At 36.8% G+C, this 72089-nt stretch overlaps 1 protein-coding gene across 2 annotated transcripts; it reads right to left on the bottom strand.

The window, feature by feature from the left end:
• Positions 1–11641: 11641 nt before the first annotated feature.
• Positions 11642–53419, bottom strand: HIF1A (hypoxia inducible factor 1 subunit alpha). 2 transcript variants are annotated; one of them, XM_079915088.1, is made up of 16 exons: positions 53077–53419; positions 36140–36218; positions 33485–33675; positions 32844–32989; positions 32673–32757; positions 28853–28965; positions 27725–27927; positions 23234–23340; positions 21943–22090; positions 19943–20163; positions 19040–19326; positions 17454–17576; positions 16917–17341; positions 14483–14591; positions 13790–13916; positions 11643–13307 (listed from the first exon to the last, which is right to left on the bottom strand). In XM_079915088.1, exons 3-16 carry the CDS (start codon positions 33531–33533, stop codon positions 13156–13158), a joined length of 2295 nt encoding a protein of 764 aa, XP_079771214.1. In that variant the 5' UTR covers positions 33534–33675; positions 36140–36218; positions 53077–53419; the 3' UTR covers positions 11643–13155. The 2 variants fall into 2 exon arrangements, with proteins under 2 accessions (XP_079771213.1, XP_079771214.1); XM_079915087.1 differs by lacking the exon at positions 36140–36218 and having other exon boundaries at positions 11642–13307.
• Positions 53420–72089: the final 18670 nt, after the last annotated feature.

Raw genomic sequence — 72089 nt, forward strand, 5'->3', positions numbered from 1 at the left:
CTTTTCCTCTTTTTTTTTTTTTTTTTTTTTTGCAGCACGAGGGCCTCTCACTGTTGTGGCCTCTCCCGTTGCGGAGCACAGGCTCCGAACGCCCATGGCTCACGGGCCTAGCCGCTCCGCGGCATGTGGGATCTTCCTGGACTGGGGCACAAACCCGTGTCCCCTGCATTGGCAGGCGGACTCCGAACCACTGCGCCACCAGGGAAGCCCCCTCATTGTAGTTTTGATTTGCATTTCTCTAATGATTAGTGATGTTGAGCATCCTTTCATGTGTTTGTTGGCAATCTGTATATCTTCTTTGGAGAAATGCCTGTTTAGGTCTCCAGCCCATTTTTGGATTGGGTTGTTTGTTTTTTTGATATTGAGCTGCATGAACTGCTTGTAAATTTTGGAGATTAATCCTTTGTCCGTTGCTTCATTTGCAAATATTTTCTCCCATTCTGAGGGTTGTCTTTTCGTCTTGTTTATGGTTTCCTTTGCTGTGCAAAAGCTTTGAAGTTTCATTAGGTCCCATTTGTTTATTTTTATTTCCATTTCTCCAGGAGGTGGGTCAAAAAGGATCTTGCTGTGATCTATGTCCTAGAGTGTTCTGCCTATGTTTTCGTCTAAGAGTTTTATTGTGTCTGGCCTTACATTTAGGTCTTTAATCCATTTTGAGTTTATTTTTGTGTATGGTGTTAGGGAGTGTTCTAATTTCATTCTTTTACATGTAGCTGTCCAGTTTTCCCAGCACCACTTATTCAAGAGGTTGTTTTTTCTCCATTGTATATTCTTGCCTCCTTTATCAAAAATAAGGTGACCATATGTGTGTGGGTTTATTGATGGGCTTTCTATCCTGTTCCATTGATCTATGTTTCTGTTTTTGTGCCAGTACCATACCATCTTGATTACTGCAGCTTTGTAGTATAGTCTGAAGTCCCGGAGCCTGATTCCTCCAGCTCCGTTTTTCTTTCTCAAGATTGCTTTGCTTATTTGGGGTCTTTTGTGTCTCCATACAATTGGTGAAATTTTTTGTTCTAGTTCTGTGAAAAATGCCATTGGTAGTTTGATAGGGATTGCATTGAATCTGTAGATTGCTTTGGGTAGTATATTCATTTTCACGATGTTGATTCTTCCAATCCAAGAACATGGTATATCTCTCCATCTGTTGGTATCATCTTTAATTTCTTTCCTCAGTGTCTTATAGTTTTCTGCATACAGGTCTTTTGTCTTCTTAGGTAGGTTTATTCCTATGTATTTTATTCTTTTTGTTGCAGTGGTAAATGGGAGTGTTTCCTTAATTTCTCTTTCAGATTTTTCATCATTAGTGTATAGGAATGCAAGAGATTTCTGTGCATTATTTTGTAACCTGCTACTTTACCAAATTCATTGATTAGCTCTAGAATTTTTCTGGTAGCACCTTTAGGATTCTCTATGTATAGTATCATGTCATCTGCAAACAGTGACAGCTTTACTTCTTCTTTTCCAATTTGGATTCCTGTTATTTCTTTTTCTTCTCTGATTGCTGTGGCTAAAACTTCCAAAACTATGTTGAATAATAGTGGTGAGAATGGAAAGCCTTGTCTTGTTCCTGATCTTAGAGGAAATGGTTTCAGTTTTTCACCATTGAGGATGATGTTGGCTGTGGGTTTGTCATATATGGCCTTTATTATGTTGAGGTAAGTTCCCTCTATGCCTACTTTCTGGAGGGTTTTTATCATAAATGGGTGTTGAATTTTGTCAAAAGCTTTCTCTGCATCTATTGAGATGATCATATGGTTTTTCTCCTTCAATTTGTTAATATGGTTTATCACACTGATTGATTTGTGTATATTGAAGAATCCTTGCATTCCTGGGATAAACCCCACCTGATCATAGTGTATGATCCTTTTAATGTGCTGTTGGATTCTGTTTGCTAGTATTTTGTTGAGGATTTTTGCATATATGTTCAGCAGTGGTATTGGCATGTAGTTTCCTTTCTTTGTGACATCTTTGTCTGGTTTTGGTATCAGGGTGATGGTAGCCTTGTAGAATGAGTTTGGGAGTGTTCCTCCCTCTGCTATATTTCTTCCAGAGTATGTTGACTGTTCTTGGACCTTTGCTTTTTCATATAAATTTTAAATTGAACTTGTCAAATTTCTCTAATAGTACCATTGGGATTTTGATTGAATTGCATTAAATCCATGTCACTTTGAGAAGGATAACATTTTTATCATACTGAGTCTCCCTATCCTATAAGTATTTAAGTAATCTTTAGCATCATCAATAAAGTTTTATAATGTTTCCTGCATGTGGATCAATTCCCTGAGCCTATGCACACAGCCACAGTGTGATGATAGTGGTTTTAGCAGGGCTCTCTTTGACTGTCTCTTGCCCTGGTCTTTCTGTTAAGTTGTCTGCCTCTTTTGGTATCACACCCAGCTAGTAGACTCCACTAAATGCCAGCTGATTGTTCTACTGCTTTTGACAATGTTCTACTGCTTTTGACAATGTCCTGGGGCATGAACTGCTTCAGAGTTCAATTATGTTTAGGTTCCTTTGCAGAGATGGCCATTGAATGCAGTCTTGAGGTTTGTTCTGATCCCAGAGGGCTCTTCTTAGTTGTCTCTTTCTCGGGCTCTCTCTGGTAAACTAGCTGGTCTGCGGTTTAGCTTCTTGCTGCATGGAGCTACCAGCCTCCTCTTAATTACTTGCCACCAAAATATGCATTGTTTTCAAGAGCACCTTGAAGTTTGAATTTTCTCACACTCTTCCAAATAAAATCAGTTCCTCTGGGGAGAACTTCAGAGTTCTCTGTTTTAGTGGACTTTTCTCTCCCCCTGGGCAAAATCTCTGAGCCAATGCTCAAGCTGGGAACGGGGACTGTGTGCCATGTCTTTCAGAGTGATACCCCTGCTTTATAAGCAGGGTTCTGGAAGGGGGCATTAGCTTCTGCCTCTCAAACTGCCTCTCCTGGCATGGAACCCCCATGTGAGCTGTGTGAGCTGGGGCGAGGGTGGCTGGGGTCTCAGCACTCATAGCCTCCTGGATCTGGGATACGGCCTCTGTCCTATGAACAGTGTCTGAAAGGAAGAAAGGAGTTCCTAATCTCTCCAACCTGCAGGACGTACTTATCTCTAATTTAACGTTTGCAACATGAAGCTAAGGAGGATGAGAAATGCTGGCAGCTTGGCTCTCCCAGGGAGATCCATAGCATTTTTACTAAGATCTGGGGGAAGAGTGAGCTCCACCTTCTTGGCCATGCCCGCCCAGGGTGGAGCTTTTGTCATACTGAGCAGGGTGGGGGAGGCAGCAGGTCATGGCTCAGGTGCCATTGACTCTTGCTGTTCCTACCAAGATTTAGTAGGTTTTCTTGAATAAATGTTTCTTCATCTGCTGTATTCCCTTCAAACGATTTCAAGAAACTTTAAATTGTTGTTGTCTAAAATTTTCACAAGTTATCGTTGTTTCACGGGGTAGTAAGTCCATAGGGCTCCTCATACTGCCATTTTCCTGGAGATGCATTTAAAGGCTACTCAGGTTTTCAACCATCTAATGTAGAACAACTCACCTCAAGAAGATAATTAACATTTTAGTGTGATAAACATGAATGAGGTGAGCACAGCACAACATGGGAACACCTAGGAGAAACTCCTAACCAGTCCCTGAGAGGATAAGCTTTCTAAAGTAGAACTGAATTGTGAAAAATCACGGAAAGAATTAAGAAGATGAAGATGAAAATAGGAAGAGTGCTGCTGATGCAGAAAAAAAGCAACTGCAAATGCGCAAAGAGGAAGAGAGAATGTTAGGAAGTTTTATCACTGCAGCACTGGATGCAAAAGAAAGAAGTTGTAGTATTTGGAAAAATAGGCAGGAGATCCCAAGGTCTGGAATGCTTTGTGCTGGGAGATTCCCGCCCCCCCGCCCCGAAATTCTTAGTGTTCTTGTACATTCTGAGCCTTCTGAGTGAAGATGCTTGAATATAAGTCCTAAAGACAGAAAACTCTGAAGAGGTTTAGAGACTTATCTCCCCTGGAGCCATTTGCTTGCATTTCAAGGCTGTAAAGGAAAGACAGAGACCCTCCTTCCTCCCCTCACCACAGAGAAATTTGTTTACATTCCTTCGATGGGCAGATGTGCCAGCTGCTGCACGTAAGCGCCAAGTCTCATAATTTGAGGGTTCCTCTCTTGTAGTACAAAGCCTGCTGCACATACAGGTGAATATCTGGCCCTCACTGTGTAGCCTGTGGGGAATTGGGGCACCAGGGAACCAGAATTAACAAGCTCTATGAATAATAAATGGTCTGTTCTCTGGTCTAGAGGTCTGGTGTTCCTGTGTGTGTGTATCAGACCCTCACTTTTGGACTTAATACCAAATATAAAAGCATTTGAACTATCAGCTAAAGACAATCAATAGCTATGAATATTTTTAAATATCTGTTTTCTGTTAACAGAAGTAATCGTATTTCCTATACAATATTATAAAGATACAGAACTTATTAGTAGTAACAGTCTTCTGATACTCCACCCCTCAAGGACAATTACTATTTTACATTCAGAATTTTTAAGTATGGAAATAACATAACCATAGTTTTGTTTTAGGAAGATTGGTTTAGCAACAGTGCAGTGCAGCAGGGATGGGGCAGATAACAGGGGAGGTAGAGGAAACCCAGGCAAGAAAGGATGAGGCTGTATTAGTGGACATGTAGAGAATGGTGTAAATTAAATACCTAGAAAAAAAAAAAGACTCTGTCACTTACTTTGACGATTTGATAACACTAAAGCATTACTGTTAAAGTTTTAGGTGTAATAATAGTATTGCGGTATGTCAAAAAAAAGAATATAATTTTTAGAGATACATACTGAATTATTTACAAATGAAATTATATGATGTCTAGAATTTGCTTCAAAATAATGGGTGGGGAAGGGAGGGATGCGTAAAGGTACTGATGAAAAAAGCCACGAGTTGAGATTTTTGAAGCTGGTACTGCGGCTGATGGTGGATAAGGCACCCAGATGTCTCAGGAATGACTTACTCTTCTGGCTGCTGGGAGTGCAGCAGCAGGTGGTCCTCAGCTGTCAGTCCTGCTTGGGGGTTGTCTCAGCGGAAGAAAAGCGCCCTCATTAAAGGTCATTTCTTCTCAGGGCAGCCCACATTCAATGACTGATCACTGTAGGGGCCTCAGCCCTCTCTGTAACTTGGTACCCTTCTCAAGGGCTATCCCAGGTCCACACCTCCCATGTGGCTGCTGAAAGCCTCTGCTGGGACTGCATCTCAGCTCAGTTTCTCCCTCTGCCCACTTCTGCTTTTTCCTGTCCATGTGTTTTTCCTTAAAACACTCCCTGATAAATGTCCTGCAATCTCCATCTTGGAGTCTACTTCCCCAAGAACCCAAACTGCAGAGACACTTTGACATCATTATACTATTCTCTTTACTTTTGTGCATGGTCAAAAGTTTCCATAATGAACATTTAAGAAAAGGACAGCATCAGACTGGTTGTGGTGGATAAGGGTAAAAGTGACAAGTTTTGTCTAGGGCTCCGATTTTGGAGACTGGGTGGCGCCATTCACTGAGCAGGTGATGCAGGAGGAAGAGCCATTTGGAGGGCATATGAGGAGTTAGTTCTTGCTTTTTTTAGGATTTTACTTTTTTTCATCATTTTAATTTATTTTTTAACATCTTTATTGGAGTATAATTGCTTTACAGTGGTGTGTTAGTTTCTGCTGTATAACAAAGTGAATCAGCTATACATATACATATATCTGCACATCTCCTCCCTCTTGCGTCTCCCTCCCACCTCCCCTATCCCACCCCTCTAGGTGGTCACAAAGCACCGAGCTGATCTCCCTGTGCTATGCGGCTGCTTCCCACTAGCTATCTATTTTACAATTGGTAGTGTATATATGTCCATGCTACTCTCTCACTTCGTCCCAGCTTACCCTTTTCCCCACCCTGTGTCCTCAAGTCCATTCTCTACATCTGCGTCTTTATTCTTGTCCTGTCCCTAGGTTCTTCAGAACCATTTTTTTTTAAGATTCCATATATATGTGTTAGCATATGGTATTTGTTTTTCTCTTTCTGACTTACTGCACTCTGTATGACAGACTCTAGGTCCATCCACCTCACTACAAATAACTCAATTTCATTTCTTTTTATGGCTGAGTAATATGGGGAGTTAGTTTTTGAGAGGCCAAACTTGACGTGCCTGTGGGGAGCAGTCTGGCCTGGACATGGACTATCAAGCTAGAGGTAACTCTAGGTAATGATGATGATAATGAGTTATATTACCTTGGTAATAACTCTAGGTAAGGTAATGATGACTTAGAACATCTTTAATGACCAATACAAACTTCACTTGTGTTTACCCAATTATAGCTGAACGTGTTAGAACCTCGTAGAATGGGAATTAACCCATTGATAGCAGGCACCACATTCTAGAATATTTCTATCACCTACAGGTCTCAGAATAACCCTGTCTTAGTCTGTTCAAGCTGCTAAAACAAAACACCATAAACTGGGTAGTTTACTCTTCATGGTTCTAGAGTCTGGAAGTCCAAGACCAGAATACTATCACGGTTAGTGCTAGCTGGTGAGAGCCCTATTCCTGGTTGCAGATTCCTAACTTCTCATTGTATACTCACTTGGTCAAAGGGGCGATGGAGCTCTCTGGAGCCTCATCAACAAGGGCACAAATCCCATTCATGAAGGCTCCACCCTCATGACCTAATCACCTCCCAAAGTCCCCACCTCTGAATACTGTTACCATCTTGGAGGTAAGGTTTCTATATATGAATTCTGAGGGACCACAAACATTCAAAACATCACAAACATCTTAGACTCAGTCAACCCTCGGTAATTGTTCTTTGAATAAATGGATTTCATTGGGAAAGCTAGAAAATGGTCCTGTTTTCCCCATTCCATTCCTCTGATCATTTCTTCTCTGGTCTCTGTCACACAAGATCCTCTCCTACCTTCAATCATGTGAGTTGTCCTTGTGCAAGCAGAGTGCAAGGTTTTAGGAAAAATCAAAGATGAATCAGATAGGAACCTCACTCTGAAGGAACTAAGAGTTTGGTAGGGGAGATAAGACATGCATAAATGAGCACAGAACATTGAAAAAAAGAAAGAGAAGTAAGAAAGCAGAAGGACTAAAGGTGAAGTTCACAGGGATGGCAAATACCTGCAGTTGCATTTGCCTACAAAGAGGAAAAGCATCTACCCAGGCTGTGCTGGCTGCTCTCTAATTTGCGATGTTCGTAGCTTACTTCAGTTAGGTTTTTGCTTTAAATACTCTACCAGTAGGCTGGAGAATTAGGCAACAGCTTATAATGGCTTACCCCAAAGCTTGTCCAGTACTCCTATTAGAGTATGTCATAAGCAGTTGTGTGTGGAACCATTAAAAAAAAAAAAAAGCCATTTTAAAGAGCCAGTAATATTATCCAGAAATATATGGAAAGGATCTCTACATAAAAATGTTTCATGTTTTAATATTTCAAAGATCTCTAAAAAATATGACTTAACAGCGTCCTAGACTACTTGTCAGGCTATATATGATGTTTCTCAATTTTAAAAAATGCTTTTGTGATTAACATTAAAGAACCCTACTCCTCCAATCCCCTGGCCTGCTCTCCTCCGTGAAGAATCACCAGTTTACAATGATTTATTAAGCATCCATAAGACCAAAAGAGTTGTAGTATTCTCCCTAAATAACACCTAATTAAGTACAAACATGGTGACTGAGGCTACAGTTCAGTTTTTATTAGGAAAAAAATATTTAGAACACCTCGGCCACTTGTTTTAAATGTTAAAAGAGAATTTTTAATGTCCTACTTTTTAGGAAATTCTATTTGAGAAAACATGAACAATGGATTTTCCTGAAAAAAAAACAATTTAAAATAAAATATAAGATGTAGTCAGCTGTGTATATACAAAAGCGAGGTTATTTATTCTAAACAATACCTGGCTCCGTACTTTACAACAAACTGCGCAATCATAACCTAATTACAGGAGACTAAATTTAATGCCCCAAGCTTTTGTTTTCCAAACTCACCTCCCTTCTTTCCAAAAAGATTATCTTCTCCCAAAGGATTCTCAGGGTGCAGACACACAATAAATTCAAAAAACACGACAAGCAGACAAAAACAAAACAAAACAACAATAAAAACCCACCCGGGGCAGCTAGTTTCCATTTAATTACTTAAGCATATCTCAAAGTGCTTTATTTAAAATAAACGAAGCCTTTGAGTGCCTTAGGGGTAATATGTTGAAATGTACACACAACGTCTCTGTTTTTGATAAGATTAGTAGATAGGACTAATCTTTTTAAACTGTTGCGTAGTTACGCAATCTGTTAGGCGACCCCTCGACATTTCTCTGTTCTACAGAGCACAGCTTAACACTCCAAAGCATCTGCTTGGGAGTTCGGAAGACAGCTCTACCTACAGCAACACTTCACTTCTCCTTCCCTCAAATCTCCCCCCGCCCCGCAAACTCCAACATCCAAAACGGCCAAGTTTCAGTAAGGGCTGGCAGGCGAATCGAGCAGATCACGGAAGACAAAGGGCAGCGCGGGGCCCACGAGCCCCCGCCGGCCCTTCCGTCCGCGCGCGCGCGCATTCTAAAGCCGGGCGGGGCGGTGCCTCCACATGCGCTCCCACACGTAGGCGGGAGCCCGGAGCAGCAGCCACACGCGCCACTCCTGACGCCTCGCGCCGGCCCCCAGTCCCCGGCCGCGGGCGGGGCTGGGGCTGCGGTGCTGAGCCCCAGCACGTACTGGGGCGTGGCCTGAAGCGCGGCGGGCGGGGTTTGGAGAAGTTTCTCCGGGCGGCTCACATTTCACATCGTCATCACGTAGGCACCAGGGCGCCAGGGCCAGAAGTGGTGCCGGTCCCTTCCGCATCCTTGCTGTTCTCCCCGCTGAGGGTCTGATCACTGCCGCTCTCAGGCACCTGTCTTTCCTCTCCGTGCCGGAATGGAGCCAAGACAAAGGAATAAAAGAAATTAAATAGTACAAGGAGATCGGGTGTCTGAGCAGCGTCTTGGATAATGCCGTCCACTACAGGTAAGAATAAAAATTATGTCCAAACCTCTTAAAGATGTGAACACAACAAAGCTCCGAAGGTGTTCATAGGAGGGTAGAGGTAAGGTGTAGTTTTTGTTTTACAGGGAGACTTTCATTTCACATCCTACAGATTGAACTAATTCTCTGTAAAATGATCTGGGACAACAGGCTCAGCGCTACTTAAAGGGAGGAAATATGAGCAAAGTGGTTAGTGGCAGACTTAAAAAACACCCCAGTAAAATTTTTTTTACATTTTTGTTGGTTCCACATAGAAACATGTTTGCAAAGGTTTTATTTAACCAAACACCGTTAAAAAAAAAAGATTTTGTATTATTTGCAACTTGTTTTTGACGTTGCTACATTGGAAATTTGAACTTTTGGAATGTTGACGTTTCTGCAAAGCCAGTAACTTTAAGTTCATCATTTTTCCATTTTAGAGGTTGTAGGGGGAAATCAAACTTTAGAATGGTAGTTGTGAGGTTAATACAAACTTATAAGAAAATAAACGTGTCTAGCATGCTATTAAATCGAGCAGCGCTGACAGAACCATACCATATATTCATCTGGCCTTTTATAGTTTATCAACATGCATTTCATATACCACCTCATTTACCTGAGTTAATGTCTCCGTAACCACACACCAAAATCTCTAGCTCAAACTCAAAACCCACTAAATAGCACCAGAACACCTCTTTTATTCATTTCCATTTGCCTTGCCATTCCTCTCATAGAACATCCCCTCAGTGTCCTCTATGATTTCATTACCATCAAGGGACAACCACTCTCAGTTCCCTACACCCTCATTGCTTTCTATTTGCCATTTAAACAGTTAATGGGAAAAGGGGTAAGGTTCTACTGGACTGGCTAGCACTTCACCAGCTCAGACACTCTGAATCATAGGCCATCTCTCCAAGACTGTTTTCTCATCTACAAAATGAGATACAGGTACTATTTCATAGTGTTTTTTTGAAGATTGTGAGATAACATGCAAAATGCTTAGCACAAAGTCTAGCATTAGATTCATTTTAACTCCTAATCTAAAAGAAGTTGTACCTACCAATGGTAGGCTCCCTGGGGAAATCTTTTTCAGTTCCAGAGTTAATAGTGAGGCTTAGAACAAATGAACAAAATACACTAAGCTCCTTTGCCATACTTTTTTCAGATGTGAAAATAATACTGTGGTCATTCACTCACAGCACCGCCAGAGGAAGAAGTATAGGCATTCATCAGGAAGGGAGACAATACAGGACTGTAGCTGCTGGGGTAGAGCTATACTTGGCTCAAGGCATTATAAAGACATTTGTTACGGTCTCAAAGAGGCTGGCACAATGCTGGGAGGAAAGGCTGGTTCTGCTATTTAAAACAGCTTCAAGCACTCCAGGGGACTTATTTTCTGAATGACCAAGGGGTGGATACTTGTTTTCTCCCAGCTTTACCATCCTTTAAAGTGGCTTTCTCATCTAAATCATTGCTCCACAAGTCATTTTCCTACTCGTGGTCATTACAGATCTGACCATTAACTAATAATTGAAAACGATCAACTTCTAGATTTCAGCTTAAGTTAATTTGCTAACAAAATGAGCAGAATTTTAAATTTCAACCCGGGAATATTAAGCAACTACTTTATTCTAAAATACCACCTCTAGTACTATCTGTAATTAAATGCAGAAGCACTTTGGATCATAGTATTTGCAGTGAAATATGCCCCTAAAAACTTAGGTTGAGTCTTAATATTGTAAACTTTTGTTCCCATATTTTCATGTAACTGTAATCAGATTTTCTTCATTCTAAGATAAAAACAGCCTCCTAAGATCTGTGGCTTAATTTTGTCCAGGATATTTTGTTCCTCTAACCTCAGGATACAGGGCCTAAGGCTCTGGCACTGCCTATGTAATTTGTCCATAAAAATAATTTGCTGTTACTTCTAGGAGCAGGGATTCACTATCTCTTATTATATCTTTTTGTGCTGTCTGATTTTTTAAATTTTAAGTAGGAATGTATTACTTTTACAATCATAAAAGAAATAACGCTATTTCATTTTAAAAATATAGGGAAAAAAGCTATTTAAAAAATTTTAAATATACAGTATCATTAAGACAAAAACAAAGCAACGTTTTTCTAGTTTCATATTAGAGTCAGAAGACCTAAGTTTAAATCTTCGGTCTGCCACTATTACCTTTAAGGCTTGGACAAATCCTTTATCATTTGAGGTCTAAATTTCTTTATCTGTGAGTGACAATAGATCGGAGATCTTTAGAGCAGGGGTCCCCAACCCCTGGGCCACAAACTGGTACCAGTCTGTGGCCTGTTTGGAACCGGGCCCACAACAGGAGGTGAGCGGCAGGTGAGCGAGCGAAGCTTCATCTGTATTTATAGCCGCGCCCCATCGCTAGCATTACCACCCGAGCTCCTCCTCCTGTCAGCATTATGGTGAGTTGCATAATTATTTCATTATATATTACAATGTAATAATAATAGAAATAAAGGGCACAATAAATGTAATGCGCTTGAATCATCCGAAACCATCCCCCACCCCCCAACCGTGGAATAACTGTCTTCCACGAAACCGTTCCCTGGTGCCAATAAGGCTGGGGACCGCTGCTTCAGAGGAACTTTCTAGCCCATACAACATTATGTAACTATAATGTTCAGGATTTGCTTCATTCATCCCATTCATATTAGAACATTAAAATTTTGTTTTACTTTAATAAATTAAAGGTTCATAAATGACAAGTTTCTTTTCTAAAAGCATACTTTTCACAGTGGAACATTACCGTTTGTTATTATTTAACATTACATTTAGGGACACAGTATAACTTAAGGTGATGGCAATACGATAAATGTAGAAATAAACAAGAGTAATGTAATATTCATAAAATACTTAAACTGTTGGTAAACAATATTATGAGTTGGAGGTGTTAAAGCAAATATTATTTTAACATAAAAGCCGATCAAAGGGGGCCTGGTCCACAGAAGATGTTTATTTGATGTAACAAAACAATACAGTTAGTGTTAGATCCAACCACAAAGAGCAAAAGGAATGAAAAATTTGTACAATGCACATAGAAAAACAAGATGTTTACTGTGACAACTATATATTTCTAAAATAATGCTTTTCTAAAATTACTCAATTATTGAAATCTATATGAAAACAGAATGATGTTAATAGCGACAAAGTGCATAAAACCAAACATCAAATTTCGAGCAAATTAACATACTAGGCAATTTTGCTAACAAAGCATGATTTTTTTCTTGTTCACAATCTGCTCAAAATACCTTTATACCAACATGGTGGGCAGAACATTTAGGTTTAATATCAATTACACAATATTAGCATAAACTTCCACAACTACAGATAGGGTATTGTTTTCTTTTGAGCTGGCAAAGTGACTACAGAAACATCAGATCATTTCTCTGAATTGAGAATTTTATCCAAATAAATGCCACATACCTTCCAGATATATGCATATCTTTCTATATCATGTAAATGGCTTTACCCATTTAAATAATAAACCATACAAGCATTTAAGAATCATTATTATATGATTAACAATGTCATGTTCCAGGTTTAATAATTTCATAGGCCAAAAAAAATTTCTTCTTAAAAACTAGTTTTATAAATGCAGAATATATTGCATGAGTAACTGCTGGTATTTTTTTAAGAAAATATATTGTGCAATTGTGGCTACCATGTACTGCTGGCAAATCATTACTGTTTATGTAAAATGTGAAAAAACTGAGTAAAAATTTTTCAAACTCATCATGATGAAAGGTTACTTGCCTTCTTAAAAAAAAATTACATTGGCATCTTATTAAAAATAATTCGATAAGGGACAAACTCCCTAGCCCAAAATAAATAAATAAAAAGGTGCATTTTAAAAATGATGCTACTGCAATGCAATGGTTTAAATACCAAAGAACTGTGAAAATGTGCTGTGTGTGATCTGGCATTAAGGAACATACTAAAAAAGAGCATTAATGTAAATTAAGTAGAAAGGGGATCAAAATTGAACTAACCAAGTTTGTGCAGTATTTGTAGCCAGGCTTCTAAAATTAGATATAGAAAATATAAATAGACTGCTTTAGGTAATGAGCCACCAGTGTCCAAAAAAAGGAATGAGATTATGAAAAAGCTCAGTTAACTTGATCCAAAGCTCTGAGTAATTCTTCACCCTGCAGTAGGTTTCTGCTGCCTTGTATAGGAGCATTAACTTCACAATCATAACTGGTCAGCTGTGGTAATCCACTCTCATCCATTGATTGCCCCAGCAGTCTACATGCTAAATCTGAAAAACAAAGATACTTAAGTATTTATTCATCTAATCCATGAATATTATTAAACAGCCACTATGCACTAGGTATTGGGGAAAATAAGGCAAATAAGCGCTAGAAGGGTTTTAGTCTATTAGGCAAAACCACAATCGTGTAAACAAGAAAGTGCAAAAAATTGTTACTGGTGCTATGTCACAAATGTTTAAAGGTACCTTGAAGGCACAAAGGCGTGATAAACCAATTTAGAAAAAGGCATTAAAATGTGCAAGCTTCAGCTTCTATTCAATATTGATAGCACACAGACTCAGATCAAAGATAATTACTAAAAATTCATAGTTCCATCTTGAAATAGCTATTACTGATCAAATAAAATGCAACCTTACTTTTTAATCCTAAGGAGTGAAAATCACTCTCAATTGGAGTAAAGCTCCTAAATAAAAGTTTCATATATTTTAATTCTCTTTGTGATGTTCAAGGGCAGAAAGAATAAACTAACCAGAGGGTATTAAAATAATTGTCTTTTGCTCCATTCCATTCTGTTCACTAGATTTGCATCCTTTTACGCGTTTCCAAGAAAGTGATGTAGTAGTTGCACGATCATCTGGTTGCTGTAATAATGTTCCCTAAAAACAGTAAAGTTATTTCAATTTTACTATGTTGAATTTTTTTTAAGTCAAAACTTTGAAATCAGTGTAAGTTTGCTAACAATATGTGGGCAAGATTCTTAAATACTGCCCTAAGTTATTTTAAATTCTTTTTCTTCATACTACTTCATACTACCGGTGAATTCATTTGCCGGTCATTATGACAGCTACGTGTGTAAATGCTTTCCTGTTAATTTGGTCTGAAAATATCAGTATGGATTACACCAGCACTGACTGTTCTGTGGGTAAGAAGGGAAAGTAACCTAAAGGGAAGAGAAAGAGACTTGGTGGTGACACTGGGTGTGGAATGAGGGGAGAACTGTACTTACTCAAAATACATCTCTAGTGTTTGGAATTTTTACACCAAGACTGGATTCATTAAATGTTTGTATTTTTAAGAAAGAGTGTGTACAAGTGAAAAAAAAAATGTATAACTTCTGAAAATGTAACATTAGTATTTGGAAGATACAAGGAGTTACCTATATATCTAACTTAGAAATAGCACATTAGCTAGAATAGAAAAGCAAACATACTGTCACACTTACAATTCCTACTGCTTGAAAAAGTGAGCCATCATGTTCTATTTTTCGCTTTCTCTGAGCATTCTGCAAAGCTAGTATCTTTGGACTTAGTTCTTCCTCAGGAACAGTAGTTCTGAAAAATATTTTTTAATAAAAATATGGTTGTTTTATTTATTTAAAAAATATCCAGTTACTTTTCTAAAATGAAATGTGTAATGCCTATTTTCCAACATTAAGGAATATAATGTTATACATAAGAGAACCGTCCTGATTACTAAAGTTTATTACCTTGAAAGCCCAAGTTCATTTTTTAAAACAAAATTTCCTAAAATATGCATTTCCCTATTTAGAAAATAGAACTGAACAGAACTAAATTGATGTCAAAGAGTTAAATATTGGCCTTTCATCCCACCTAATACACAGATATTCTTGGGACTACTGTAATAAAAGATTAATTTCACATTTGTGTTACGCTTTCAGTTTATAAAACATTGCATGTTCATTAGTTCACTGTAGCTTCACTCCAATCCCCAAGATAATACAGGTAATATAATACACATTCTATAAATGAGAAACCTGAGGCTTGTTAGGTAACTTGCTCTGTTGCTAATTAGCTGCAGATATGGAAGTACACTGCAGGTCTCCTGATACCCAGTCTCCTTCCCAGTGATCCTCCCACTAAGCCATTTTGCCCTCAGTATTGATCTGGTTATCAAACTTGATCTGCATCTAAAATTAATACTAAATAGTGAAGAACTGTTTTATGTGTCAAGTACATCGATTTTGTTATATCTGTTTCGCCTTTTCAAGAACCGCCCGCCCACCCCCAACATAATCACAATAGCTCCTTGCTGTCCCATCTAGTTGAGAATGGCATATGGGTAAGGGATGTACTACTCTAACGGCTCTCCTACATGCAGTCTTGTTTTGTATTTTTAAAAAATTCTATGAAACCGTCAATATATAGACAGGCAGATTTTAAAATTTTTATATAAATGTTACCTCTATTAAGCGTAACTCAGTCTATCATGTAAATATCATCTTAGTAGTAGTACTTTTAATGGTTTATTTTTAATCTTTTCTCTAAAAGCTGCAAATTGTCTGGTTTACCGTAGCACTTTGATTTTGCAAATTACCTACAGAGGTAGTAAAGAAAAAGCCTCCATATAGTTCTGAATGGTTAAGTTCATAAAGTGTTTAGTACATACTATATTGGAACTAATGTAAAAAAAATTGCTAAAATGACTAGATGTTTGTTGGACTTTGGTTTTGACAAGTACGTAGTTATTCAGAAAACCAAACAGCCCATGGTTCTCTGTAGCTGTAACTGAAAATTACAGATCACTGCCAATTCTACTGCTATGTTCATTCTTCTCTCCATCTAATAACCATTTATTGAAGCAAGTGCTACATGTTAGGTACTGAGTTAAGTATTAGTAACACAGAAATGCCCGAGGCACTGTCACCTCCCAGAGGAGCTCTAAAGTCGGTTGGTGATAATAGTAAAACAATAATGTTAAATACTTCTTTGATAATTTAAAGCCCTAAGATCTTTTCCTAGCTCTGGGAAAAGGCCTCTCCTAGCATTCTAGGTCAAAGCAGTGATGCAGGGCAGGAGAATAAAGCCATAAGCTCTGGCTATGGCAGTGCTTTTTCCTATTGCTATTGATATCTGACTCAGTCTAGGCACTGTAGAGGAATCATTCCTCTCCTCCACACACTGCTCCACTAACTTGTTTCCTCTGACTACAGCCTAAATTTTAAATGTGTCAAATCCTATTACAAATTATACACAAAAATTATAACTTAAAATTTGGATAGTGTCCATATGTTTGCTCAAACTAGCTCCATAGAAGCAATGCCATGACACATGCTTAGATTCTTGTTATAGCTTTTAAAAAATATTTAACCTATGATATAGCTAGTGTTCTATAAATAAAAAGGAAAAATAAAAGCAATTTATAACTATACATCAATTTTTTTTAAATGCTTATAAATATCTATATTGAATACTGAGGACTGAAGACCATCAAGTTCAATTTGGATTGGAGAACTGGAAATACCCTTAAGTTGGAAAGGTTTTTTTTCAGGTAAGCTTAAAAAGAGCTCCAAGCTATGGAGGCAAGTAAGGATAGTTAATGAGTCTGATTTAAGCAATTACAAGAAACTGGGCCAATTTTTGTACATTTACAGAACTTACTGGCTGGATTTTATTTTTAGAGGTATTAGAAGACCCTTCTACTCCTACATTTAGATAAGTGATATGACTATAAAGTAATACACAAGCTAATTTAGAAATGGTTTTTTGAGTGCTTGTTTTAAGTTCAGAATTTGTACGTCAATTTTATGTTCCTTAAAGCATATAAATCAGAAAGTTTGCTACATTTAGAAATAATTTACCATCATACATGTTTCCTCAAAAATAACAAACTATAACTTTAATGTTACATATAAATACCTTTGACTCAAAGCGACAGATAACACATTAGGGCTTCTTGGATGAGATTTTTCTGTCTGTTCTATGACTCCTTTTCCTGCTCTGTTTGGTGAGGCTGTCCGACTTCCAGTGTCACTATATGGTGATGTTGTGGCACAAGTAGTTTCTTTAGGTACGTGGGGAGGAGATGGAAATGCAATCAATATTTTAATGTCTTCCATACCATCTTTTGTCACTGTTTTTAATTCATCAGTGGTGGCTGTGGTAGTGTTGGTGGTTATAGGAGGTTCCTGCATTTGAGTCGGCTGGAATACTGTAATTGTGCTCGCACTTTGAGGAGTAGTAGAACTGCTTTCCAATGGTGACAACTGGTCGAAGGAACGTAACTGGAAGTCATCATCCATTGGGATATAAGGAGCTAACATCTCCAAGTCTAAATCAGTGTCCTTTAAAACAACAAATACATGAGTTTTTACAATGGCCACACCATATAAAAGAAAAACAAGTTAAACCCAAAGCCAGTTTTGAATAATATATATAATAAACAAGTTCATATACCTGAGTGGAAAATGGATTCTTTGCTTCCGTGTCTTCAGCAAAAAGTTTCTCTACCAATTCCAACTTGAATTCATTGACCATATCACTATCCACATCAAAACAATATTCACTGGGACTGTTAGGCTGTAAAAAGAATTAATATATTTACTTTTCCCTGAAGAAGCTTACATAAATGTTTTGCTGGTTGTTAGAATGTGAAAACCTAATCTCAGAGAATACACAACAAAGTCTGTCTCTTCTATCGAATTTTATCTAACTAGTGAGAAATGAGATTTTTTGAGCTTACACTTATAATTCTGTCAATACATCCATTTCTAACTGTATGTAATATAACAGCATTTATAAGATTAAAAGATGCATTTATCTGCTTATTCTAAAGAATAAAACTCACCTAATAATTCAACTCCCAAATGGTACCTAACTGGCCAATAACCAGATGATATACTCACTGGAATCTGTGTAATGAGAGGCCATACTGCTGTGGTGATCTACCTAAAAATCTCACAGCTACTCTGGGGGGCAGGCGAGGATAGGGCTGGAGACTTAAGTTCTTTACTTGTATTCACCTTAATGAATGCAGTACTAGTTTAGTTTTCAGCAAGAATTCTAACCAAAAAACTATAGCTATGTATTCTAAGCATAAACTTTTGCTTCCCTCATCTTAACATTTTTGTTAGATTTACTTTTTATGGATTAAAAACAAAATGACTCGAACATTTTTGTGCTAGGCAAACTGAGCAACCAGAGAGTAGGATATATTTTCTAGAAGGCTATGAGATGTCAAATCTCCTACTTTTAGCTTGCCAGTTTGAGTCAGTAAATATTTAATGTAAAATAATATACCACTTTTTTTAGGCTTATTTGATCCTCATTTATCAAGTCATAATATTCAAATCTGAGCTGCCGTACTCATGAGCATGTTTTTAGACATAGGAAGCTCTGAAATCAAATCATTCTAGATTGAGAAATAGAGCCCTATATGATACCTTCAGTCTTGGCCTAGCCTAGCCCTTAAAGACTATTTTTATTGTTTATAGAAAAACTAGTATCAAGACAGAACTTGAATTAAAAAGTTACTAAGTAGTTTTTCTGAGTAAGACTTGGTGAGACTTTCATGTTACTCTTATCCAGAATGTCAAAATAGTGATGGAAATTGTGCTAAATTGGGCAAAGAGCTTAGAGTCCTTTCCCTTTTAAGCCTTGCTAATAATAAGCCCTTTGCCACTGGATAATTCTCCAACTCAAAGGGTAATATGAATGGGCTTAGATCATTCATAGGCACACAGTATTGTTCTCTGTGGATATCTAAGTTCAAGACTTTTTTTATCCTACTGATATAAATACACACAGGAGCAACATATGTTTTACCTTTTGCCTTATGTTAAGGCAGCTCATTCCCATGTTCCTGACTGTCTTTGAGCCTAAAACATGGACTGAGGTCTAAGTCAGGCATAGCTTTTGTAGTAATTTTAAAAGTGCTAAAATTCATAGAAACAAAACTATGACATGTGGTTCAAATTTATATATATGTCCCTAAACATTAAAATCTGTAAGTTATCCTTTTCTTGTTCTATCATGACACCTACCTCAGGTGAACTTTGTCTGGTGCTTCCATCAGAAGGACTAGCTGGCTGATCTTGAATCTGGGGCATGGTGAAAGAAAGTTCCAGTGACTCTGGATTTGGTTCTAACTTTAATGCAACTTCCTGATTGAGTGCAGGGTCAGCACTACTTCTAAGTGGCTTTGGAGTTTCAGAGGCAGGTAATGGAGACATTGCCAAATTTATATTCTGTAATTTCTCATTGGATGAGGGGAGCATTACATCATTATACAATGGAACTTCCTCAAGTTGTTGTTCATCAGTTTCTGTGTCTGTAGGGGAAAAAATTAGTCAATTTAAAGACTATCTAGATTTCAACATATACAGAAATGTATGCCCCCTTTTACAAAAGGTTTATCTAGTTCACTCAAGTAACAAAAATGTTACCAAATTTTACTTAATCCGAAAGTCTGCAGATATTATGGTATAACCATAAGTCTAAGTTCTTTCCAATCCACTACTGACAACTTCTATAATCTATATAGCATAAAAACTCCTTCAATTACAACCTTTTCATACCTTTTATTCATTAAAATTTAACATAGTTTGAAATTACAGTTTTCTTTTTCAATGTTTGATTTCTGGTATGACTGCTTATTTATCCTTTAATGCAACTTATGCCTACTGCAGTATACCTGCTAACTTGTGAAAAAATATGACAGTAGGCTATAGAAATAGCAGAGCTTATTAAAAGTGAACAATTAAAAGTGGGAAAAAGAAATACCTTAAAAACACTTTGAAGCACAATTTCCAACAATGTGCAAAAGCAGGAATGCTGAGAAATTACAGGGGCAAAGACCACAATGTCCAAATGATTACCAACAAAAAATGTTAAAGTTTAGGCAGTTAACATAGTTTAGGCAATTAACAAAATAACTAAAGACCCACCATTGCTGCCAAAATCTAAAGATATGATTGTGTCTCCAGCAGCTGGGGCCAGCAAAGTTAAAGCATCAGGTTCCTTCTTAAGTTTATCAAAGAGACTACTTGTATCTTCTGATTCAACTTTGGTGAATAGCTGAGTCATTTTCATGTCTGAAGATTCAACTGGTTTGAGGACACATTCTGTTTGTTGAAGGGAGAAAATCAAGTCGTGCTGAATAATACCACTGTCAAAAAAGAGAGATTAGTAATTCTTAAATGAGCACTTGACACAATGTGGGGGGGAGAAGGACTCTGAAATGGCCTTGTCTCTCAAAAAAATTCAAAATTCTGTTTTATGGAAAGGAACATTTTAAGATGCCTTAAAACATCTCTCATGCCTACCTGGTCACATTCAGGGTTTAAAATACCAATATGAAATAAAGACCTATTAAAATTCACAATACAAGATAATTCAGGTATTTGACTAATTTCAATTAAGAAACTTCAGCTATTCCTTTGAGAAGATTGGTGGTGACAAAGAAATGTAACAGTCAAGTACATGTAGGACGATAAGCAGATCTTTTGTGCCCACATGTAAGGATATTGGCACAGAAGAACTCTTTGACATTCATATATGAAGCATGACCTAAGGATGGCCCTAGAATATAAAGATATATAAATGACAAAGGTCCTTCTAAGAGGGGCACTGTTTTTTCCTTGGTGGTAAGAAAATGATCTGGTGATACCACCTACAGGATAGAGTTGAAGAGAGATGATGAACAACAGCTCCATCTTCATGTTTGGCTTAATTTTATTGCTCCTTTAATCAACAAACATTAAGTGTTTACTATGTGAAATGAACTGAGGATACAAAGTTTAAAATATCTAACCCTTGCCCTCAGGAAGTTTAAAACCCATTGTGAAAGTATGTGTGCAAACAACTGAAATACAAAGTGATAGTTGCTAAAATGGAGAAGGTTTGTGTCACAGAGGCCAGTAAACTGAAACTTGGACTCAAGTAGGATCTGTTAGACAGACTGGGATAGGGGAAAAGAAGGACATTCCAAGTGGGTGATTCTTATATAATGGGAAGGTCACAAAAGAACTCTTTTGCCTAATTTTAAAACATTAAAGGATGGTGTCAGAAGTGGCAAAAATAAAAACCAAATGATGAAAGTCTTCCTAAGAGAGGGGTGGCCACAGATTTTAGAAAGAAGGCTAAATCTACAAAAGCATGGGAGTACAGAAAATAATGACAAATGATGCTACGCAAGTAGGCAAGGGTTTATTTTGGGGGTGATAAAGGGATCTTTAAAACAACTCTAAGGAAAATGAGATGATCAGATATCCATGCAAGAAAACTCAGCCTGGTGGTAATGTAGAAGATGGACTAGAAGTGGGCAATTGCTTACTGAAATAGATCAAATGAAAGATTAGTTTATGATATCCATAATATTCACAAGCCAATCATCTAAGAGAAGAGTTCATGAATACACACGAGCCATGTGTCACACATACAGCCTTTTACAGTAATTTCACGTAGAATTTCAGTTAATCCTCATTTTAACCTTTTGAGGCAAGGATTCCTAAATGGATGAAATTCAGAGAAGTAAGGAGACTTCCCCAAGTCATGGAGCTAATGAGGGACAGAGGTATGATACAAACCTAACTATTCCAGGGCCAGAATTCTTCTTATAAAAATAACATAGCTGCCTTGAGATAGTTTATGCTGATAGCTGTATGACTAGAACAAATTAATTCATAGGAGATCTGGTATTTTTTTCAAAGTCTTTTAAAAAATGGGAATAAAAAAGGATGGGGATGAATAGCTACTGATGGTAATTAGTGGAATCACTAAAATAGCTGGCCTAGAAACTCAGGTCAGAATACTGAAAACCATAATTAGGTAGAAATGTGAAAATAAAATAAAATTCAGTGAACATTTATAATCTTTCTATAAAAGAAAAGAGAGTATTCAAAGACTTACTACTTGTTCCCCCCAAATATTTATTTTCCAAGCTTACCTCACAACATAATTTACACATACAATGCACTGTGGTTGAGAGTTCTTAGTGTTATATATGACAGTTGCTTGAGTTTCAACCCAGACATAGCCACCTCTTTTGGCAAGCATCCTGTACTGTCCTGTGGTGACTTGTCCTTTAGTAAACACTAGGAGTGAAAAGGAAAAGAGTCATGTAGAGAAAATAACTTTGAATTTTTAATCGAATGAATAGATGCTGAATGTTGATCATTGTTTTAGAAAAAAGGAGAAATGTTTAATAGAATCAGTTTTAACTGTTTAAATTGAGAGACAGAGAAAACACCCCAGGATAGCTGAAAATGTACCTATTTCATTCTTCTAATCCCCCCAATAAACTCCTTTCCTGCCAACCTTCACTTTAAATAAGATGAAAGCCAGGGATGAGGGACAGCAGCGACTAAAATTCCTTTAACTACTTACAGGTTGAAAGTATCAGAAATATTAGAGAATGAATAACCCTGATTCCACAGAGAACATTCAACAAAGTGGCACTGCTATCATTTCCTTAAATTCCTGCTGTAGTTTCCAGAGAACCAAAGATGCTTCAAATAGATGTGCTAGCATATTTGAATCTCAGTTGATATCATGCTGAAGTCTTCTGGCAATTTAGGCAATCTTAATTATTGATTTGGGAGAAAGTACTAGATAAATAGTAACAATGATATCATCATGAGTATTGGGACCCTGACTCTGGACTTAGGCCCGTTTTGCAGTTCAAGGCTAATCATGCTAACTCAGTGACATTCAGGCATTCCCAATCACACTGGGAAGTCATGTTTAGGTACAGATTAAACAGGCAATTGAGAAATTCCAAAGTTTTACTTATCATGGGATCCTCAAATAACATTCATATGAGTAAAACTGAGCATTATGTCTTACGTCAAGTGTACCTGTTTCCACTAACTAGTGCATGATGTTGATCATATTTGCATTCATTGATTCACTGAACAGTTATTTTCTCAGTGCGTTCTTTGTGCTAACCGTTCTGAATACTTAGGTAAGAATTCTGAAAATGATGCTATATTCTATGATACATATTTTTTAGATTTTGTAAAATGCCAGGGTAGTTTTATATATCATTAAATGATTCTGCGTTAACTGGTATTGGTTACAATAAATACAAAACAAAGATTTAATGACCCACATCACTTATGAAGTGGTTTATTAAAATGTGTGGTCTAGGAAGACTGGTTAATTTTAACCAAAAAGTTAGATATATAACCAAACAGTAGAAATTGCAAGAGTTAAATAATTAGAATATCTATACTTACTATCATGATGAGTTTTGGTCAGATGATCAGAGTCCAAAGCATGATAATATTCATAAATTGAGCGGCCCAAAAGTTCTTCTGGCTCGTATCCCATCAATTCTGTAATTCTGTTAAATAAAAAATGTAAGTAAGAATAAAAATGACAGAAACTAACTAATGAAGGACATTTTGCTTCTCCAGAGTAACTGATATGCCTTAATCTTATGGACAATTGAATTTTCAAAAATAAAGAGCATTCTTCTTTGTTTAGATAAACTTATATCTCACCTATAGTAACTCTACAGTTACTAAATGCAGCACCATGCATTTCTTTAAGCCCTAAGGGTTCATCCTGCTATTTAACCCTTTTATCTGTTACCTATTTTTATCATGTTTTATTGTACACACTTTTGCTAATAAGACAGTTAATTAATGTAATAGATAGATACGAAGGTCTGCTAAATTAAATGATAAAAGCTTTAAAAGTAGTTAATGACATTTAATTTAAATTATAGACTAAACCCATAACATTATTCTACCATACAACCAGATTCCTTTTGTGTGTGTGTATACTAAATCAGATTCTTTATATAACAGTTCCTCTAGGCAAGGCTTTACACTTTGGGGGATCAATATCTACTACAAAATTTTAATATAGGAACTAAATAAATTCATATTTTGTTGGTTTGGGTAGATACTCTTGTACTTAGTTTTTGAAATTACATAAAATTATAGGAATTCATTTCAGATGAAACTGTGATATCAAAGTGAAAACGAACTGGAAAATAATCCATTTACCCATTCTGGTTCCCTGGCAGTTCCTTTAGAACAGAGACTAGATCTTATGACTTCCTCTAACCACAGTCTGAAATGGAGCCCATTTCATGAGAAAAAGAAAGCTGTCTTCTTAGCACCATGCTAAACATAAATATTCTCTCCTTTTCAGGGAGCAAAACATGAGTTAAGTTCTTTGATTTCTCAGACTTTAGGATTCAAAGGACTTTCTAACTGAGGCACAAGCAAAAGTTATATAATGCACTGTATCCAAAAAACCAGCTAACTCCAGAAAACACACAGGGGAGATATCCTTCTCCTAAAAAATGTATAAAACTAATACTGTTTGTGTTGTCATACCTTAAGGCAAGATCTGCCATAGTGTATTCCAAAATAAATAAACAGATAAATAGCTGAAAAAAACAGAAACTAAACAAAACTAAGCCAAAATCCAGAATTCTTTACTGAGGGATATCTCTAAACACATCTACGCTAGGTGGCAGCATTACAAAGGAAACTACTGTTACAAAAACCCAAAAATCCTATTTCTTTAAATTATGCTTTAAAAATGATTTTAATTGGTCTCATATAGGTTATATGTTTGAATAAAACTCTCATGGAATTAAATTTTTTTCATTATTTAAACCTTTATATTCCCATATGTGCCTGGCGTTGTTCTAGATGTGAAAATGCAAAGGCAAAGTATGGTGAATTTTCTGGTGCACTTACCACAGTACTTATGAAATTATGTGGCAAGTGCAGTGATGGGAATCGTGCAGGAATCAGAGGAACCAGCCCTATCCATGATAAGGAATGGTGGCGGTGAGGGACAGCTTCTTATAGGAGACTTATGAGTTGAGTATAAAAGAGAGTCAAAGAGAGAGCAAAACCATTTCGGAAAGAAGGTACACTACAAGCAAAGCCAGAGATGAGAAAATGGTCAACACTGTACAGGCAACAAATACTCTGACGTGGTTAGCAGGGGGAAGTGGGGAGGTGAGGCTGGAGAAGTAGGCAGGAGGATGAGATTAATGAGAGCTTTTGTGTATCACGTTAAGGAGCTCTGATTTAATCAGATGTCAATCAGTGCTTCTCAATCTGAGCTGAGGTATGTCTATCACTAAAATATAAACATCAAAATACAGCATTATTTTCCTAGGTCAATTGTATTCATATTTGAGGGAGAAAGGTCAAGATAATTTAACATTAGAGAATTACATAGCTTTTTATACCAAAAAGGGGAGGAGTGATCCAGAAAGTTTAATCAAAAAGTGTTTTTAATGGACTAGGAAACCTGTAATCTAAAGCAACTGTGCAGTACAGGATTCATTCATTCTAAGTATCATGGGGTGGGAATTAAACTTCATTTCTACTTTAGTGCCAGTTGTCGTGCCACAAACATAGTAGATGCTCAAATGTTTGAATGATTATAAGTGGAAATTAGTATAATAAATAATAGCCATTTGTGGGACATTTTGGATATAAGAAGTTTGATATGTTAGATTTTCTCAAAATTGAGAAAAATTTTTTCTATATCTTGGTTCTTAGGGGTTATAGCTGTGAGAAGTTCCTAAAAAGAGCTCTAACCAGAAAACAACAATCTCCTGGTCAGACTCAAAACCTTACTTGGTTGGTCTCTAAGCAGGCTGCCTTTACCCCTCTGCCACGACCATTTTGCTTATTTTCTAAGATAACCAGAAGGGGAATGTCACTCCCTTTCTTGTTTTCTCATTGTAGCTCCATCACTTTTCTTTCTCCCCAGCCCACCCCTATACTTCATACTGAGTTCAAAAAATAAAAAATAATTCCTAAAAAAATGATGGGCCATCTCTGTTCTATCATACATTGACATAAATACAGGCAGTAAACACCATAAAATACTTCTTAGCTCTTCTGTCTTCATTCTTCTTAAAGCTAACCCCAGTGGTGAAGCAGTCACTATGCGTACTAGGCACTCAACAAACTCCTTACAACGGCCTTTTGAAGCGTGACCCTTATTTAACAGATAAGGAACATGAGATTTAGAACAGTTAAGTTGTAACACCCAGGCCACACTATAAGTACCAGGACTGCAAGCCAGGACTGAATCAAGAATTATGTGATTCCAAAGCCAGTGCTCTGTCACATTTTCTTGTCCAGTAGGGCTGGGGCTTCTTATCCACTTCATGTTAGAGCTAAGGGCTTCAAATCGGTTTTCTCACATAATGTTCAAGTTGAAGATAATACAGATACATGTATTATACTCTAAACAAACTGATGCTCAAAGAAAAGTAGTAATGTGTCTAAGATCATCTGGATATAGGCAGCAAAGTCAGAAGTTAGTAGTCTGGGTACAGAACCTATGCCTTCAGCCACTGTGTTACACAGTCTTACAGTAAAAAATGGGACAACCAAGCAACTAATTACAAAAGCTGAAAAAAGGTTATGACAGAATATGTATAAGGAATGGTAGTTTTTTAAAGAAACAAGGAAAGCTCTACAAGTAGATGCAGTAGGTGGCTCTTGGAAGCTAAGTACGTGTTTGGAGTTGAGAAAACCATCATTGCACTAAGACAATAGTGCATGTGGAGTTCTCTGGCTGTAGGGTGTTGGGGGCCGCATCAGAAGGGGTCTTCCCCTTCTCCTGATTAATTTGGAGAAGTCAGCAGGGGCCAGATCATAAATATCTTTGCTTGCCATGCTAAGAAGTTTAGATATATTGCATAGGTCTGTTTTTCTTTCAGCTTTTCAAAATGTATGTCTTCCTTTGATAAAAATCTCCTGCTCTTATAATATTTTTTATAAACAAAAGTTTTTTTGTGTGTGAAGATGAAGGGAAGCAACTGAGGCATTTTCACATGACATGATATGATTTTCACATGAGGAATTCCACTTCTTGGAAACCTGGATGAGATTAAAAGGGCACAAATCTGTTGGCAGAGATGCAGTTAGGAGACTATGGCAACAGTTCAAGCCAAAGGTAATAATAAGCTGAAGAACTCAATGGCAGGAAAGCAAGAGTGGAAGGAAGGAATGGATCAGGAGGTATATGTACATAGTAAATCTATTAAGATTTAGGAACCAACTGAGTGTAGATAATGAAAGCAAAAGAAAAGTTAAGGACGACTTCCCAATGTTTGCTGGAGTCATGTGTCTACAGTGGTATATTAATCGTGATAGGCATTAAAAGAGGAAAAGCTGTTTCTGAAGTGTTGTTTAGGGGTAGGAGTGTTTCAGTCAAGTACAGAAATATTTAGTCTATAATACAGAAGAATATCCAGATAAAAATATCAAATTGACAATTAAATGGAAATAGTTATGAGTAGAAATTTGAGAAACAGCAATAGAAACCATGGGCAAGGATGGAGCTGCTCAGGAAAAATATGTAGGATGAGGAGATGACCAAAGACTTTGCTTTCTAATCCACAAACAGAAGTAATCCTTCCTCAAATTATGCACTGTATATCTCTAAAATATATTTATCTTTTCTTTAAATAAATTAGAACCCCTAAAGGAAAAAGACCTCATCCTAATAATCTCTGGATAGCACCTGCTAGAGTAAGTATGTATGGTACATAGTAAATGTGCAATAAATGTGGCTGAATTAATCTATAAAGTTAATTTTACTAAATTCTAGGATGTATGGTTGTATTCAACTTAAGTGGAAGAAAGCATACATAGTCTTTATTACAGTTAATAGTTAAAAAAAGTTCTGTGGACTAATTAAAAATTTCAAGTTATATTTTATATTTCATTTACCTTTCATCACAATAAGAAAACTTCATATCCAGACTGTGACGACTGAGAAAAGTCTTGCTGTCTAAAGGAATTTCAATATTTGACGGATGAGGAATGGGTTCACAAATCAGCACCAAGCATGTCATAGGTGGTTTCTTATACCCACATTGAGATTGGTTACTATTGGTATCATATACATGAATATGGCCTGTGCAGTGAAGTACCTATGTATAAAGAAAAACAAAGCAGTTTTTAAAAAAATTTATGCTAGTAAAAAACAAAATGCAGAGACAGTTGAGTCTGACATGGCAAGTAAGCTTTGATAAAAGTTACTGTCATTAGTAGATTACTACATTTTTGAAAATCAATAAATGTTTTCCCTACAACACCACCCATGACCCCTCAGGCACCATAAGATTACTCTTTAAAAAAATTTGCCTTCATACAAATCTGAGCTGATTTTTCACTCATCTGGTCACTATTTGATGGTTATTTCTTGATCTGATGACTGTGTTTCAACACTGAGCAAAGAAATGATACAACAACGAATAGAAAATTAATCTCTATCAAGATTCAAACACTGGGTGGTTGGCAAAGCCAGTAGCATCACAATGCACATAAGTTCATGCCTCAAATTGGTGAATTACTACACTGTTTGGATGTTAAATCTATAAAGGCCAAGGAACAGTAAGTTTTTCCCTCATAGTTCTAATGCTATCTTAATTTTATTTATTTATTTATTTTTGGCTGCACTGGGTCTTTGTTGCTGTGCACGGGCTTTCTCTAGTTGTGGCGAGTGGGGCTACTCTTTGTTGCGGTGCGCGGGCTTCTCGTTGTGGTGGCTTCTCTTGTTGTGGAGCACGGGCTCTAGGCATGCGGGCTTCAGCAGTTGTGGCACATGGGCTCAGCAGGTGCAGCTCGCAGGCTCTAGAGCACAGGCTCAGTAGTTGTGGCACACGGGCTTAGTTACTCCGCGGCACGTGGGATCTTCCCGGACCAGGGCTCGAACCCGTGCCCCCTGCATTGGCAGGCGGATTCTTAACCACAGCGCCATCAGGGAACTCCTCTAATGCTGTCTTAATATTAGAAATGTCAAGATGTATTAATTTATCTATAAATCAAGTGCATTCACAGATCATTTTTACTTACTTTCCATGTTGCAGACTTTATGTTCATAGTTCTTCCCCGGCTAGTTAGGGTACACTTCATTCTGAGAAAAAAGCTCCGCTGTGTATTTTGCTCTTTACCCTTTTTCACAAGGCCTAATGAAAACATGAAATAAACTTAAAAAACATAATTAAACACACAAATTTATTACAGTAAGAATAGCATAGTCCCCAGCACCTAGGTGCTATTCAATGAAAAGTGTCAACATGAGCACAACTGCTTTGCGCATTTTAACATACCCAAGGGATTTAACACACTCCTAGTAAGTAATGGGTTCACAGTAGTAGTGATTCCCTGAGTTGGTGGGATGAGAATCCATATTTGGGATAGCACCTAATCATTTCACATTCAAGCCAGTAAGGTTGGTCAAATTACAAAGAAATATAAACACTGTATGAATTTGCCCTATAACTGTGTTATCAGTGTACAAAGCACACCCAAAAAAAGAACTTCAGCAAACTCCTCCAAACTTTTACTAGATGTGCTAGCTCAATTTATAATAAATATTCTGTATATTTATAGAACTTTTAAAACAGAAAATTTCTCTTCAATAGCAAGTAACATTTTTATATATCTGATTTTTCTTAAATCTTCCTGTAAAGCAAGCAGGAAATTATCTCTACTTTGTTACTAGGAAAAAAAAAAAACATGTTGAATGACTTTCAAAGCAAAGTTAGATTTAAATAAACTCAAGTCTATTTACTCCCATTCCAAGCCTCAGATAACTAAAAGAATGAGATTAGACTCAGGTGACTAAACAAACAGCAACTTGATTTCTCCTCTTCCTTGATCAGTCTGATTCACAACAAATACAAAAATATTCATTATTCAGGATCTGGACTAGATACTTCAGGCAATATAAAGATGAACAAGACACAATGCCTCTCCTGAAGAAGTTAAAAATTGAGTATACGTAGTGAGGCCAATGACAACAATATGATGTAGAGTAAGCGCCCAAGGCTTACAAGAACTCTTTAAAGGAGTACAGAGAGAGATTAGAAGATAACTTCTAGTCAAGGGGAAATCTAGTCAAGGGGAAACCAAAAAGTCCTTCTTAGAAAAATAGACATTAGAATTTCAGTAAGTAGAGATGAATAAGAAGAGTATTCCAGGCAGAAGAACAGAACGAAAAACAGAGAGGTGAGAAAAAACAGCACATATTTGGGGAACAGTGCATAGTCCAGTTTGACTATAATATAAAGTACATGCAGAGGAGTAATGAGACAAACTTAGAAGGGATGGTTAGGCCTATAACTATAGAGGGCTATGGATGCCACAATGAGGAGTTCAGCCTTACATATACAAAATACAGCTTCTAAAAAATTTGAGTTGGGAAGCACAATAGGAACTTAAGGAACATTAATCTAGCAGCAATATATATGATGTGTTAGAATACAATGATGGTAATGAGGGGCTGAGCAGCAGGCAGTAGAAGTGAAAAGAAGGGCAACAAAAGACAAGTGAAGAGGTAGAATCTATAAAAACTCAAAGATTAATGGAAATAAGGGAGAAGAGAACTTTTTAAAAAAGACCTGGAGATTTTGAGCCTAGTATATTGAAAGAAAAGTAACATGTGGAAAAGAAACAAGATAATACGTTTAAATTTAGGCTGCTTAGCTAGAAATACTGGACTCTTGAGAAAGAAGAGTTCTAGTTCATACTCACAATTACAGAATATAGGCAAGTTGGGGCAGTCTTGGTGCTGATACAAGTTATTTGGGTTTACTTAAATAGGACTGAATTTGCCCTCCCTAGAAGCATTTGAAAGTGGATTTTAAAAAGACACAAGAACCACAGTGGTCTTGGTGATGGTATTAGGGATGTGTGTGGGGGGGTGGGCGTTGTGGTAGCAGCAGAGATCCACATGTAAATTCTTTGGGGTATTTTCAGTCCTTCAAAATCTAAACTTGAATTGGACTGACCTTTGGGAACCCAAAGCCTTTGAACTGGGACATGAAGATATTAATAAATTTAAAAACTATGGTAAGTGAAAAGTACTAGCATTTTCCTAATGAAAAAAAGTTTTTAAACAACTAAGTTTTTAGCCCTATAAAAATAAATATTTTATAATAATTTAATGAACTCTAAATCTTATTTTTAGAATTTAAATGAAATAGGACTATGCTGTATAAACAATACCACAGGCTCTTAGTGTATCATCGAAATGTGATGCATTGCAGCAGCCGCACTTTGCTAAAAGTGAAAATCTGCATTTTTCTTTCCCAACAAGATATCAAAAATTCATTAACATTAGGAATGATTTTTTTAAATGTTCATAATTAAATCACAAATTTATTATAAGAGAGCATATGTGCTTTGAACGTTCATGTGCTTTAAAGAAACATTTGGTTAAAAACATACATTTAAGCTATAATAAGTAGACTATATCTGATTTAGAATAATGCATTAGCATCATTACCAAATCAAAACAAGACTTCCATATATCCATGCATTTATAGTCTAGCCCAAGGGAAGCACTGAGCTGCCAATACAAACCTCAAAGTGTAAACACTATATTAAACTCATCAACGGCCCACTTAGGTCCTTGCTTAGAGTACATTTACTCCTCCTTTACACAGAATTCTAAAAAGTATTCATTTGCTTTCCAAGTTCACAGTAAGAACACGGCATGAAATTAAATAACAGAAGAGGGCTCCAAGGTGAGAAATGGCAGTAGAATGTAATGAGAGTTGGTGAACATGAAAAGAGCTCTAAAGTACTAAGGAGTGTGGACTTGAGCCAGTCTACCTTAGTTTAACCCTTATTCTGCTGTTTACTAACCAAGTAATCTTCAGCCAGTTATTCAATAACTCTGTAACTCAGTTTCCTCAGTAAAACAGAAATAGTTAACCTCACAGGGTTTTTAAAGGAGTTAAAGCACATAAAATTCAGAAAACAGTGTCCTGGCACAGAGTAATCTCTCAATAAAGGTTAACTATTAGTATAAATGAGGTGAGATTAAACAGAAAACCATAAAAAATTATTAACAAAGAAATATAAATGAGGTTGTTTAATGTAGAAGCAAACAAACTTACACTTAAGTGGGAGAGCTGCAAAGAACAACCACAGAGCAAAATGACAAATTTTCAGTGTGGTAACTTTTGAGTCATGAAAGAAAGATCAAATTATGATCTATATACTCTATTTAAGAAGGCACAGCTGTGAAAAGACTTTAATTCAGTTTTTGTAATTCACAAGGTACTTTTCTCCCAAATCTTGGAAGATTTGATTATTTTTAACAATTCATTCCTGAGTTAAAGGTCCGAGCAGGTCTTTTTTGTTACTGCTAATGTGGAGGCATCCATAATGTAATACTTTCTAACTGAACTGCATAGTCTCAAATTATTGTGAACAACCTGAGGGGTCAGACAGCAGTTATGCTCTTTAAAATTGGGGAAACTTTTTCTTTTTCTTGGGCATTTAGAAGCTTGAGCCCAAACTGGCACCTCAACTTTAATAACTGTCTAAATCCTATTATTTGTATTATGACTTCCCCTTGCCTTAAAGTTACATTCTAAATTAACTTCCTTGGTCCTGATTTTCATTTATTTTTCCATTTTATCAATTCTTATATTTGTATAATTATTTATGGATTAGGTGGGCTTTTTAAAAAATTTAGGTATTTTTATGAAATTCCTAAAAAATAGAATAACATGGACTTAACAAAGAATAGAGTAACATTTTATTAAGCACGAAATGAGGTTTGGCCTTAGGTTACAACAGCAAAATTTTTAAATTAGTGACAGTATCCAATTAGGTAAAACCACCTGTCACAATAAATCAAACAAACTTTTCTTCTCACCATTTCTGTGTGTAAGCATTTCTCTCATTTCCTCATGGTCACACGGATGGGTAAAATCAAACACACTGTGTCCGGTTAGTTCAAACTGTAAAAACATTAAAAAAAAAATTAGACCTATAACATAAAATCATAAACACATACAGAAGGGCTCTTAATATGTGGGTATTTTACCTGAGTTAATCCCATGTATTTGTTCACATTATCCGAAATGTAAATCATGTCACCATCATCTGTGAGAACCATAACAAAACCGTCCAAGGCTTTCAAATAAAAGCAATTCATCTGTGCTTTCATTTCATCTTCAATATCCAAATCACCTAAAAAAAGCACAAGAAGAAAAAAATTAGTTAAAAAGTTATACTTAAATGATAGTAATATTCAGATGTTTTTATAAAGTTTTCCCCAGATACTTTATTTAATACATGCAGCATATATTTTTTCTATATATTTAAATTTTTTCTCCTGTCATTCTTTTAACACAAAACACAGTCAAGGCCAGAGGACAGGAAGACTAAAATTAGATTTTCCAAGGGCTTTTAATGATTATTTAAACTAATGAAGCAAGGCAAACCACTGAAAAGAGACGGGTCATGTCATTAGATACAGGTAGCTAGGTAGGTAGGTGCAGCAAGAGAAAAAGAGGGGGAGGGAGGCCAATACCTTAAAATTCCTGAATGAAGCTTTAAAGGCAGGTAATAAAAAGGATATCATGTTACAAAAGAAGTGAGAGTATGACCACCTTCTAAAAGTAATTTCCAATTACTTCTGATTTCTAATTTTTAGACCTATCATGTCCTTGTAAACCAACTCACCAGCATCCAGAAGTTTCCTCACACGCAAATAGCTGATGGTAAGCCTCATAACAGAAGCCTTATCAAGATGTGAGCTCACATTATGGGGAAGTGGCAACTGATGAGCAAGCTCATAAAAAACTTCAGACTCTTTACTTCGTCGAGATCTGGCTGCATCTCTAGACTTCTCTTTTCGACGTTCAGAACTTATCCTATTTAACAAAAGAGAGGAGGAGGAGGAGAGAAAAAAGACAATACGTTAGTTTGCGTCTGCTTGAATAAAACTCATTTTACATTTTTCTGCTTACCATGAAAGGATAAGAAGATGCCATGTAGTTAAATTTATATATAGAGATTTATCCTACTACATAAATGTATTTTTTTAAAGACAGCTACACAAATTGTTGGATTACTGCAGACAAAAGGAACTCTCACAAGAAGTCCAAGGTGAAGCTTCACACCTGTCCAAAGCAAGTGTTTCCTCCCTGGCACATCAAATTGGAGAGGATGTTTTTGATTTGGCCAAAATCTTAAAAGTAGCCTGTATATCTAAGGCTGCACTTTCATAGCCATTCAAAAGTAGTCTCAACTTAGAGACTTTTTTCCCTCTATGCTACCACATGAGCAATACTGACTGTGAGCTACAGGAATTTATATCAGCATCTATAATCAGCTACTGTTTTCAGCTTGCTTACTCCTTTAGCAACCCCTTATCTATTCAGTATTACTGGCACAAAAGGTACCAAATAAATGCAGGCGTATGGAAGAAAAAAATGATGTGGCATAATACTAAGAATTTAAGAGAACAGTTTAAGAAAAACTAATAAGGGTGTCAATATAATCATACATCTTTAGGGAACTCTTCCAAGAATAAAATCAGTCAGAAAGATTTTCATAAGTCATCCAAGCAGAGCCATCTTCCTTTGCTTCACTGTGTAGCACTACCTATTCCTCCTGACCCAGCTGAAGGTAAACAAGGCTAACCTGGTTCTATCCTTAGCTTCTTCTTTAATAGCTATTGTTTATTAAAACCTACTATGTGTCAAACACTATCCTGTACTAGTTCTCTCATAACAACCTGTAAACAGGTTAAATATTATCCCTATTTTACGGATGAGGAAACTGGGATTCAGTAGGTTAAAAATAGCCATGCTGTAGGAGACAGGATTTCAACACAGGTGGTTTTTTTAAATTTTTACTTAAGTCTCTGCTCTTCCACAAGGCTTTATCTTCTTAATGGAGAATGCTGCTGCTTCCTCAAATACTCAGCTGCTCTCCTATGACCCTCAACCTAATCCAATTAAATCAATTATTTATTAAATGTTGAAAATAGCCATTACCATTTATTGAGCACTTAGCACTGTGCTAAGAACCCTGCCAGCATTATTTCACTTAATCTTCCTTATATTCTGTGAATTAAGTACATGATTGTCTCCACCTTAAATCTCTCCTCCCTCCACTATCTACAAAGTTATGAGGTTCAATCATAGAAGTAACATTCTCAAAAACAAGCAAGGCTCTTCATTCTCAAGAGTATGCTCCTGTTATGCTGTATAATTACAAAGTGAAATTCCAGCAGCGGTGTTGTGACAATAGTGATGATATAATTTTAGCACTTGCTCACGTTTGTGTGCTCATCTGACTTTTATACTTTAATAAGGAATGTGAACATTTGCTATTATTAGTGAACTTTGATACAAAAATTTCAATTCAAGCAACTAGATCAATTTAACTTGAGTATCTTGAGATTGAAGGTGAGCTATTAAAAATTATTACTACTTATAACTACTGACCTATATGAATCAGGATTTTCTCAATGCTGTAGAATTTTTTAAAAACACAAAAATATATTCGATGCTATAAGTCTAACATGAAAATCCAAGTGTCCTCAGTCTACAACTTCATTTTTTATTTGCATTAGAACTTCATTGTTCTCATTGATTTTAAGTAAATGTATTAAATTTGAACTTTAAAATGTACAATAATAAAAGTTTAAAAAACCTATCTTATACATGTACTGAAGTTCCTGGGGGTGGGAGAGACATCTAGTGTGTCCCCATTGGCCCTAGCATCTCAGATACTGTTTCTCTCACTTCTTTTCCCTTTTGAATTGGCAGGTAAGAGGCAGCAGTGGAGCGGGAAACAGATTTCTATCTGGTTCAAGTAAAATCACCAAAAAAACAGTGATGATCAATGATCTCATGATAAACCTGAATATTGGTTCAAATGCCACAATTAGTCCAGGTGATCAGAATTTAATCAGCAACTTTCATCAGATTTACTAAGCCCTTTCTTTTAAATTACTCAACCAAATCTAAGCTACCAACAAATTACTACCCAACTGAAACACCTGGTGAAAAACTTAAATCCTTATATTACATGCTATATGCTTTTAAAGGGCATCTGATCAAGCTAACCATGCTGATGGATTATCTCTATATCTTTAGAAATAGTTGTATTGTTCAGAACTTTGAAGATAATGAATGTCCAAGATATGGCAACCAAGTTTTATAAGACAAATCCATTAGAAATGTGAGCTTGGATAGAACATTTAAAGGATAATATATTTAAGCTAGTGAAGACTGTGAGAATAAGAATTTGAGCATGAGCCAGGATTTTGGAAAAAAAGTAAGCCTCAATAAAACAAGTAATATGATATCTCAAGAGTTGACAAACCTAAATTAGATGAAGAAGGTGATGAAAATCAGTATGTCTTCTATTCATAATCAATCTAGACATAAAGCAATCAGGAGACCTGTAATAAAGATTTAATGAAGAAATTTATCTGATGTTCTTCACATGTGACTATAGGAGCTCTTAAAACATTTCTCAGCTTAAAGCTAAAACTTCCAAAATTCTTAATAGTTTTAGCATCTGAACTGCCCAGCTTCTTGTCTACTCACAGGAAGGCTCTTTTTATCAGTTCATACCCCACAGAATTACAGTACTATTGACCACAAATTATTTCTGGTAGAGCATGGAATCTAGGTCCCACAAAGATGAATCCTGTACTATTTATTTACTTACTATTTAGATGGCACAATAGAAGTTTTGTAGACCAGAACAGGCAGATTTTTAGCATGCAAATAAGGGCACCGTTATTCTCTAAATTATCAATTCCATCTATGTTGTTTTTATTAAGTACAGATCAAGTAAAGATAGTCACACTAGAAATCAGTCAAGAGTACAGTAAAAATTCTGTCTTTTGAATAGTTTGCTTACCCATTTCCATGACCATTTTAGAATCAATGTTTGAGTAAACTAGCAGTACAGCTTAATCTTTGTGGTACTATAGTTTTCACATACTTACTATTTCATTATTATTTAGCATACAGTACTGGACAAGAAGCTAGTAGTTATATCCTCATATGATTTTGTATAGGAAATACATTTAGAGCTGCTGTCTTATTAAGCTTCTTGTGTACAGAGTTCATGAATAAGCAATAGCCATTTTACAGAGAAAGCCTATTATTCTTCAGATTAATAAGAACACAGAATAATTGCATATATGTTAATTCATCTGTGTTGTCTACTAATTGCACAAGAAAAGCCTGTTGGCATTCCTAATTGTAAATATTGGTGACTTTAAGAACTGAAGTTAGATCATAATCATTCGAAATGTTAACAGATGAACAGACATTTCTAATAAAGTTAAGGTATAAATTAAAAAAAAAATCTCTCAGCTCTATTATTTGCGGCTTTAAAAATTCTTTCTGGCCTTGAAGGTACAAGTTGTTGTTGTTTTGCACTTCTTGTGTATTTCTATAAGATAGACATTCTGAAGTGAAATTCCATGATCTAAAGGATATGGCATTTAAGTTATCCTTTACCAAAAAGATCTGTTTCCATTTTTGTCTCTGCCAACCCATGAATGTGTATTTATTTGCCCATGTGTTCTGTGGTAATATATATTATGGGTCTTTTTTATTGTTTTAATTTTTCCCAAGCTGAGATATGAAATTTGTATATCTCATTGTTTTAGCTGCCCTGTACTTCTTAATGTCTCAGGTCAGAGGAAATTCCAAGGAAATTTTCATTCTTTATTTGGCATTTTGGCCTGCAGCTTTAAATCTAAACATCTATACATGGTGCGTACTATGTACACAGTGGTATTCTAAACTTTTTTCACCTATTAACTTATTTAAACCATTATATCATCACCATGTTACAGATAATGGAACCTGGATAAATAGTTTACCCAAGTTTACACAGTTAATAAATGGTAAGCCTATATTCAAACTTAAGCAGTCTGGCTCTAGAAACCATGCTATTAACACTAGACTATGCTGCCTCTCAGAAACTCATTTTAATAACCAAGATAAGTATTTATAAGTCCAGGGCATTATTATAAAGTTCAAAATTGGTCTACTTTACATCTCCAAAGACATAAAAGAGAGGTATAGGGGTTGGCTTTGGAACTTAGGACCTGACCCTAAGCTATTCAGAGGAACTCATGGCCAGGCTCTTTCCTGGAGTCTGCCTATAAATCCAAAATTCTAACTGAAAGGCATCTAACAATGACAATCCTTTCTGCCCCACCGACTACCTGTTCAAGGCAAAGCACCCTTTAATGGGTACTGCCAGCCACTAAGGGGAGAGAATCAGTAATCCAATCAACTCATACATTCCCACTAGACTTTATTTTTAATTTGTGCAGAGGAGCATCTCTGTACTTAATTTGAACATCTTAAGCTCACTATTGTTGGTGTTTTTTTATTTGCTTAACATCCAGATCCCCAAAGTAAAACCAATCTGCATACTTACTTCAGGAGCTCTGGTCAGGCATAAACCAATTGCCAAGATACCTATTTACACAAAGTACCATGAGAGAAAAGATGAAGAGAATTTTCCCCCTTCTAACATTTATTGAGCACTTACTATGTGCTAGGCGCTGTGTATTGCTTTCACTTAAATATAATGCTTTCATATATTAGCTCATTTAATTATCATAACTCTTTAGAGAACCAAAACACTAGATGGGAAGTGGCCTTCCTGAACCTCAGAATAACCATCTTCATTCAAGAACTATTCATTCAATAAGTATTTATTGAGCATTTATCAAGTACCATGCACTGTGTAAGTACTAGGAATATAGTGATAAGCAGAACAGCCCTCATGGAGCATAGCCAGCCTCCCACTTAGTCTACTGAAATAGTTACCTAATGCGATATTCCCAAATGCTGATCTAGCTGCATTGTAATTACTTGGGGACAGTCAATATTTCAGACTTCTGGGCCTTACCTTTGTAAATCTGATTCAGTAGATCTGAAGTAGGGCCCCCAAATCTGGGTTTTTTAAAACTCCCAACATGTATATGATACACAGTGAGATTTAGGAACCACTGACTGAACTAATCTGCACTGTCATTTTCATTCAATTTCGCCCTCAAATCACTACCACAATGATACTTCCAAACGAAGAACTCTGATATTATGTCCTGCTTAAAATCCCATCAAAGGTACACAGGACAAAGTCTAATTATTTTCAGATGAAACCCTCCTTTAGCTAGTTTCCTGCCCATCTCTTCATCCTCATCATTTCCCACATTTCTTCGGCCACATTGTAGTTACTCAAAAGCATAGTATGTTATTCATTTATGGCTCACTCACTCCACTCTCTCTGCTGGGGTATCCTTCTCAATATGTAACTTGGTAAATTTATGTGAGAAACTTTCAAGATTCAATTCCATCATCACTTTTTCTCTGTTTTGTCTTCCAAAAACTGCTCCTCTCCCCTAGATCTGACCACTCTGGTTATTTTGCTATATTTATGTTCCTCTACAGTCCTTAAATCTTCCTGGAGGCAGGAGACTGCCTCGTTCAGTTTTGTGTTCTTAGTAGGCATGTGTGTAAGTGGCTTTAAGTATTTGGCCCAAATCTGCTATTTGACTTTAACTTCAGTCCATGGAAGGTTAACTGCCCCTTCAACATTCTTTTTTGGTATCACTGAATTTGTGATTCACCAGCATTCCTGTGATCCTATAGATTACAATCATAGTTAAACAGCATAATGATGTCAGTACTGGGAACAAGGCATACTATTTGGATTTACTGCAATTATCTGGATATGCACTTTCAAATATAAGTAACCATACTAGATGTTAGAATGGAAAAAAAAAAAGCTAAAAATAAAAAAAAATCACCAAGCGGTGTAACAGTGAATAGCACGGATACCATCACCAAGGAGAGTAAGTGATCTTGACAGAGAAGAGATTTACAGCATAGGAAGAGAGCTGAGAAACTAGAATACCTATCTGCTAAAAAGAAGCTTGAAGTTTAAGATTACTTCCCTTATCACTGCAATCTATGTCAGGAAAATGCATGAGTTATAGTTAATGTTGTTAACCAATTAAATCAATACCTTTATCACATTTATGTCTTCCTAGTCCAGCTGGAAACATGAGAGTTGATTCCTTTTATTTTCTATAATCTTTTCCTAGAAACTGTTGTAATTATTATCATAAGACACAAAAGTTTTCAGTAAGTTGATTTCTAATCTTATTGGCTTTTTTTCCAACGGGGGGTTAGCCTTAGACAAGTATTTCAGATTTATTATTAGGAGTATTCTCATCATAAATAGGATTTGTTGTTATATTTTCCATCTAGTAATTGCTGTAAAACCAGAATACTTCAGATAATGTTTAATTTTTTAAAATCCCTCTTAATGGACAAATCAACAAAAATTTGACATTTCAAATTAAATTTTCAGGACGGTTAGCTAGCTATTATTTATAATTAATTTCTCCAGAAAAATGTCTCTGAATTCTAATCAATAAATTTAAAAATGAACCTTTAGGATACTCATGTTAGAGAATATATTCATTTATTCCACAAATGTTTCTTGGTCATCTCCTATGAGACCGATGCTGTTCTCAGCATGGGACATAGTACAATAAACAAAACAGACCAAGTTCCTACTCCCATGGAGCTTATATTCTAGGACAAATATGTCTTCGTTTCTTGTCTTTATTCAATAGTCGTTACCAGGGTCAATTCCTAACTGACAGAACATTAGCCACAGAAATAATCTTCCCACAAAACCAAGTAATATAAAATTTTAGGAGACAAGGCAAAGTCTACAAAAATTAATCTGTAGTTATATAAGATGTTACAATACAGTAGTATGCAAAAACAGCAGGCTCTACAACAAAATTTGAGTATGAATCCATTTCTCTCTGTGTCTATATAATGCATATTTATGTATATGAATAAATGTATAACTTATAAATGCACAGATAAAACCAGAAAGATACAATATATAAAGTGTTAGCAAAGTTTACACATGTTAACAACAGCAGTTTCAAGATGGCAGGATCACAGATTATTTTGTTCTTTAAGAATATCCACCACTGAACTAACACTAACACTGACACCTGCACTTGTCAGAAAAATCTGAAAGTAGTCATCTTTTAAACTTGTCTTCTAAAAAGACTAACTGAAAACAAGTTAAATTTTTTCTTCATTTTGGAATAACGCAAGAACAATCATATTTTTTCCAGGGAATGGAAAGTAAAACTGAGTAAGCAATATAATTCAGTATTTTCAGTTTCTCATTCTAATCTAATTTTCAGATTTTGAAAATTCATCATTTTGTAATTAATTTGAAATTCCAAAAGGCAGGTGAAATGGTTTATAACAAAAAATATTAAGAATACATATACTTGTATTATTTTTGAAAGCAGCTTTAAAATTTCTTGGTTTAGATGATAATTATCTTACTAACTTAAGATCTCTTAAATGTCCACAATTAGAGAAAGATGGATTATTCACTTTCCAATAACCTCACAAAAATGCTTAGTTTTAACACTCGATTTTCTAATGTTGCAGTAAAATAAATAGGGGGAAAAAGAATCACTTTTAAATTAGAGGGTACATTCTGAAAATGAAATCTGTATCACATCTGAGATAGCATTAATATGTAAATGTTTTATCTATGCACTAATTAAATTAATTAGCTAATACATTTACATCTGTTTAATGATTGTGTATTGAAGTTGTTTGGAAAAAGAATATGCTTTTGTTTTTAGATTATTCTTAACTAGTGATTTAAAAATCAACTCTCTCAGTTCAGAATTGGTATTGAGCCTCTCAAAAACTCTTTGATCCCCTACAATATATAAAGTACTAGATAAATTTTTAAAATGTGAAGCTATTACTCTAAGATGGAGGTTCTCAAACTTTAGCTTCCCTCACAATCAGAGTTTCCAATTTGAAGGGCTGGATGGGGCCTGAGAATCTGCAATGCTAATAAATTAGCAGATAATACCAAAGATGCTGGTCTGGAGAATACCTTGAGCCCCTCTGCTCTAAGAAAATACTTCATTATGTGTCCTTCAAAAATGCCCAGAGAAGTAAAAGATTGTTCATCAACACTCAAAAATTGTCTACTAAATACCTTCTCTTTAAAAATCTGCCCAAATGCTTTACAAACAGGGAAAACATAGCCAGACTCTAAGACATTAACATAGCCACATACTTAGAACTCAGTAACTATAAAATACAATATGGACTTACACAAAATTAATCAATGGTTGACCTGTGGTCTGCATCACAATCACCAATAGAACTTTTCCCCCCAGATGTTTGTACCTAGATCCCAATCCTGGAAATTCAACTTGTAGGCTTGGCATGCCAGTTTAAAATAGTCTTCTGTGTACAACATGATTAATAAATTGGCACTGCTGTATGTTATATATGAAAGTTTGTAAGAGAGTAAATCCTAAGCATTCTCATCAGAAGAAAAAACTTTTTAAAAAATTTTGTATGTATGTGAAATGATGGATGTTCCATAAACTTATTGTGGTAATCATTACATGATGTATATAAGTCAAATCATTATGCTGTCCACCTTAAACTTATACAGTGCTTTACGTGAATTATATCTCAAGAAAACTGGAAGAAAAAAATAGACGAAGTCCAATTAAAAAGTAAAAATAAAAAAGAATCTTCCAGGTGATTCTGATGAGCAATCCTAGCTGTTCAAGGTTTGTGTTTCATTTATAGGTGCTTGTAAAGTTTACACATTCCTGAGTCCCATCCTAAATTTACCGAATCAGAACCTCTGCGGATGGGTACCTGGGAACCCTTATATTAATTAAACACCCAGGTGATTCTTAAGCCACAGAAATTTGAGAACCATCAGCAGATCTTATAGCAGAAGTTTAACAGGTTAGCCAGCAAATCTGAAAACAGAAAAATTTATTTGTAGCTGCAGCTACCTACACATACCATGATAACTGTGTTTGTCAGGCAGAACACTGAACTGAGTGGATTGGGCAATACTATGTAGAACGAAGTACAATTGCTGGGAATAAGAAGCTAGAGGTACCACTCAATGACAAGCCAGTAATAAAGTATGTGCTTAGTAAAAACCATAATTTTCCTCAAAAAGATCAGAGCATAATTAGGCTTTAAAGATGACCAAATGAAAAATGTGATAATGGTGCGACGTTTTTTCAATTCTCTGTAATAATTTTTTATAAATCACCTTTTAAACTCTTTATGAATGCCACAAACATCAAAGGATTGAGACTCACTGTCCGTGAGTAACAGCTGTGTGTTAATGGCTTTCCCGAAATCACGTCACCTACGCTATTACCCTTCTCCCTTAGCATTTACCTCCCTCTCAGCTTGTAAATGCCTTTCTGTTTCCCTTATCATATGCTTTCCGATAGTAGTAGAACTGAGACTGGAAATCAAGGTCAGTGACATTAAACTTTATGCATATGTATATTCAGAAAAATGTATCCTTAATTATTTGCTTAAATATAACGATACGTAAGTTATAATAATCAAGTTCTTTCTTATATAGTAGGGAAAAAATCACATGGAATGAAGGTATACACACAGAAATCACACCCTGAAGATTTTTCCTGTTTAGTTCTAAGCCGTGACCATGATGAAGTTTCTGGAAACGATGACAAAAGAGAAGCTCTTCTGAAGCAAATGTCTTGATTTTCCACCTACACCAATCCATCCTATCCAATGTTACCAACTAAAATTTCAACTAACCCTCTGATCCCGTTTCTTTGTCTATAAAAAGAGGATAAGGAATACTATTATTAAGTGGCAGCTCTCAGATTCCACCTAGGAATGATGCCTCTGTATTTAATACGGCCGATGCCTTTCCACACATCAGATGCTTAACATATAATTTTTAAATTTAAATTAAAAGATTAAAGAAATTTAGGATGTTTTTACTTAGGAATAGAAGGAAGAGACATGATAACTACCTTCAGATATTTGAAAAGGATGTCACACAGAAGGCAGATTTCATAATTTATGCAATTCCAGAGAGTAATAAGTGGGAGTTACAACATGGCAGGGTTTGCTCAATAGAGTTAAGCAGTGCTGAAGGTAAGCTATAAGAATTTTTAAATCTTATTCTCATTTTGGTGGCAATGTAAGAAAAAGAAAAGGAAAAAAGCATGTTATGGATCATCTAGAAGATCTCTATATAGATCTCTATCATTGTTAGAAACGTTCTGTGTTTGAAGTTGCATTTGTTTATGATCAAATTGGTACCAAATGATCACTAAAAGGAACAGGGTTACATTTTTAAACATGGTACACACAGATTGAGGTCACTGGGCACATCTCAAAGGTTCACAAGGATTACTTTGCTCCAGAAGAGATCTAAACAGTAGTCAGGGTTGAGAAATGCTGGGATAAAGAACTTTCTAACATTTAAAGCTGCAAAAATGTGAGAGTGCTTTTTGTGTGTGTCTAAGAAAATTCTCACAGCAGACTGGCAAATTTGTAAACACAATTATAGAAGATACTCCTGTGATGGCTGATATTAAAATAAATAATAAAACAAATAAAAAAAATTCAATCCTAAAGTCAATTATTTTGCAATAACCTCAAACTTAAATCACACTGTACTAAAAAATAAAACATGGAACACATAATGGATGAATCAATTAACACCAAAAACTGAATGTTCAACTATGGCCTGAGCCATCAACAATTCACTGCTCTGCCTGACAAATTAGATGCACAAATATCTGCTGAATAAATGAATGTGCAATAATATGTTACAGGCCATGGTGGTTAGGTGCTAGAGTAGTGGTCTAGGGTTGAAAAAAATTTTTGAATCATTGAGATAAATCAACTTCTTCATATTATCCAAGAAAATATCCCTTCCTCCACTCACAATGAAGGTTCTATTGATTTGACACATAACTCATTTAAACATTTTAGCTATGTTACCTGCAAAGGTAGGCAATTTCCAACTCTCCTCTGCAAACAGACTAAATAGACATTTAATGACGTTCTGACATCAAAAGAGCATGGAAAAGTAGGCTTTCTTAATTTCCCATCCTGTAACAGCCACACAAATACCCTTGAGAATATTCTTCTTCCTTTACTATTATCACTGTAGAAAATGATTATTTTAGAATAACCTGTCTACACAAAAAAACAAGTATCTTCACTTAATTTTCAAAGGCCAGACATTCATGGAAAAATAGCAATGTAGAGGAAAAGCACCACCAACTATTCTACTACTATTATAAGTTCACTGATGGTTTGGCTCAAAAGGACATCAGCCTTTGTCAGACTGTCCTAAAGAAGGTTTGAAGGATTCTAAATAATACCATGAGACTTAAAGGGAGTGAAACTCTTCTGAAAACAACTTAATAAATATAATAATAATATGGATATAATTGGTTTCTAGTTTATTAAGCCCTTACTTTGTGCCAAGAATTGTTATGAGTGTTCCACATGGGTTAATATCTCTTTTGTCCTCACAACAATACTATAAGGCAATTACCCTTACCCTAATTTACGGATGAACAAAGTGAGACCTAAAGAGGTAAAGCAACTTGTGCAAGATTACACAGCTAAAGTGGAAAAGTAAGCAGCCAGCCTCTAGAGCCAAACCTCTTAGCCATCAGTCATTCATTACTACATCTTTCTTAAAGAAATAAAAGCCTTAGTCCAGAGAAGAGATTTTAAGCTTTCCCAAAGCAAGAACAATTGTAGACCAACTAGATTTGATAGAGAACTCTGCAGAATATGAATTCTGGTGATTTGCAACAAAAACCTATAGCCCAGCATTGATCAAGAGTCCTGTATAAGGAGATAATAATCTACATCAAGACAATCAAATAATCTACAAAAAGACATTTGACTCATGTAATAAGGGAACCCCATTGACATTTAAAAATGAATAGTCCAAGCAGGGAAACGGGCATTCATCCAAGAGACTGATATGTGGATACTAGAAGACAGAGGGAGTTTCTTTTTTTTTTTATCATCACAAACTGTATGCATGCAGACATGGGAATGCTTAGTGGCCATAATTCATACCATATTAATAGCTTGTCAATGGCAGAATGAGGCCAACATGCAAATCAAGCAAAATATAAACCAAGTAATATTCAAGAGAAAGCCTGAGATTACACTTTAAGGACATCACTTAAGACTCTGGATCTAACTGTCCCTTAAACCAAAGCTAGATTGTGTGAGCTAGTAACAGCCTCCCAGCCCACACCCCCCAAACTAGTTTGAGCTGTGTTTCATCACTTGCAATAAAAAGAATCCTAATACACTTACAAACTGCCAGTGTTTCATATTAAAAACAAACTTTAATGATGATAAAGTACAAGAAAAGGGCACTCTCAAATACTGCTAGAGAATGTAAACTGGTCTAAACTTTCTGGAAGTTTAGAGTAAATTTAAGAAATGTTTGCTAAAGATGAAACAAGGGTAAAGATATTTTCCACATTTGCCTAGCTGATTTTCCCCAGCCATACACGCCTCTTAGTAAACTTTTTACTCAGTGTTCTAAGTACATAGAATTGGCAGGCACTAACTTTTAACATACCTTAAAATAGGGTATTGAGATCTTTTCAAGGCCAGTACATGTTACCTAGCTATATTTATTAACAAAAGTGTTTTCTGACCTGGTTTTAATAGATACTATAAATGTTTTTAAGTGATGAAAAATTACAATTCGAGATTCAAGAAAGTTCTAAAGTAGCACAAGAGATGCCCCAGCATAAGAAAAATTCCTATCAAAAGTGCAACATAGAAGAGCAATAACGACTTCCAAAAAATCCTTTTAAAAATCTTAAAATCGTCCTCTGCTTTCTTTGTTCATTCAGTTATCCTTTCATTTTGTTCATTTATTCATTCAAATACTTAGGAGGTCACTGTATGCCAATAATCTCTTCTCCATCACAAGTTTCAAATTCAGTCTATTTGTGATCTTGCTCATTGAAACATGTTTCAATTTTATAACTGAAAAAAGGGGAAGGGGTCACTTTAAATAAATTTGCTTAGCATCTGAAATCATGAGAAAAGATCTATATATAAGAATAGAAATATATTCCAACTCAAAGACTTAAGTGTTCTGCCTTTAAACCTTGTTTATTTTTACCATACTATTATTCAGTTGGAAAAAGAAATTCTCACAAACTATTAGGAAAAGTGGAGAAGCACAGGGAACTGTCACTAATGAGTGAAAACTGCAATATAAGCTAGGAGACACTTTAAATATATTGTGACTTTCAAAACAACTGGTAGAACTACAAGAACTACGGTAAGTTATGTTCCATCACTAATTTTCGTCCCATTTACAAAACAATAAATTTTGAAAATCATACTTGGAAATAATCTTTATGTTTAATATTATAACCAAGTGAAATTTTTAAATGAGGACACGCATAAATAACAGGTGAGATCACCAGAACAACTAAAAGATAACATCTTGGGAACAGTTATTTTATAAAAATAAGTCATTTCAATTATAGTTTTAAGTTCTTTAAAACAAAGTTACTAATGAAATGGGACTTTATCAACAATAGAACAGGTAGAGACCATTTTAAACAGTAAGTATTTTTCTGAAGAAGTACTGGCACATCAAATCTTTCTAAGTCACTAGAAAAACTTAATTCTCATTTTAGAGTTGCTTAATCTCACTTCTGATAAAGCTTCCAGTGGCAACTGTTCTCTGCTGTTAGTTTTAAGTTTAATTATTCACAAACTAACCCTTAAAAACACAACCACTTCAACAAATCTATTATGATACCTACTACCATAAAAACAGAAAATAACAAGTGTTGGGAAGAATGTGGAGAAATAGGAACCCGTGTGCACCGTTGGTGGAAATGTAAAATGGTGCAGCCACTATGGAAAACAGTATGGGCAGTTCCTTAAAAAATTAAGTTACCATATGATTCAGCAATCCACTTCTGGGTATACATCCAAAATAAGTGAAAGCAAGATCTCAACGAGATATTTGCATACCCATGTTCATAGAATCACTATTCACAATAGTCAACAAATGGAAGCAACTGACAAAAGAAATGTTCACATGTTGAGGTGTGGGGAAATCATTCTGGCTTATACATAAGTTAACTTGAATTTTATGCTAACTAGAACAGACTGTGGCCTACCAAATATACACTGTACATCTGCTTTAATTATTACAGAAAAGGGCACACTGACCAGAAGTAAAGAATGTCCATGTTAAAAATAAAGATTAAATGCCTCCCTTTCTGGGACGCCAAAGCTGGTACTCCTTCGATGATAAGACTCCCATCCCAGGTGCCAAGGCCATACTCGCTGTGTACTTGCTGATCTGCTTTTTTTTGAAACCTTGAAGGAATGTATCTCTGACTTGTTTTTGATGTTTTTTGTTCTGACAAGTCATAAAACTATGCTAAAACCATGCTTCTCCAGAGCAGTTTCTCAGAGTAATCTGGGAGGCTGTCTTCTGGGCTATAGTCCTCAGTTCGGTTCAAAGAAAACCCTTTCCTATTTCTATTATAGATTGTCTATTGATTATTTTTGTCAACACAACCTAAGTGTCCATCGAAAGATGAATGGATAAATAAAATCTAATACACATTATTCAGCCTTAAAAAGGCAGAAAATTTTCACATATGCTACAACATGGGTGAATCTTGAGGACATTATACTAAGTGAAATAAACCAGTCACAGAAAGACAAAAATTGTATGATTCTAATTATATGAGGTATTTAGTAGTCAAACTCATAGAAACAAAGTAGAATGACAGTTGCCGGCGGGGGGGAGGGGGGGGCGGCGTAGGGAGAGGGGTAAATTGGAGGTAGTTGTTTAATAGTTACAGAGTTTCAAATTTACAAGGTGAAAAAGCTCTGGAGATTGATTACACAACAATGTGAATTAACACTACTGAGCTGTACAGTTATTAATAGTTAAGATGGGAAATATTATGTTGTTTTTTAAAACCACAACTTAAAAAAACCCTACAATCACTTCAAAAGCTATGGAGGAAAAAAAAGTCATGAGGTAATCATTAAAGTTTGTTTTTATAGATTTAGATTTTATACATTATATTTTCCTAAAAGGGTCATGTCTGGCAAACAGATATGGGTTTATTACTTTTTACTGCAGAAAATACAAGTTTTAATATAAAACTCAATGCACATACAAAATAGTTAATTTTTGATGCGCCAAGACACACGGATACAATTATCTTTAAAATTCCAAGGCCTATAGTAGATTTAAAAATTATCACTATACTTTCACCGAAAATACTGAGCAACAAGAAGATTGGCTCGTCTTAGTTTCAAATTCTTTTTCGAACCCTCTAGTTAAGCAGAAACATACACAACACATATATCATACATACATACATACATCACAAATAGCAGAAGGCTGGGTAAAATCCACCAACTGGATAATTAGTCCCAATGTTGAAAAAAAAAAAGAGAAAGAAACAAGAAAAAAGAGCATTCTTCTTATGAATTAAAATCAATATCTTAATAGAAAACTAATCCAACAACACATTTAAGTCAGATTATTTTCTCCTACTTGAAAAACAGACCTATGTTAACCATCTCAGACAAGAAAAGAATATAGTATTTTAAATATGTAAATTTTTTAAAATTATATTTTAAGAGAACATGTCTATAAATAAGCACAGTAATCTAACCCAAATCTTTAACATCCATGCATGGTAAGTTTTTTATTTCACCACCAAACACAGTAAACTATTATGAGTTCTTCTGAAAAAAAATCAGTCGAGACTAATCCTCCTCAGCCTCCTATACACCATTCCTAACATAAAACAATAGAATGTAACCATAAAATCTTTACCTTGAGCCCAAACACCATTAGAGCTGCAAAGACAATGGAAGTCAATAGGTAGAAAGACTGGATGTTATCTAAACTGCACAAAATGCTTTGCAGTGGACCGCAGGAATAAACTACCACACATAATCTAAAACAACATGATAATTCAGTAAACACATACACATGGAAGAGTGCACTAATATAAATTTTATACAAATCAAGCTACAAAAATCAGACAAACCGTACAGGCTTGAAGCCTTGCCTTGAGATAAAAGCCTAAGATCTTACCTCTGGAGAAATTCATAAGTAAAGTACAGTTTTTCTACTATGTAGGCTCATATGTTTTACCACAAGTATTTTATCAAGTCATCATATTTAGCAAAGATTAATATTTATAAAATTTTCTACTCCAAACTGTGGCATCAAGACAAAATAAAAATGTTTTAAGTTACTGCCATTCCTAAGACTGCAGTGCCTTGCACATACCCTGCTGAAATGAACTGTCTGACTACTATATGTGTTTATGACTCTAGTCTCTAAAGTCCAGAGGAAATTTTTAGTAGCCTGTTTGGGGAGGAAACAAGGGAGTAAGGAAATGTAAAAAAGGGGGCCTAAGGTAGACAGTAGATCAGATGCTCAAGAATAATTGACGCTAGATGCCAACATAATCCAGGGATATACTGTTTTAACTGAAAAGAATCCCCTTTAAAGTTATGGATCCAATGACAGTCTTTTCATTTTTAGGAGATATAGAAAAGAAAGTGGGGAGAAGGAGAACTAACACAAAGCAACATTTGGAAGGACTTGCAAAAAAGAGTTTTAAAGTGTTGTGGAAGTTTAAACTAAAACTTTAACAGGTAACACCTATTTTCAAGTATATAATGTTACCAAGACTCCTAAACCAAGCACTAGGCATTATCACATTTAATCTTCATAATAACCACTAAGATGGTTGCTATTATTATCATCATTTCAAAAGGAGGAAATAGGCTCACAAGCATTCAGTAACTTGCCCAAGCTCACAAAGCTAACAAGTGAAAAGGCTAGACTCAGAGGTGTCAGGTTCAAATCCTATGCTCTTAACCACCACGCAACCTCTTCAAGAGTTTCAAGAGGAAATCAAAGTAAAATTGTAACAAGAAAAAAGTTTACTAGTAAATGAGAGCTTCTTGATTTTTAATGACCAAAGTTAAAGAAGGAAGTTAAGGAAAGTCCATTCTCTGAGATTTTAATGATCCAATAACTATGTTTCGGAAAACACTGAAGGAGTCTGGCCTGAAACTTGAAAGCGAACAATGAACCTCTTGACATTCCACTGAAATCTAAAAATCAACATTAATGTGCTATTAATTAAGTCCAATCCCTACTATTAAGGAATCAACATGAAATTCCCTATGTTAAATCTATTATAACTATACCCAACCTCTGTTCTGATTTTTTCCAATCCTTCAGCTTTTGAATTTCCTAACCCTCCTTTAAAAATGACAAATTTGTCTCCCCACCTGCACTCTACAGGCTCACTTGAAATGGAAAAATTCTAAGGAGAAAAATCTCTGCCCCTCAATCTTTCAGTTATCTTTTCAAAAAGTTTTAAAATTATTAGTTAGAAAAGGATAAAAAAACAGACATCTTTAACAAACAACATCTAAAAGTTGTTGAGTAGCTACCATTTATTGTTTAACTTAATTTTTCAGTTTTAAGAACCTCTGTATTAAGAAACATTAAATCTGATCCAAGTTTGCTAAATTTTCAAATGAGAATATTTTGAAAATAACAAATGTGACTGAGGAAAATCTAAGAACTAGTTTAGACTTGGGAGTGAAGCACAGTAGCTAATTAACTCATTTATATTAAAGCTGCTTATGCTCCTCTCAACTGATGAACTGCAAAGGAGAAATAAGTAGAACACTGCATACAAAAAGGGAGTGACTGGTGCATAACTTCATGCACAATATTAAATATGATTCAGCATATAAGGACAGAATATTGGCAATACATAGAGATGATATGCCTTAGGTTTACAATATAGCAGCCTCATCATTTCATCAAAAACCTTGTAATCACTTCTACAAAATTAATTGCAATTAATTCCTGGCAACCCTTGGAATGGAAATCTAGACCTGTTTTCTCACTTTTTGAATTTAATACGTGCTTCCTCTGGTGTATACAAACTGCAAACTTATCATTCCATTAGATAAAGACCAAAAAGGAATCCACAAAATAGCAAGAACATAAACAAGTTTATCTTCTGCTGATGCTGATTAGGGCAGTTAATCTCTCCCAGACGAGTGGGAGGACTTAACAGTAAAGCCAGCCTACTAACCAGAACTCTTACCATAAATCTTCAATTCCTTAAAATAATTTCCTCAAAGGTTAAAATACCAGAGTGGACCAAAAGGTGGGAGTGGAGGTGGGTCACTTAATTCCACTGGTTGGACTCACAATTCTTAATCCTATAATGTACCACTTAAGACTCAAAATTCAAGGTGTTTTTAAAACTTGCATTAAGTCCTAACAGGATGATTATTTACTTCGGGTATATCTTAATATACTTCAATTTCAGGAAAATGAGGCAGGTCTGTCCAAAAACTTTGCAACATTTTACTGCAGCATTTCAATTGCTCTGATCATATACTTTTCTTTCAATCTCATTAAAAGTGTCTGCCTGAATTTAGCCAGCCGCTACGTTTTCACTAAAATATTTCCAAGAATAAATGAAGCATATAATTCACTTATAAAGTCTGGGCTCTCTTGACAGGTGACAGAAAGTATCCAATTCTTATGTTCTCATTAAAATGTTGCCATTCCCCTAAATTCCCGTTACTCCGACTCTCGCTCTAGGCAAGTTTTTCAAGGCGATTAAAACCACACCAAACCAAACCAAACCAAACCTGCACGTGCAAACTAAAAAGTTAGCATCCCAGGCCATCACGGCAAATCCCTAATGCACAAAGGCAAAGACACACGCCTAGCCGGACAACCGCGGGGCAAGCTCATCCAACCACGCGAGTCCCTGGGTCGGAAACCCAGGGCCCCGAGCCCACAGGGAAGCCAGGACCTGCGTGCAGGGGCCGCCCCGGGGCCGAGTTTTCAATGGAACCTGAGAGGATGGGGGCGGGAAGGAGCGGAAGCTCGGGTGCAAGCGGCGGCGACTGAGCTGCGGCTCATTTCTCTTCCCGGGGATTTCAGGCTCGGGGAAGTCCACCCGGAGTGGGGCACGGGGCAGGCTGGGGGTTTGAGGCGGGTAAGGAGGGCGGTGCGAGGCCCGGGCGGCCGGGAGGGGTGGCGAGCAGGGCCCAGCCCCCAGCCCCCGGCCCCCGGCCCCTGAAAGCACTTTCGACGCGTCTCCCACCCCCCACGACAAGATGGCGACGTGGACAGTGGGGGAGGCCGGCCGGCGAGGCTGGGGGAGAGAGAGGGGAGGGGAGAGAGGCAGGAACAAAAAGGCGGCCCCCCGGAACGCGGAGGCCGGCCAGCGAGCCCCCGGCGGCGGGCGGGCAGGCGGGAGGGCCGGCGGAGAACGCGGCCGGCTGGGGGAGTGGGCTTACTTTTTCTTGTCGTTCGCGCCGCCGGCGCCCTCCATGGCGAATCGGTCACCGCGATGCCTTCACTGCCCGCGGCCCCCAGGCTCGCTCCGGCCTAAGCGCTGGCTCCCTCCACACGCGAGGAGGGGAGGAAAGGCACGTCCAGAGGTGGGGGGTGCGAGGCGGGAAACCCTTCGTGAGACCAGAGGCGGGAGAGCAGGCGGCTATCGCAGGGGTCCAGGTCCGGCTCCGAAGAGCCTCCCCTGGGGCAGTTTGTCAGGGCCCGGCCCAACGCACTGGCGAAAGCAGCAGCGAGGGCGATCCTCGCGTCCCCTCAGACGAGGCGGTTCTGTGCACTGAGGAGCTGAGGCAGCGGCAGGGGGCGGGCAAAGGCGGAGGCGCGCGGGGGGGGGCGCGCGATCGCGCGGGGGGTGGGAGGGAGTGTCGGGGGCGCGCCCGCCCGCGGAGCACAGGGCGCGCACACGCAAGCCCGCCTCACCTGAGGGGGAGGCGGGTTCCCTGAGAGCCAATGGCAAGCGACGCAGGCGGCCAGTCCCCACCCCAGCCCACGTCTGTCTCAGCCAATCAGGAGGCGGTCAGCTGAGGCACAGCTGGGACGAGCTGCCGAGCTCACGTGCTCGTCTGTGTGCCGCTGCGGAGGAAAGAGAAAGGAGATGGGGGTGCGGCCAGCCTGGGTCTGGGGACTCTGCGCCTTCTCCTAGGGAAAGCACTGGCTGGCTTTGGGAGGCGCTGCTGAGAAGGGATTTCGGTTTTTGGGTCCCAAGCCTGCATCACACTTCCTGATTTCGGAGCAGCAAGTCTCCCGCTTTTTCTCCTGCAGCTGTGCTGTGCAGGGTTGCCGCGCGCTCTGCCAAGTCTCAGTTTAAAAAAGCAGACTTTTCGCTTCGTGGCAGCAAACCCGTGGTCCCTTTGCTCAGCTGTGTTACGGTGGGGTCTTTCTTGCCAGGTTACCCAACCATGGGCCATGTCACCGACCGCAGCCTTTGCCATAGAACACTAGGGTACTCTCTTTGTCCCCTAAGTTTCTCAGTGATGAAGTTTGATTACTGCGTAAATACGAATAAAAATATAAAATAAACTCTTCTTGCTGTACACCTCTCAAGGGAAGTAGTTAAGGTAGCAGGAACTCTTAAAATCTGAAATTATTTTAAGCATTACAAATAGATATGTGACTTTAATAAAAGAGTATAAGCCCGAATTTCAGAAAAAAAGAAAAAAAGAGTAGGAAAAATGGTTTTAGGTTGACATTTATTTTCTTGGTACTTTTCAAAGAGTGGAAAATAATCTTAGGTGGATTTAGAAAAAGGGGAAGACGATTTACCACCTTGAATTGAGACTTACCACCTTGAAGTGAGTTCACTGTGCAGACAGGAAAGAGGAAGGAGACTCCAAAACCGGCACCGAGACCTGAGCAGGGGACCTCAACTCGATATGGTGGCAGCCACTATTGCCTGTTTGCTAGCATGACTTTGCAAGCTCCTGGATAAGACTTAATCACTTTTTGGCTTTTGAAGCGTACATTTCAAGCCTGTCAGTCTTTTAAATGAAAAAGAAACGTGTTTTGAGCCAAACAAAGAAGCACTGCACACATATCTCTAGCTGGCACTAGATTATTTTACTTCTCACCTTTGCCTTATTAGTTATATTGTTACAATCTAGCTTTGGGTTATATATTAATGTGGATATCTGTAGTAGATTTCAATTATATTGTCATGTAAAAACAATGGTCCACGTAGCATAAGCATTAAACTCTGGTAAGACAAAAATCAATTCACATAGCACCTCTTAACTGGTCAGCAGATCCAGAGATATGGTTAAAGATTGATCTTAATGCTACTTTTTTTTTCCCAGATCTACAACACTGAATGATAAGTCTTCTTGAAAAGTAACATGGGAAATGCCTGAAAAAAGGAAAGGACCAAAAATAATGATTCATGTTTTTTTTTTTTTAATTGTGGAAAGAATAATTCTGTAAGTTAAAAACATTTTAATTTAAAATTCTGAAAACTCAGTGTTAAGAACACTGATGCCAGAGTCAAGAGTGAGCTTGAGTACAGGCTCTGACACTTTCTAACAAGTCATTTAACCTCTCTGTGCTTCAGTTTACTAATTTATATCTATGCCATAGAATCTGGGCATGATTAAATGAGATAATACATATAAAGTACTTAGAACAATACCTGGCACATAGTAAGCTATCAATAAATGTTAGCCATTAGTATTGTTGGTGGTCTTGTTTTCATTATTCTTATCATTATTATTACCCCCAAATTTGTGCCTCTGCTAGTGATAATTACTTGGGCTTCTACAGCAGTTCAGCCAGTTTTAACTTCCTAAGAATGCCAATTATGTTCATATAAATTCACATATATTCTCTGTTTTCAACTGTGGAACTGCCCATAATGTTCCCACTCTTGTGTATGAGCATGATTGCAGAGATCTTCAATCATTTCCTCTCATTATGCTGGTGAGAAATTCTCTCTGGCCAGTGATTATAGCTAACGTGTATAGTGTTTATTACAACAACAACAAAAAGTGAGCCTTTTGTAATACCAAATCTAAGTCATTTAAAAAAGTTTAAAGCGGAATGATAATCCGATCAGCAAAAGATATTTTTGAATAGTCATTACATTTGCCTCAAAGTTCAATTTTGCTTTCAGAAGAATGTATAAAATATGGTATTTTATGTGTGTATGTAGACATATATATGTGTATACTCACACATATGAACATGGAAAGCGGTAATATTCAACTTGTTTTCACATAATTACAAAGTAGCTAAATAGTGTTCCCTAATTCAATCAATCCTGTTAAATAACAGAATTCTAAAAAGCAAAACTTTCTATGGGGTAAAATTTTAAATTATCCTCTTTATAAACACCCATTAATAAATGCATTTAAGTTATTATAATGTGAATAAACCTTAACGAACAACCTTACTTAATTATTTTCTAATCTTTGTAAGTGTCCAAATTTCATTCCAAGCCACTTTGCAGAACTTTCTAAGTAGGCTGAAAGATTACCTGCGAATGACTCAGTTGACCCTTAACCCATATTTATAGTAGTAAGTTAGGCAGTGACTCAGGAAGAGGCAGGGTAAAACTTGAAATCTAGATTAGTACTAAATAACATAGAGCGTTGAGCCTTTTAAAGAGTGAAACACATCAGATTCAGATAATTTAGAATGTATCAAACTATATAAGAAGACCTAGTGGTCAATAAGTGATTCTTGTCTTTGCGGTGCGCGGGCCTCTCACTGCTGCGGCCTCTCCCGTTGCGGAGCACAGGCTCCGGACGTGCAGGCTCAGCGGCCATGGCTCACGGGCCCAGCCGCTCCACAGCATGTGGCATCTTCCCAGACCGGGGCACGAACCCATGTCCCCTGCATCAGCAGGCAGACTCTCAACCACTGCACCACCAGGGAAGCCCGATAAGTAATTCCTGATTCATTACTATCCTTAGTGCTCCTCTCCTCCATCTTGATCTATTCTATTCTAAGAGCAACAAAAAAGCATATCATTTGGAAGGAAGTGCTTAGCAGATAATAGACATTAAAAGTCTTTTATTTTTTCTTTCAAGGATCAAAACAGAAAATAAATATGTATATTTGTCTGAATTTCTGGAGAATAAGAATAGACTGAAATTTTGCCACTAGCACTTTTCAGTTATGATAGACATTTTAAGCATAAATTTACAAAGGATTTTCAGTTTCTGAAAAAGAGCTTGGAAGAATCCATCCTTGCAATAAGAAAAAAACAGCTTAACAAACTGAAAACCAACAACTCTTCTTAGATCCACCAGGGAAATGAGGTCACAGGGCAAACTGCTGCCCTGAAACCTGGAGGGACAGATAGACAGATATAGAGAATCAAAGCTCACCAGAGGATCACAGTTTACCAGGAGCGGAAGCCAGAAGCTGAAGTCAACATCACAGTTGGAGCCAATATCAGTAGGAACACTTTAAACTGCAAGTGAGGAACTGCTGGAGGCTCTGTGTGGACCAGCTTGAGAGTTAAAAACTACAAAGGGGGTTCAGCCTTAGAGGGGCCCCACAACTTTCTTGAGTTTCAACTCCAGGAGCCTAACAGATAATCACTGTGAAGGTCTGAGGAAAATCTCTTGCTTTTTGCACAGCTAGAGAAGAAATTACCTTTTTGAAATACTTTCAGAGCATTCTGTTCTTAACAAGATCTGTCCTCAAGGGAAGCTATTTTACCAGAGCCTAACCTACCTTAGGGAAAGGGAACACTCAACTCCAGCCCCTTCTAGCTTTCAACATGAGAGAAGGGAAATACTCAACACAGGCTCACAAAAAGGCTGAGCCCTAATCATAGGATTATAGAACGCATTCCCTCCGTCCACACCTTACCATACCATACCACCACATCAGTAAGGCTCCTGGGTAATAACAGGGGATTAGAGCTAAAAGAACTGCAAGACTCAGACCCTATTTAAAGAATCACTAGGGATATCCGAAAACAATAACAGAAACAAAAACAAGGACACTAGAGAAAATTTTAGCTTCAGACACCACAACTACAGCAAAAAGTAGCATAGCCTATCTCCTCACCAGCCAAACATAAAGCTTTATTGTAAAAGCCTATCTACCTAAGTTCCTTTTACCTAATATACCATGTCTGGTTTTCAACAACAAAATTAGAAGACATGCTAAGAGACAAAAAACATAATCTGAAGAGATAAACCAAACATTAGAACCAGACTCAGATATAGCAGAGATTTTGTAATTATCAGACCAGGAGTTTAAAATAACTGTGATTAATATGCTATGGGTGCTAATGGAAAAAGAACAACATGAAAGAACAGATGAGTAAAGTAAACAGAGATATGGAAACTCTAAGGAAGAATCAAAAGTAAATACTAGAAACTGAAAACAATGTAACAGAAATAAAGAATGCTTTTGATGGGCTCATCAATAGACTGGACATAGCTGAGGAAAGAATGAATGAGCTTGAAGATATGTCAATACAAATTTCTAAAACTGAAATGCAAAGAAAACAAATTAATGAAAAAGATGGAAAAGAATAAGATCTGTGGGACAATTACAAAAGATGTAATCTAACTGTAATGGGAATACTGGAGAGGGAAGAGAGAGAGAGGAACAAAGAAATATTTGAAGAAATAATGGCTGATAGTTACCCAAAATTAATGACAGACACTAAACCACAGATCCAGGAAGCTTAGAGAATACCAAGTAGGAAAAATATCAAAAAGTATTCAAACTGCAGAAAATAAAAGAGAAAATCTTGAAAGAAGTCATGGGGCAGAGGGCTGTAGTGGAAATACCTTACCTATAGAGGAGGAAGGGTAAGAATTACATTGGATTTCTCTTCAGAGACCATGCAAGCAAGAAAAGATGGGTGAAATATTTAAACTGTTGAAAGAAAAGAACCACCAACCTAGAATTCTGTACCCAGTGAAATTATCCTTCAAAAATGAAAGAGAAATAAAATTGAGAAAATTTGTGGCCAGTAGATCTGCCTTACGAGAAATGTTGAAAGAAGTTTTACAGAAAGAAGGAAAGTAATATAGGTTAGAAACTCAAATTTGCATAAAAACCAGAAGAGTGTTATGGAACAAATAAATGAAGGTAAAATAAATTTTTAAAAATTTTTCTTATTTTTGGTTTAACAGATAACAAATAACAGTTTGTTCAGAAAGATAATAGTAAAAGTATAGTTGATGATTATACTTTATAGATAAGTGAAATGAGTGACAGCACTATTAAAAGGGATGGGGGAAGAATTGGGAAAACCCTATTAAAAGACATTTGCACTACTGGTGAAGCAGTATAATGTTATTTGAAAGTGGACTTGGATTAGTCATAAAGGTATATTGCAAACTCTAGAGCAACGACTAAAATTTTTTGAAGTATAATTGATATGCCAAGAGAGGAGAGAAAATGTAATCATATAGAATGAATCATCTGGAAAGCCTCTTTTTAAAACCAAAGAAGGCAGAAAGAGAGTGGAAGACAAAAAAGAAACAAAGAACAAGGGCAATAAATAGAATTCCACAGAATCAACAACAACAACACAAACAGAAAAACTCCTAGAATGAATAAGTAATGATAGCAAGATTGTGGGATATAAGTTTAATATATAAAAGTCAATTGCTTTCCTAAATAAAGAAATGAGCAATTGGAATTTGAATTAAAAACACACAACACTATGAACTATAGTTAATAATACTGTATTGTATACTTGAACGTTGCTATGAGAGAAGAGCTTTAATGTTCTCACCATAAGAATAATAACAACAACAAAATGGTAATTATGGGAGGTAAAGGATGTGTTAACCAACCTTACTGTTGTAAGAATTTTGCAGCATATACATGTATCAAATCATTACATTGCACACCTTAAACTTACATAATATTGTAAGTCAATTATATCTCAGTAAAATGGGGCAGGGGGGCTGTGGGGACAAAAGACTGTTTACATTAGCTCCAAAAAAAAAAAAATACTTAGGTACAAATCTAACTTAATATGTACAAGACCTATGTGAGGAAAACTATAAAACTCTAAGGAAAGAGATCAAAGGTCTAAATAAATAGAGATTTCACGTTCATGGATAGGAAAACTCAATACTGTTAAGATGTCAGTTCTTCCCGTAACTGATCTATAGACCCAATGCAATCCAAATCCCCAGGAAGTTACTTTGCAACATCAACAGGCTGAGTCTAAAGTTTATACGGGAAGGCAAAAGATCAGAACAGCAAATGCAATATTGAAGAAGAACAAAGTAGGAGGACTGACACTACCAAAATTCAAGATTTACTATAGAGCTACAGTAATCAAGACAGATTGGTATTGTCAAAAGAGTAGAAAAATAGAACAATGAAATAGAATAGAGACCTCAGAAATAAACCCCCACAAAAATAACCAAATGATCTTTCACAAAGGAGCAAAGGCGATCCAATGGAGAAAGAATAGCCATTTCAACAAATGGTGCTGGAATAACTGGACATCCACTTACAAAAAAGTGGATCTAGACTCCAACCTTATTACACCTTTCATAAAAATTAACTCAAGATGGATCCTAGAGAGACTTCCCTGGTGGTCCAGTGGTAAAGAAACTGCCTTACAATGCAGGGGACGCAGATTTGATCCCTGGTCGGTGAACTAAGATCCCACATGCTTCAGGGCAACTACGCCCACGTGCCACAACTACTGAGCTCACACGCCTCAATGAGAAAGCCCGACTGCCGCAAACTACAGAGCCCACATGCTCTGGAGCCCGTGTGCCACAACTAGAGAGAGAAAAACCCTCATGCCACAGCTAGAGAGAAACTGGCACGCCTCAACAAAAGAGCCCGCGTGCCTCCATGAAGATCCCACATGCTGCAACTAAGACCTGCCGCAGCCAAATAAATAAATAAATATTTTAAAAAAAGATGGATCCTAGACCTGGATGTAATATGAAAACTATAAAATTTCTTGATGATAACATAGGAGAAAATCTAGGTGACCTTTGCTTCAGTACCAAAAGTGTGATCCATGAAAGAAAAATAGCTAAATTGGACTCGATTAAGTTAAAATCTTCTACTCTTCAAAAGACACTGCTAGGAGTATGAAAAGTCAAGCCACATACCAGGAGAAAATATTTGCAAAACACCTATCTCATAGAGTACTTCTATCCAAAATATACAAAGAACTCTTAGAAATCAACAATAAGAAAATAGATAACTCAATTAAAAACTGCATAAAATTTCTGAACAGATACTTCACCGAAGAATATATACAAATGGCAAACAAGCCTATAAAAAGGTGCTCAACATCATATATCATTAGGGAATTTCACATTAAATAGCAATGACATACCACTACACACTTAAAATGGCCAAGATCGAGAATACTGACAACACCAAATGCTGTTGAGCGCATGGAGAACTAGGAACTCTCATTCACTGCAGCTAGGAATGCACAATGGTAGAGCCATGCTGGAATACAGTTTGTTTGTTTATTACAAAGCACACATAGTCTTACCATACAATCCAGCAATCATGCTCCTAGATATTTACCCAAATGAGTTGAAAACTTATGTTCACACTAAAACCTGCACATGAATATTTATAGCAACTTTATTCAAAATTGCCAAGAATTGGAAGCAACTAAAAGTTGCCAATGAGTGAATGGATAAACAAACTAGGCCACATCCAGACAATGGAATAGTATTCAGTGCTAAAAAGAAATGAGCTATCAAGCCACCGAAAGACATTAAATGCATGTTTAAGGAAGACCTTAAATGCATATTGCTAAGTGAAAGAAGCCAATCTGGGACAGCTTCATTCTGTATGATTCTAGCTATTGATATATGACATTCTGGAAAAGGCAAAACTATGGAGACAGAAAAAATATCAGTGGCTTCCAGGGATTAGGGGGAGGAGAGGAGGGATGCATAGGTGCAGCACAGAGGATTTTTAGGGCAGTGAAACTATTTTGTATGATACCCTAATGGTGGATACATGACATTATGCATTAGGCAAAACCCATAGAAATCTACAGCGCAAAGTGTGAACCCTAATGTAAACAGTGGACTTTAGTTAATAATGTATCAATATTGGTTCATCAATTATAACAAATGTACCACACCAATACAAGATGTCAATAATAGAGGAAACTGGGTTTGTAGGTGGAGGAAGAGGGAGTATATGGGAACTTTCTGTTTAATTTTTCTGTAAACCTAAAACTACTGTAAGAAATAGTCTATTAATTATAAGAGAAAAAGGGAATACTCTTCCAAAGTCAAGTTTTCATATATTCCTCAACAAAGCAAAAGGCTTTAATTTGTAGCAATGAACCTTGATGAAGCATCCCTTTGAATAGAAAGGAAAGTGATATTTGGATATTTTTCCAACCTCAAAGTTAGTTGAAAGATTCTGAAAAGCCACAGCTTCATAAGGTTTTTCATTTCTAGAAAGGAAAGACATAAGAGAAAAAAGAATAGTCTTGTCTTTGAAAATTAATGGTACTACTACCTCCTGATCCAAATAACTACTTACAGGATTTCAACTTTTTTTCATCTGTATATAAGTTGGTACCTTAATAAACCGAAGAAAGATGTATATTAAGAATCTGTCTTGCCCACTTCCTAGCCCCCATCCCAGACCACATCAACATGTTAGCATAGTTAAAATATATCATTGTTTCATTCACTGATTCAATATATATTGTAGCCATTCTATTATGGGCCAGACATATACTTTTTGCTTAATATGCAGGTTTGTGTGCCATTATAGAGTGTAGAGAGGTTTTGATGGACAGGAACTTTCATCTTGGCAGCCCCAGAATGTAGGATGCTAACCAGTACACAAGAACAATCATCTCTTGAACAGCAGCCCTATTCTAAGCACTGTGCTTAGGATTTTTAGGTGTGCTCTTTCATTTAAGCACTAGGACAGCCCTATGAGATAGATATTCTGGTGGTCCTATTATGGCTCAGTAAGCTTATGGTCAAAGAGCTAAAAATACAAAGTCACAAAGCTAAGAATCAGTGGAACCATGCCACTCCTTTATGCTATTCAAACTGTGATACCTGTGTGGCAAAGAATGCTCAAAGCTGTGGAAGTCAGGGGTGGGGAGGACAAAAGCATAGTATCAATTTTAGAATGAGGAAAAGTTGAGTAATATAACTACGTGTGTGTTTGTGGATATGTTATGCATTTGGCAAGAAAAAAATCAAATACAGCAAATGAGCAAATATAAAAAAGTTCTTCTGACTTCTCTTCCCTCTTCTTTCTCTGTAGAGGGAACTGCTGTTACCAATTATTTGTTTCTACCCAGAGATATTCAATTAATATACCAAGTATTCTGTCTTGTGTCCTTTCCTTTTTGTACAAATGATGGTATAGTATAGACTTTGTCCACCAGTCGAATTTACTCCATGTGACAAAATTGTTTGTAGGTTATTTTTTATCCATTTGTATAGATCTAATAATTTCAATATTTATAATAAATAGATGTACAACGAAGCAGAATGCAAAATCACAAGAATTTTAAAGTAAAACTAATGTAACGTTAATATCTATGAAAAAGATCTTTTACATTTGATTACATATACAATTGGGTTTCTCTAGGTTAGCAGAGACATTCAACAGCTGGAAAGACAAACTTTTAATATATAGTTTTCTTTGGGAAAACGCTACCGTGTCAATTTCTGTTTGTGAAAGCTATCAACCTTAAATGAATTACAAATAGAGAAAATCGCTTTCTACCTATACTCACTATTCTAATCAGTTAAAAAATTATTTTTTCTTTCCTTTGTCCTTACTATCCTACAGCAACTACTCTGATTTTGCATATCATACATTCTATTTTTCAGCTGCAAGGATATGAAACCTCTTCGTTGTAAATAACTAACAATTTCAAAATCTGGTTCAAACCAGCTTAGCTCATTCTGATTTTTATGAAAATGAAGGGTGAAAAGTACTCTATGAATCTAAGCTTTCTAAAGTAGGAGTTTTAAGAATTCGATTACTAGATTTTGAGCATTTATAGTTGTGATATGAATTAATATTATATAATTATTCCTTATTTGGGGCCAAAATTCAGATTTGCTCACACATCTCTAGAGGAGAAAATCTTCAAGTTCTATATACAGTCTGCTGAAGTTCTGCCCAAACCCTGCTAAACGATAGCTCCTGCTAGACTGTAACGTTCCAGAATTTCTGTGCAACTCCATCCAACTCTGTTTCAATGCTACAAGGAAAACTTTTTTTTTTAATATAGTAATTCAGGCAGTCAGATGACTGAAGGTAGGTGAGAGAATCCCAAAATAAGTCTTATGACAGAAGTGCTTACTTTTATAAACTGTGCAATATAGTCATCCTCTCCAAAACAACTGTGCTTTCTATCAGGAGGAAAACACTACCAGAACATTAAAGATGCCAGTGAACACGCCATTTAAAAGGTATTTTTCTTCTAGATAATAATTTCCACTACAAGTTGTATCTTTTTTTTTATACAGGGATTTTAAAAAATAAACATTTTTATTTATTTATTTATTTTAGAATAGGCATTTTTTTTAACGTCTTTATTGGAGTATAATTGTTTTACAGTGGTGTGTTAGTTTCTCCTGTATAACAAAGTGAATCAGCTATACATATACAAATATCCCCATATCTCCTCCCTCTTGCATCTCCCTCCCACCCTCCCTGTCCCACCCCTGTAGGTGGTCACAAAGCACCTAGCTGACCTCCCTGAGCTATGAGGCTGCTCCCCACTAGCTATCTATTTTACATTTGGTAGTGTATATATGTCCATGCCACTCTCTCACTTCGTCCCAGCTTACCCTTCCCCCTCCCCGTATCCTCAAGTCCATTCTCTACGTCTGCGTCTTTATTCCTGTCCTGCCCCTAGGTTCTTCAGAACCTTTTTTTTTTTTTTTTTAGATAGAATAGGCATTTTTAATTGAAAAACTGTGACAGAAAAATTAAAGCAGAAAGAGAAGAAGGATCTTACATTGACTATTTATTCTAGCTTGGTTTTCTTTCCATGTGTGCTAAGACACTGGCAACTCATATTTTCCAAACTTTGGGTGGATGATGTTTTCCCTTTGATTTTTTGTGGGTAATGCAGAAACATTAGCTGTTTGGCTCTCATATTGGAAAACTTATAAAGGTTCTTTGGTTAAGTGTGTCAGAACTTGCCTATGAAAAAGCAGAGGCAGTCGCAAGAAATTGGTTTTTATATAATGCATGGACTTGCAAAGACAGGTTAGCTACTCTCCTGTGTGAGTGTGAATTACAGGGCAATACCAAGGAAGACAAAGCTTCACAGCATTGTCTTATTATCAGGGCTCAGGATACTGAACATGTACTATGTGCCAAGGTTTGGGGTGGATCTTGAGAATTACAGACATTGTCTCTCATTATTTCAACCAACACCTTCTAGTCCCGACCCTCACTTCCATTCTCGTTTCCTGTCCACTCTTTCAGGATTGTGAGGGACAACAGGAAAACAATCCAATTAGTTGTTAAAAGTGTTTGTATTTGGACAGATAAGCATCTGGATCCATGACCTGACTGTTCCCTCCACATTCCCCATGTGACCAAGCAGCAGAACATCTATGATACTTGCTTCGTGGATGTTCTCCAAGCCCTTTCTCAATCCTGTTAGCAATATCTGTGGCAACTAGCTTCAGGGACAAGAGTTTATCTCAAGGTCTTGTTGACCTGGTACTTCCTTGATACTTTCTGTTGGAGCAAAGACAATCCCAGAGCTTGGCTATCCTAGGACCTGCAGGAGGACATAGCTGAGAAGATTATGTGGTGGGAAAACAGGAGTCCATACTGAAAACTATTATATTGGTGTCGTGGTGGATACACAAGTAGTTCCATATTTCAAAACACATCAAACTCACATAAAATGGATTTATATTACTGCTTGTAAATTATATCTCAGTAAAGTTGATTAAAATTTATACTGTCAGGGCTTCCCTGGTGGCGCAGTGGTTGGGAGTCCGCCTGCCGATGCAGGGGACGCGGGTTTGTGCCCTGGTCCAGAAGGATCCCACATGCCGCAGAGCGGCTGGGCCCGTGAGCCATGGCCGCTGAGCCTGCGCATCCGGAGCCTGTGCTCTGCAACGGGAGAGGCCACAGCAGTGAGAGGCCCGCGTACCGCAAAAAAAAAAAAAAAAAAAAAAAAAAAAAATTTATACTGTCATAATGAGGCTCACCACCTGTCCACTGATCCACTCTTCTAACTTCTGACCCTTTACTTGGTATCATTCTCACCAGACTATATTTCACCCATCAATTAGTTGATCACCAGAATGTTGTCTACACCCTAGCCTTTAGTTGTTCATCTCAGCTCTGTCTATGGCCCATTGGCTCCTGGGTCCCAGCTCCATTTCTCAGAGCTTTACACACCCTGCTTTCACTATTTCAACCAAAAGAATATATATAGCAGCTAATGGTCAGCTGGCCCAGAGGAGAAGAATCCAGAGGATAAAATAGCTGAATGAATTCTGTCTGCTCCAAAATGTTGAGGGAAAATAAAATGGCCAGACACAGATGTTAAAAGCTGGCTCTTTTCTCCTTCTGCTCAACCAAGTGCCGCTGCATGTTTAGGAGATGAATGCCACCAAGTGTATAAGCAAAATATGTGTTTCATTCAATACAAGGTAGATGTGAAACATAAAGGTGGTTCTCATATTGCATGTGGGCTTCCATAGACATATTCTTTTTTTTTTAACATCTTTATTGGAGTATAATTGCTTTACAGTGTTGTGTTAGTTTCTGCTGTATAACAAAGTAAATCAGCTATATGCATACGTATATCCCCATATCCCCTCCCTCTTGAGCCTCCCTCCCACCCTCACTATCCCACCCCTCTAGGTCATCGAAAAGCACCAAGCTGATCTCCCTGTGCTATGCTGCTGCTTCCCACTAGTCCTCAAGTCCATTCTCTATGTCTACGTCTTTATTCCTGTCCTGCCACTAGGTTCATCAGTACCATTTTTTTTTTTTTTTTAGATTCCATATGTATGTGTTAGCATATGGTATTTGTTCTTCTCTTTCTGACTTACTTCACTCTGTATGACAGACTCTAGGTCCATCCACCTCACTACAACAAATAACTCAATTTTGCTTCTTTTCTATGGCTGAGTAACATTCCATTGTATATATGTGCCAGATTTTCTAAATCCATTCACCTGCTGATGGACATTTCAGTTGGTTCCATGTCCTGGCTATTGTAAATAGTGCTGCAATGAGCATTGTGGTACATGTCTCTTTTTGAATTACGGTTTTCTCGGGGTATATGCCCAGTACTGGGATTGCTGGGTAATATGGTAGTTCTATTTTTAGTTTTTTAAGGAACCTCCATACTGTTCTCCATAGTGGTTGTATCAATTTACATTCCCACCAACAGTGTAGGAGGGTTCCCTTTTCTCCACACCCTTTCCAGCATTTATTATTTCTAGCTTTTTTGATAATGGCCATTCTGACTGGTGTGAGGTGATACCTCATTGTAGTTTTGATTTGCATTTCTCTAGTAATTAGTGACGTTGAGCATCTTTTCATGTGCCTCTTGGCCATCTGTATGTCTTCCTTGGTGAAATGTCTATTTAGGTCTTCTGCCCATGTTTTAATTGGGTTGTTTATGTTTTTGATATTGAGCTCCAGGAGCTGTTTGTATATTTTGGAGATTAATCCTTTGTCAGTTGCTTCATTTGCAAGTATTTTCTCCCATTCTGAGGGTTGACTTTTGGTCTTGTTTATGGTTTCCTTTGCTGTGCAAAAGCTTTGAAGTTTTATTAGGTCCCATTTGTTTATTTTTGTTTCTATTTCCATTTCTCTAGGATGTGGGTCACAAAGGATCTTGCTGTGATTTATGTCATAGAGTGTTCTGCCTATGTTTTGCTCTAAGAGTTTTATACTGTCTGGCCTTACATTTAGGTCTTTAATCCATTTTGAGTTTATTTTTGTGTATGGTGTTAGGGAGTGTTCTAATTTCATTCTTTTACATGTAGTTGTCCAGTTTTCCCAGCACCACTTATTCAAGAGGTTGTCTTTTCTCCATTGTATATTCTTGCCTCCTTTATCAAAAATAAGGTGACCATATGTGCGTGGGTTTATCTCTGGGCCTTCTATCCTGTTCCATTGATCTATATTTCTGTTTTTGTGCCAGTACCATACTGTCTTGATTACTGTAGCTTTGTAGTACAGTCTGAAGTCAGGGAGCCTGATTCCTCCAGCTCCATTTTTCATTCTCAAGATTGCTTTGCCTAGGGCTTCCCTGGTGGTGCAGTGGTTGAGTATCCGCCTGCCAATGCAGGGGACACGGGTTCGAGCCCTGGTCTGGGAAGATCCCACATGCCACGGAGCAACTAAGCCCGTGAGCCACAACTACTGAGCCTGCGCGTCTGGAGCCTGTGCCCCACAACAAGAGAGGCCACGACAGTGAAAGGCCCGTGCACCGCGATGAAGAGGGGCCCCCGCTTGCTGCAACTAGAGAAAGCCCTCACACAGAAATGAAGACCAAACACAGCCAAAAATAAAAAAATAAATTTATAGGGAAAAAAAAAACCCTTCCTTTAAAAAAAAAAAAAAGATTGCTTTGCCTATTCGGGGTCTTTTGTGTTTCCATACAAATTGTGAAATTTTTTGTTCTAGTTCTGTGAAAAATGCCATTGGTAGTTTGATAGGGATTGCATTGAATCTGTAGATTGCTTTGGGTAGTAGAGTCGTTTTCACAATGTTGATTCTTCCAATCCAAGAACATGGTATATCTCTCCATCTATTTGTATCATCTTTAATGTCTTTCATCAGTGCCTTATAGTTTTCTGCATACAGGTCTTTTGTCTCCTTAGGTAGGTTTATTCCTAGGTATTTTATTCTTTTTGTTGCAATGGTAAATGGAAGTGTTTCCTTAATTTCTCTTTCAGATTTTTCATCATTAGTGTATAGGAATGCAAGCGATTTCTGTGCATTAATTTTGTATCCTGCTACTTTAACAAATTCATTGATTAGCTCTAGTTTTCTGGTAGCATTTCTAGGATTCTCTATGTATAGTATCATGTCATCTGCAAACAGTGACAGCTTTACTTCTTCTTTTCCAATTTGGATTCCTTTTATTTCTTTTTCTTCTCTGATTGCTGTGACTAAAACTTCCAAAACTATGCCAAATAATAGTGGTGAGAGTGGAAAACCTTGTCTTGTTGCTGGTCTTAGTGGAAATGCTTTCAGTTTTTCACCATTGAGAATGACATTGGCTGTGGGTTTGTTATATATGGCCTTTATTATGCTGAGGTAAGTTCCCTCTATGCCTACTTTCTGGAGGGTTTTTATCATAAATGGGCATAGACATATTCTTAACAGTTTTAAGGACTTGGAAACTACCTCTAGGAAGATTGAAACTTGAGTATTAATCCAATATGGAGAAGCAGTGATTCAACAGAGTCTTCCAACTAAAGGAATACACTGCCAAAAAGAGTATTAGCTGTGTCTCCTATAAGCTTGAGAGAACAGGTTACTTTTAACCCATGTATCGTTTTTATGCTTAGTATTTCAGTGGAATATAATCTCTGGAAGTGGTTTACTGTCTTGTTAAATGCTAAATCTTCAGTGTCTTGACTAGTGCCCAGAACAGAAAAGGAAGTCAATAAATACCAATTTGTTAACCTCCTAAAAACTGGGCTCCATGAGCACTAGTCTGTAAAAGCTCTGGGAATAAGGAGTGGTGTGAATAAATATCATATATCTTACTTGGAGGTCTGGGCAATAAGCATGGTGGACAACTCTTCAATGAATAATTTCTGAAAAAGAAGACATAGTGTCTCGAGAGCACTCTTGTTTGATGTGATGAAATCAGTACTACATGCATCAGTATCTTGGGTGCCTGACATTTTACCCCATCTGTTATCTAGATAATCTGCCCTTCTTTGGACTCAATTTCCTCATCTGAAAAATGAGGGATTTGAGCTATAGAATCTCCAAAGTCCCTCCTTCCAGCTCTAACATTTTATGACAAAGCTCATCTAAAATAATTTATCTCACATCTTCAAAGGAATAAAACTGAGAAACACAGGGTGAATGTCATAACTTAGTAGGTGGACAATTAAAGTCAGAGACCAAAATTTTAATTAATAAGAATCCTTCATCTTTCACTAGTACATTTAATATTTTCAAAGCACTTTCACATCCATCATCCTATTTGATAGTCAAAGCCACCTTACGAAACTAATTTAATTCACTAAGAAATAGGTTCATGGCATGAGATCACAAAGAAAATTAGTTACAGAGATAAGATTATAATCCAGATATCCTGAATCCTAGTTTTAGTTTTTTCCACATATATATGTAAAACGTTGTCCAGAAAAACTTTTACATTTCCTTTGAGAAGGTACTAGGGCATCCTAGCTGGGCCAAAACTGAAATTTGGATATAGCTATGGGCAGAGATAGGCAACTTCCTTTCTACCTGCACCTATTTGTGCCTATTTTGTTTGATTTGATTTAAACAGATGCTGATAAACCTTTTGGAAAAATAATTTGGACGAGTGTTAATATTGGATTTCAGGCATATATATGCATCTATAGATTATGAAGCAACGGGAGCAAATTACAATCAAGGGACACCTGAATCTCAAATACAAATTACCCTATAGGGAGAAAGGTCTGGTGTGGGTTGGATTTAGCAATATAAGCTAAGAGATTGAAGAGAGCTTATCTAGATTTTTAGAAAACACATTAGAGTTTAAGAATGTTGCTTTGAGACCCTCAAACAGCATAATACAGAGAGAAAATTGTTTTCCTTCTCACTTTGCAGCTCACTGCTGCTGTACTGTCACACTCAGCAAGGGTTGCGGGCACTGGTAGCTGGAGTGTTGTCAAGGATCTCGTATAGAACATCAACGTAGCAGATTTAAGCAACAGCATTTAAGCAGATCTCCAGCTGGCATTTAACCACAGCAGAGCTCCAGCATGGCAGAGGATAGCCATAGTATGGAAAGTGAACGACCTGAACTAATTAGTTAATGCATGTGAGATATTCCTCTGGGATTCTCAGAAATACTTTGGAGAATTGGAGTTCCTGCCTAAACAAGTGGAGAATTTTACTAACAAATGTCATGTGGGATTATAAAACAATGGATTTTTTTTTCCTGGATTTTGGCCCTTGAGTCATGCTGCTCTAGCTTGCTTTCTGGTAAGAAGTTTGACTTCTTAAACTATCTGAAAAACACTAAGCTTATTCTCAGTGAGTAATCCATCTATTTCAATCAACTCCTGCATACCTTGGAACCATTTCCTCATTCAACCAACTAAAAGTACTTCCAGTTTTGGGAATTCCCTGGAGGTCCAGTGGTTAGGGCTCTGTGCTTCCACTGCAGGGGGCACAGGTTCCATCCCTGGTGGGAGAACTAAGATCACGCAAGCCACATGTGCAGCCAAAAATTTTAAAAAATAAAAATGAAATAAAATAAACTATTTCCAGTTTTTCAGTAAAGGTCGCTAAATTTGCATATTTATCACAATTTCACTTGAAGTTGAAATGAGGCTTCATAAAGTTACTGGAAAATTCAAACCATAGTACATAAGCTGTTTTTTGTGTTTGCTGATCTTCTTTGCTAAATTTGTCTCCTTTGCTTTCTGAAAAATGAATTATATAAGAAAAGGTGTACAGGGGGCTTCCCTGGTGGCGCAGTGGTTGAGAGTCCGCCTGCCGATGCAGGGCACACGGGTTCGTGTCCCGGTCGGGGAGGATCCCACATGCCACGGAGTGGCTGGGCCCGTGAGCCATGGCCGCTGAGCCTGCGCGTTTGGAGCCTGTGCTCTGCAGCAGGAGAGGCCACAACAGTGAGGGGCCCGCGTACCGCAAAAAAAAAAAAAAAAGAAAAGGTGTACAAATCTTGTTAGTTTATTTCAGAAGGCCATCTAGAAGGTTCACATACTGTTCCTTATCAACATTACATTTTCTGAAAAGGTAATCATATTTGCTATGATATTATGGGTGGTTCGAATTATAATAGTGAGAAAAAGAGCTGCACTAACATTTGTTCCAACTAGTTGTCAATGCACTAGATGTTCCAACTAGATGTCAATGCACAATGCAGTTTACTGCGAGAACTTCAGGATGTATTTCCTTTAGGTGGGCTCTAAACCTTTGTGTCTTCCAACCCTGCAATTTGCTCCATCAGAAGCACTGGGCACCTAATTCTTCTATGGTATTGGTGTTTCATCAAACCAAAATTTTAGAGCAGCAAAAATACATACCCTAGTATAGTCAGTTCCTAAAAAATTTACAAACATCACTTTTTACAATTTAACATAATCATAGATACAACAAATAGAAGGGTGTTATTTTCAGTAACTGTGTTTCATCAACCTAAATAAAAATTTTTATTGTTTTTAATGTACCAATTAATTGTTTTTCAATGTTAACAGACAATTCATAGATACATCTTTGAATTGAATCATTACTCAATGGCAGTTCTTTTTAAATACTGTATTTTGCTGTATCACAATTGAAATTGCAGACTCTACATCCATATACT

This window comes from Stenella coeruleoalba (genome assembly GCF_951394435.1).
Source record: "Stenella coeruleoalba genome assembly, chromosome: 2".
Lineage (NCBI taxonomy): Eukaryota > Metazoa > Chordata > Mammalia > Artiodactyla > Delphinidae > Stenella > Stenella coeruleoalba.

What these genes read in the sequence shown, in the direction of transcription:
- HIF1A (XM_079915087.1), bottom strand. Translation starts at nt 53,111, where the DNA reads ATGGAGGGCGCCGGCGGCGCGAACGACAAGAAAAA. An exon ending in GGCGCGAACGACAAGAAAAA is followed by an intron (nt 33,676 to 53,076) that starts GTAAGCCCACTC and finishes TTTGTTAAATAG; the next exon opens with GATAAGTTCTGAACGTCGAA. An exon ending in AATACATGGGATTAACTCAG is followed by an intron (nt 32,758 to 32,843) that starts GTAAAATACCCA and finishes ATGTTTTTACAG; the next exon opens with TTTGAACTAACCGGACACAG.